The sequence below is a fragment of the Quercus suber genome, unplaced genomic scaffold (assembly GCF_002906115.3).
Source record: "Quercus suber isolate HL8 unplaced genomic scaffold, Cork oak 2.0 scaffold_806, whole genome shotgun sequence".
Classification (NCBI taxonomy): Eukaryota; Viridiplantae; Streptophyta; class Magnoliopsida; order Fagales; family Fagaceae; genus Quercus; species Quercus suber.
This window is the reverse complement of record NW_027070241.1, coordinates 153221-224207: the sequence shown is the minus strand read 5'-3', so window position 1 is coordinate 224207 and position 70987 is coordinate 153221. Positions and strand designations below refer to the sequence as shown.

Sequence of the window (70987 nt, the reverse complement as noted above, 5' to 3'; positions counted from 1 at the left end):
GTCAATAGAAGAAAATTGGTCTAGCATAGTTGGATAGGCCGCCTAATACATAAGTCTAGACTACTTTAATTCAATTTAAATCATAATAAAAGAGAAAGCAACCAAGTGGCCCATCTACATGCACAACATGCCAAGAACTTGGAGTTTCCAAACTATTGAATAGAAGAAGTCTCTAGTTTTAGAATTCCAATTAGCTGTGAGTATTCATCATCTCATAGTTCTTTTTTCTTTTTTTTTTTTTGGATTTTGTGAGCTTATGATTGAACGTAGAAGAAAATTCTAATTAGAAATATATTATTTTAGTTGGCTTTTCTTAATGCAAGAATGTAGTTGGCTTTCCTATATTGTAATTTTTTCTCTGCTCTGTTTTCCTTTTAGTTTCCTTTTGTAACCCTCAAAGTTTTAATTTGTCTAGTTCTTAGTTTTGAATAGAAAAATAATGATTAATCAAAAACCTCAGTTTTTCCAGGATGAAAACTCCTCAGTCCTCTCCCAATTAATTGATATGAACAAAAGAAAATCAAGAAGTGAGCAAGCTAAAATCTAGAGAGAGAAAGAGAGTATTTTCGAGACTTATCCCACTATAATATTGGGTTGAAGAATAAAAATTTAAAGAGAGATTATTTACGTATATAATATTGAAACAATGTCATTTGTGACACCTATAAGAAGTTTGAAGGTCGATAATTTAGGTAAATTGACCCAAGCATCCATGATTAAGGGTTATAAAAATCAGTAAATGGAAATCATTGGTAAAAAAATATTAGAGCAATTTAAGGGTCATTTTTGCATTTAATTGATATAAAGGCATGGTAAAGTTTAAGGGTCATTTTTGCATTTTTGCATTTAAGGGTATATTCTAACATAATCTAAATGGTATATGTAAAGTTTCCTTCTGGAGACTTAAACTCAAAAATAAAAAATTATGATACTAAACTCCAAAATTAAAAATTAAAAAAAGTTTCATCGCACGTGTGAGGCATGTGTGATAAGACTAGTTATAAGGGGCAAAAAGTCAAACCTGAGAATGGCCATAGTGAATTCTTTACAATTATTACTTTGTTGACCAACAATTTCCACTTAGCCTTGTCTTTCTATGTCTGTTACTGCACTAATGTTGGGAACGTGTGAATGAAGTCTCATATTGAATATAAGAATAATAAGAGAGAGTGGTAAATATAACATAGTTGGGGCCAAACTCAAAAGCTTAAAGTCTTTCCAATCAAGTGAAGTCCTTATATGCTATATTAACTACTCAACGAGTCTTCTAATGTCTTGAAATAAGAGCATAACAAAGTTTGATTTCAAACTTGGTTGTAGCGTAATATTACAACTCCACTCAATATTTTTTTATTTGGTGTAAATTTTAACAAATCAACTATTGGATTACATTTTCTTTTTATATTTTTATTTGATGTAAATCTTAACAAATCAAATATTTAAATTTGAAGTTTTTGTAATATAAAATTATGCTTAAAAAAATAAATTTATGAATTGAATAATAAATAACATTTAATTGACACAAAATTTGATATGTGTATTAAGAACATAAAAAACATAAAATCCAATTTTTAGATTTTCAAAATATTTAGTCATGTTAATTTTTTTTAGTGGGAAAAGCTAAAATCTAGAGAGAGAAAGAGAGTATTTTCGAGACTTATCCCACTATAATATTGGGTTGAAGAATAAAAATTTAAAGAGAGATTATTTACGTATATAATATTGAAACAATGTCATTTGTGACACCTTTAAGAAGCTTGAAGGTCGATAATTTAGGTAAATTGACCCAAGCATCCATGATTAAGGGTTATAAAAATCAGTAAACAGACAAATCAGTAAATGGAAATCATTGGTTAAAAAAAAATATTAGAGCAATTTAAGGGTCATTTTTGCATTTAATTGATATATAGGCATGGTAAAGTTTAAGGGTCATTTTTGTATTTTTGCATTTAAGGGTGTACTCTAATCTAATCTAAGTGGTATATGTAAAGTTTCCTTTGATCTGGAGACTTAAACTCAAAAATAAAAAATTATGATACTAAACCCCAAAATTAAAAATAAAAAACTAAAAAAAGTTTCATTGCACGTGTGAGGTGTGTGTGATAAGGATAGTTTAAAAATAAAAAAAAATTAAAAAAAAAATAAGGTCAAACCTGAGAATGGCCATAGTGAATTCTTTGCAATTATTACTTTGTTGACCAACAGTTTCCACTTAGCCTTATCTTTCTATGTTTGTTGCTGCACTAATGTTGAGAATGTGTGAATGAAGTCTCATATTGAATATAAAAATAATAAGAGAGAGTGGAAAATATAACATAGTTGAGCCCAAACTCAAAAGCTTAAAGTCTTTCCGATCAAGTGAAGTCCTTATATGTTATATTAACTACTCAATGAGTCTCCTAATGTCTTGAAATAAGAACATAACAAAGTTTGACTTCAAACTTGGTTGTAGCGTAATATTACAACTCCACTCAATATCTTTTTATTTGATGTAAATTTTAACAAATCAAATATTTAAATTTGAAGTTTTTGTAATATAAAATTATGCTTAAAAAATAAATTTATGAATTGAATAATAAATAATATTTAATTGACACAAAATTTGATATGTATATTAAGAACATAAAGAACATAAAATCCAATAGTTAGATTTTCAAAATATTTAGTCATGTTAATTTTTTTTAGTGGGAGTTGTAGCCTAAGGCTACAACTAAGTTAATAGCCAAACTTTATTCAAAAGAAAATCATTTTAACATAATCATCAAATTTATCATATATATGAGTGTCTTTCTCTTTATTATAAATATTATATATATATATGTGTGTGTGTGTGTGTGTGTATGAGTGTATGTCTTATACTAATTGTGTGCGTTTTTGTTTTTATTTTTATTTTTATTTTTATTATAATGTTATTTGTGTGAATTGTTGTGTGTGTGAATATGTGCATATATGGTATAAATATAATATTACTTTATATAAATTAATAATTAGGAAATACATAGGTTTGGTTACATCTCTGTTAGCTTTGTGTTCACAACGCATGTAATTTTTTAATGAATGTTAAGTTGTTTTATACAATGCCTCAAACTGATTTAGAGACTTGGAATGGAATGCTTTCTGGATGTGTATAAAATGATTTCTTGGGTGAGGCTTCACATTTGTTTGGTGAGATGTTGGTGTCAAAATAGGCTTGATCTCACTTTGCGTGTTTCTTTTCGTCAATTGCCTAATCAGCATGTGACAAACAAGGCAGGAAAATTCATGGTCAAATAGTAAGTGTAGGAGGCGGGAAAAATGGTGAAGTGCAAATGTAGCAAGACCCTCTATTACTATTATAGATTTTTAGTGTAGTCTGATAGTGGGACAACAGCTAAGATTCATGTGCAGAAGACCTGGGGTTGAGTCAATTACGCGTGTAGCATCTCAAAAGCAATGTGGCTCTTTTTTGTCATACTTATCCTCAATNACAAATTTTAGTTTTTAAACAACATTACACATATTTTCACACACTTTTTTACCACACGCGTATTTTCATAAATATTTTCAAATAATAATTTTCAGCTTTTAAATACATGTACCAAACGGATCTTTAGTATGATACTAGCCTAAGAAGAGCCTGCCTTCCTTACCTTTTTTTGATAACCTTCAATATAAATATCAAAAACAAGAAGAACAAGACAAAGAAAGGGCATCTTCCTTACAAGCAAAATAGACTGTTCATTGATATTCATGAACCAGGTTCAGTTTCAAGTTGGACGCTTGAAGAGCAGAGCTGAGCAGCAAAATGACCAAAATGAAACTCATCGAGCTAAAATATGCGTTGGTGGTTCACTTCAGACCATAATTAAAACGAGAAATGCTGCTCAAGTGTTAAAACTTAAAACTAAGTTGCATTATTCGTGGTTTAGGTGCATCAGTTATTGGTTGCCGACTTGCAGCGTTTGTTAAGGCCTTAAGGAGACAATGGTCCGAACTTCAAGTTGGCAAACCAAGGTCTCTTATATTGTCGGCAAGTAGACGTCTACGTGTTCAAATTCATGTTGTACTAGCAAGTACTTGTGTGGCAAGAAATATTGAAGAATCAGCCATGGTCTCTTATAGTGTCGGCAAGAAGTAGACGTCTACGTGTTCAAATTCATGTTGCACTAGCAAGTACTTGTGTAGCAAGAAATATTGAAGAATTAGTGGTACATATTTTTCTCCTGTTTTAATACTGCATGAGCGGCCTTATCTGAACATTATAGAGATAACGGTGAACACTGAACATCTGGTGGACTTAGTCCGAGTGAAGTGATTAGTTTTTCCCAGGTGAACATTAATGTATGGGAGGCATGAATATACTCCTGAGATATAGGTTGCTACTGGTTAATATTACTGAGATGGTGTCATGAAGATGCTCAGAAAAGATCTGGAATATGAGCTACATGATGCCTTCAAAATGTCCTCCTCATAACATATTTTGATGAGACAAAATGCTTGAGGAGAGAAACTATATTTAAGTGATAGATATGACTGTGTTTGAAAATGAAGAAGCCGGTGAATTGAAATTGTCGAGTGTGCTCTTGGGTATGAGCATTAACTATTTAGCAAATAGTTTTTACGGTATGGTTAGTTGTCAATAGATTTTGCTAGGTAGAGAAGAGTCCAAGGGCTCTTCTTAAAAAAGGTTCTCTACCTTATTAATATATATATATATATATAAAAAGTGGTTAAAAAACTCTACCTATATTTGGATTAAGAGAAAGGAGGAGAGAGAAGAGAGGAAGAAGGCCGGAAGTTCATGTCAAGCTTTTTTTTTTTTTTTTACAAGATAGAATTCTACTTTAGTCTAATCTAAATGTATATGTGTGTGAAGTTTCCTCCTAGAGACTTGAACTCCGACCTTTGCCCCCCCCCCCCCACACTCTACAAGCACTTATACTTGTGGAGTGACCATCGCACTAAGGGTGTGCGATGGTCATGTCAAGTTAATTGAATTCTATGTTGTAGAAATGAACTTGATTGAGGTAGCTCATTTAATATTAAAAACCCCATTAGTGAACAAGGATTAATTTTATTTCTCTACCTAGTCATTCTAGATTGAGGATTAGGTCTTGTTGGGGGAAGATATAGATAAAATTTTCCAAATATTGTGTCTGGATTCTCAATTTTGAAATATTTCACTTATTTTGCTCTGCAATATTAGGCTTTGATGGTGTTTATCATGCACTCATGGGACTCGAGAATTGATTTTTCCCCCTATTATTTCAATTCATTCTCAACGTCACTATTCATTCTATTAAGTGCAAACCCTGAATACATAGTTGTGTACTCTAACAACATCTATTGCTTTGGCTGACAATCTTTCGGACCATCTCCGATCAGTGCACTTGAAGTATATATCAATAAGAGCAATCTTCAAGAATGCATCTAAAGGCACATCCTATCTTACCATGGGGTTGGACCAAAATCCGTCATCACAAAAAAAAAAAAGAACCAAATCGAGACTATCCCTAGAGGGCATTGGTTAGAGATGAGACTTCATGCTTAAGAAAATCTACCGGACGCTAATGTCTTCATCTAAAAAGAAGCGTCAGCCGTTTAGAGATATGATCACTTTTACATTTATTGCGTCCCAACTACTTCACATCACATCAAATGTGATATGGTCTGTTTCTTATGGCTTTGGAAGCCCTTTTGTACTTACATGCTCTGGGAGCAATGCTCCCTCCTCTCACATGAGGGGTGGGCCCCATTGTGGGACCCACACGTGGGGCCCACCCCTCATGTGAGAGGAGGGAGCATTGCTCCCGAAGCACCTAAGTTTTTTCCATAGACCCATATGTTGGAATGACATGCATTATATCAACTCAAAACCTTGAATCTAGGAAAGACTTTTGGGCGGAAAAGAGGATGACTAGCAAGTATAAATAGGAGTTGAACCTTAGAAATAAGGTATGAAATATGATCTAAAACATACTATATACAAGAACTAAGGACTTAGAACTCCAATTCACTGAATTTACCATCAGGGTATCATTGGTAAACCCCTTAGAGGAGAGCCAATCTCGCCCGTATATTTCTTAGTGTTTGTGCAGGAGACATTAATGCAAAGATCATCCTTGATTCGACGGTCTTCCCTTGTTTAAGAAAATAGCAACAATGATTGTTTTAAGTCTTTTCAAAAAAAAAAAAAATGAATGTTTTAAGTCTAGCATGAAGCAGGACATATGGCACATTTAGGAGCTACAAATATCTGACTTAAATTTATGATCGATTATATAACTGTACGGATAAGTAAGACAAAAGGAGACATGGCATTTGGGATGCTAATCATGCTTTTGACTTAAGTTTACACACATGTATTGGAGAAGAACTTTTAGTTTCATATTATTCCATTCTGTCTAAAGTGACATATATGGCATTTGTCAATTATACATATGTATAAAGGTAAAAATAATAAAGTTTATTACTTATCTAATTTATCATTGGTGGTCGGGAAAAGTCAATAAAAAAATTATATTGTTATTGTATACAGAAAAATAATAAATGTGAAATATAGCATTAGAATTATTTGAAAGCTTAAATATGCTATCTTAAGTGGGAGAAGGTATCTCAAATATTAAATATATACATCATTACTCTCACACTTGCACGGTTGTGAGATCCACCGAGTTATAGAAGGAGGATGCCTGTATCAAATGAATTAGATAATTGTTGCTTAAGTGAGTAAGCAAACAAAGTATTGCTCTAAAAAGAACTAATTAGCATTCTTGTTACTAGGCCAAGCACAAATGTAAGTTTGCATAAACCAAAGATGTGCCTTTTGCATCTAAAACCCTGCAGAAATTGAGTGTGCAAAGCTGAAACTTGTAGCTTTCTCCCTAGCCTCCCTCCAGACAATCCTTAAAGCTCAGAGTCAGATCCTACCCGTCCTTTTCAGAATATTGATAACAAAATGCATTTTAAAAGTCTAGAATCAGTAGTGATTATCTTTACAGAACAGGATGCTGCTCACTCTGTGGCCCTCTTGTTATTAAATGACTATGTAAATACAATACGTGTTGACTGATTCAACATGACATCCAGAGTCTTGGAAAGAACATAGACCTTACTGCTTGAAGATAGGAGGTAGCCCACTTCTCCTCCAAGAGCACCAATTTCCTTCCCTACATCAGCCGCCCTCTGCTGGAACTGAACACTTACCCACAAGCTTGGAATAAGTCCAATTTGGGTTAGGTGCCCATGGTGCAGTGCAAAGTACACAGTTTAGCTGTAAGCATACCTTACTTCCCATCTCTTTTGCAGGTGATATGAGTGATTCACTTTGATAATTTGATAATTGAATACCTTCAGAGGTTTCTAAGTGCAGGTAAGCATGAAGCCTGCTAGCACCTAGCAAATTGGCAAAAGATGCAGTGACAGCCAACCAAGGAAACTAGCAATGATGGAAGTCTGAACATGTACATGAATTCAAATTTCTTTATCACCTTTTACATAATATACCCCACTAGATGTACAAATCATAAAAGCTTTACATCGTGTGTTGCAAATTTTTTGCAGAATACAGCTGAGAGAACATTGTTACTGTAGCCATTGTTGTACTATTTTACCTCTGAGCAATTATTTGGGCCTACAGGTTCTCTCAAGCAATTAGATATTGCCATTACAGCTGCTTCAATTGATGCATCTTCCCCCTATATTAGCCAAAAGAAAATACAACATTCATTTTCAACAAAACCTTGCATAACCCATACAAAATCAAGCTCAACCACAGGAAAATATAATCAACCCAAAAGAATAGATTGATTCAGGCAACAACAAAAACTTTACCTTCTCTTTCCAATAAAAAATATTTCCATATTTCCCTGCCAATCGGCTCCAGAAACTTCGTGGAATGTCTAGATCAACAGAAGCCCCAACATTGAAGTTTAATATATTGCCTGGTCAAACGGACCCATAAACATAAATCACCTATGCCAGAGGTATTCAAAAGTAGATAATATGTTTGAAACCTTTACCAAAGGTAGGGTCAGCAACAAAGACAATAGTTCTATCATCCACTTGCCAAAAATCTTTAATCGCCAGCCCTACGAAAATGTTGGTTTTGATAATGATTAGTCATTTTTTGTTTGGCTAGCAAGGATGTCTTCAGATATAGATAAGGAAGCCATCAATTTAAAAGAAAAGAACATTAAGAGTCTACAAATGGATCAAAGAAGCAGACCGTCTAACTACCAAAAGATCAAGAAGATTAAGCATACCTGGTGTTTCAGGATAATTCTGCGCTAGAACTCTCAACTTGAACCCGGTATCATTTTCAATATCAGCAATTTCTTGTGCAAGTCTTTTCTCCTGCAAATTAACCTCATGACATTAGCAATTTATCATATATTTTCTTCCCCTGATCAAGTGGTTCAAAAGTGGCACCATTACTTGTATCTGAATTAAAAGAACACCATTTGCGTATCTATAAGGCTCATATAGATGTAGAAATTTTCATTTATCAATCTTAGAACTAAAAAGATGAATGTAAACACACACAAAAAAAAAAGGGTAGGGCAAAAAGAGTTTTAAAGCTATCAAGGTCCAACCCTAATCAAGGCCCAAGTCTATTATCCATGTTCATTCTCACTAATCTTACTTTGAGTGCAAGCAAAGCCATCCTAATCTTAGTTGGAGTGCAACAAGAAAAATTATAATACTACTGGTTTTTCAAGTATTGTAATCCTTGATTAATGTATGGTTAGTCTAGGATTTAATCTACTATAAATATCATTCACTTAGTTCATTGTAATAAACAGAGACTAATAAGAAAGATATAGCCATCAAAAGCTTTCTGCTATAGATGTAGGCCTCTAAGGTCAAACTACATTAATTCTCTACTCTCTCTCTCTCTCTCTCTCTCTCTCTCAAATGCATCAATTTAGTTTTACTCTCTTTCTACATGGTATCAAAGTTATGTTCAATCTTTTCCAATATGGCATTCATAGTCATGTCTCATCTTTTCTAATATAGAGATTGAATGAACTGAGTTACCATTAACTAACAAAAGGCTACAGTAAATGTTCGTGTGGGTGTGTATTCTAAACACTATTATTATTAATTATTTTCTAGTCGTTGGGAATTTATAAGTAAAATAATGGTTGACAATTATGAGAAAAATAGCCGTTGGGGAATAATGGATAATATAGTCATTGGCCTTTTATGGATTATTAGTTACCAATAAATATAAGTTATTATTGTCATGAATAGCATATAATACCCATCATCACACCCTTCCCTATAAGTTTTTTTACTACTCTATATTTAGATATACACAATCCTATTATATGTCTCTCCCACTTTTTTTTACAATTTATATTTATTCTAAAGAAAGACAATAAAGGGTCGCTTTTGAACCTTCGTAAGTGGAATTGCATCCATCACGAACGTTGACACTATAGTCTAATCATGGGAGTTGTTTGGTCAAAAAAACCAGTCGCACCGAGTTTTACTCCGGATGGCACAAATCAGCATTTTAAGACAACGCTTTCGCAGTGTGATTCTATAGCATTATAAATATGATCTAAACTATCTTTATTTTATATTCTTACTAATTATTTAGGATATTATTTGTTGTATAAGTTTTATTCACTAAAATATTTCCAACAGTAAATGTTAAATCAAAGACAAGAAGAAAGGAAACCACACCTGGCCATCAGAGAGGAACCCCCCTACATCAATGACAGGACTAAACTCTTTGGGAAGCAATTCTGGCTTGTTGACTCCAACTTTTGCCACAGCAACTCCAACTCCTACAAAGTTAAAGTTTTGTCTTTTTCTCTGTTATAAGTCTGCCCTCTTATGATATCATATCCCATAACAAAATAATGTCTAGCATCACATTTCGGAATATTGGAATGACATTTTGCAATTTTGGTAATTAACACTGCCTAACATTTACAAGCTAGAATTTGAAGAGGAAAACAAAATCACATACAATGAAGGCCAGCAAAAGATTACATTTTGCTGATTACTTTTACTTAAAAGAGGAAAAAGAAAGAAACTTGCCAGAGAGAGAGAGTCCGAGCGTGAGAGCCCCAGAAAGCACGAAATTGAAAGACTTTGATCGAACCCAGTTGGTGAATTTGGTTGAGTTTTGAATTGGAGTCGCAAAGGATGGCAGAGACACTGGAGACGATGGTGGTGCTGTGATGGGACGACGAAGAAATGCCATCACTTCCTCTGGTCTTGTCGAACACTGTTACCCACCCAGCAATCTTCCAAACGGTATTTTCCTTTCTTTGGATAAGACTAATAGACTAAAGTTTGAAAATGTTACTGTATTTTATTTTATTTTCTATGGCAGTGTTTTTCAGAGTACTTTTGTCTAATTTCATTCCAATTCTTGAAATATATTGCGAGTATTCAATTTATTTTTAATGAAATTAAAATTTTCCACAACAATTTTTTGTTTACAACTTTGAGGATTTATTAATACATAATAAAAATAATATCAGAAACAAGTCTACATATATAAAAGTGATATCCATCAATCTTAATTTATCACCATAAAAAAAAATGATAAAATCTTTTTGGGTTTATAGCAATAATATTGTTGGCATTTTCCTATTTTGTTTTTATCCCCGGTAATAATTTTTGTAATGAATTTTCTAAGTGTTATATGATTTGGTGATTTGTTAAAGACCAGTACCATTCCAAACTTCTCTCTATTTTTTTTTTTTTTCAAGGTTTGAGAGAAGGAGGAGCTAAATGGCTGATAATGTTCCACCGCATCTGAATTCTAAAGTCTATCCCCGTGTCCATAAACAACCCACGTTAGCAAGTATGACTGTTGTCTGTTGATCTTATTGCTTGCTTTACCTTGTTTAGCTGGCTGCTTCAGGTTCAGAGGCTCAGAGCTTTTTTTCCTTTTTACTTTTCTCCCTCTACTTGCTGAACTACTGAACTGCATCCAACACATTGCTCTTTGGCAATTTTAAGAACCCTTTCATGAACATTGCCACATTAATGCATTATTACCAGTCAAACATTGGGTAACCTGCCATATTTGGCTGCGTTGAAAAATCTACAAGTGATAGTTATATTTTAGAGCTGCTCTTAAAATGTTCAGTCTTTTTTGGGTCTTAAGACCCAATTTCGACCGAAGTGAATTCAAACTCTACGCTGATGTGATGTGGCTTAACATTGATTCAAGGACTCCGCCGTTTATCCTCAAAAAATAAAAAGATTCCAGGACCATGTAAGTGAGGAAGCTAGAGTCCTTTTCAGCTTTGAAGCCTTTGATTGCTCAACAAATGTAGGCAGAGTTCAGGGAAGCCCCAAATATTCTAAATCCAAACGCAAATGACAATACTATCAAGAAAACACCTCAACAACAAACATAATTCTTTAAAAGCCCATGATTGAATAAAAAAGCCTAAAGGACAGCAATTAAGCCATGTTTTGACTTTTTTTTTTTTTTGTTTCTCAATAATTCGTAGAATGCTGCAAAATTTTATCCATTCACTGGTGAAGCAGAATAAAAAAATGGAGATTAAACTGACTTGCAACAAGGGGTCTGTTGGTCCCTAAAACAAATTTGCATTTGCTTAAGAAATACTCCATGATTGACTTAAAAAGGCTTCTAAAAATAAGATCAAGCTGATTTTGATTGCCAAAATTAGTCCTTCAAAATAGCCTTCTGGCTAAGCCCGTTCACACCCCTTAATGTAAATATGTTATATATGCAATTTTTATAAAATAGGCACATGAGCCATAGAAAGAATATTATTGAACGTCTAAGCTGGAATTGCTTGCTCAAGCTTCTCAACCTGGAAAGGAACTGCTCACTACTACTATGATGCACTATTGAAAGGCAAAGGCTTGACCCAGCCTGGAAGAGTGATCCAGGCATTTTGAAATCATGATCCAATGAGCAACCAAATTAGAAATATCTGGTATAGATGCATGTCTTCAACTCAGACATTCAATTTAACTATATTATAGGGATCATGTAATAGAAGTATAGAGCTGCTCTTAAAATGTTCAGCCACCATCTGACCTCTAAAAGAAGTGCTATTGGAGCTAGAACTCATACACACCCAGTAGCTTTTAAGCTCACAATCTCACACTTTACCCATTCGTGCAGGAGGATGAAGTGCTATTTGAGCTAAAACTCATTACCAAGTTCCAAATCATCCTTCAAACAATATAAAAACAACCAAAACTAACACATAATAATGGCTGCAAAGGTCAATAGAATCAAATGAAGCAATAAAATTAAAAACCAGAAATACTGCTATTAGTTTGAGTCTTTGAATCCATGGGAAGAAAAGGGTGGGGCAATCCAGGCTACATGAGTCTCGTTCTCAACATTTATTACAAAAGAGCACAAGTATCCTTATGTAGAAGAAGAGCCTAAGGGAAGTAAACAGGCCAATTAAAATAATATGAATCACGGTGGTCCTTGTCCATGCGCTTATTCCACTGCAGCAACGTAAAGTTTCAAGAAAACATTTTTCAAATGGTCACAGCATAACAAGCACAAGAATAAAATTTATCATCAGTAGTTAGCCTAAAAAATTTGTAAAATCCCAGATATCAAAAAGTTAAACAATATACCAAGAATTCATAAGGCTGCTTCTTCTCCATTGCCTTTTTCCAGTGGTACTGCTCAAATAACACAGCTCTGTCATGCCAACTGCATATCCAAGTATTTCAAAATGTGAGGAGAACATGGGATAAATAAAGGACCAAAAAATTTGCAAGAACACAGAAAGTGATAGGTCTAATCATCAAAGCAGCCGATCAGAGATCACAAGAGGGAGTACTACCTTTATGACTGAGGAATGGGACAACCAAGAAAAAAAATTTCAACTATTTGCCATTGAAATTGTATCATGCATATTGCATCCTTAGCAATGAATTCACCCCCCCCCCCATTTTTGATTTTGATTATAGGGATATTCTAGATTTCACGCACAATATCATGAAAGTCAAAAGCAATAACTCTGTAAAAGTGCACCGTCAAAGCAATTGGTTATGACATGCTTGCTGCATTAAAACTTGTGCTTTAACGATGTGTCATACAGAAATGAAACTTAGATTATTAAGAATGTCAGCACTTAACCCGTAAAACATTTTCCCCCTGATAAGTAACTACACATTCAGAGCCAAGTAGGAACATCAGTAGCTCACAGGCACATGTGTATAAGAATAGCATGCGTTGAAACAACAAAATTCCTCTTATTTTGAGATACTTTAAAATAAAGTAGTATAGAGAAAAAGGAACAAGGACATCAAAAAAATCAGACCAATATTTTCATCTCAAAACTAAAGATCTTTCACGGCTTAAAATAGCTGATAGGATATATGTAAACTTTCAATTTCACAAATACTCAACAAATGTATGCAGAAGCTAACTGTACATGCAGAAAGGCATGGCTTATTGGACAGTTTATCAAAAAAATGACAGAAGCAAAGAGACCCCACCGTGTGGGGAGGCAGGGTGTGACAGCAATTTTCTGGTTTGAACACACGCGCACACAGAGAGTCAATAAGTTCTATACTCGAATGGCCCTCACGCAACATAAAAAGAAAAAATAAGGAACAAGCAATCACATGACTGCACACCACAAAACCAAGTTATTTGGGGTTCTGAGTTCGAATAAGTACACAAATCATAGTATCACAATACACATTTCAGCTGCAACATCGCATCTTGGCCTAAGTAGAAGCATGTTAGCTCAGTCAACACTTGCAGAAACACAAGATAATGAACATATGATATCAGAATCACAAGGTACAAAGGGGCCACAGGTACACACATGTTTCTTAATACTTGCCCAATAGCACACAAAAAACCCACAAAGAACTGGCCTTTAAACTTCATCTGGTTAGCAAAAGCATTTTTACCTGTAACATCCATCCAATGTTGTACTTAAAACAAAGGGATAATAGGCAATTTTTACTCCAATTCTAAGCACCCAATTCACCCACTACTTCCTTTTTCAACCCAACAAGCCCAATGGATAGTAACCCAACAACAACAACAACAACAAAACCCATATTGAAGAAAGCAGCAAAATTATTTCTTGTTACAGCAGAAAGATAAACCCCAAAATTTAGAGAGAGAGAGAGAGAGAGAGTACTTGAACTGATTGGTGAGGTGCCACATGTAAGGGTTGAACCAGGTGAGAGCAGAGAAGGCAGCAGAGCCGATCCAGATGTTGACGAATCGGTCCGGGTCGGCGTGTGGAACTCCTGGGTCTCCTCTGTACGCGTTTCCGAAATACTTCTCCATTTTCCTCTCTTTCTCTCTAGCTCCGAGCTTTTCCTAAGTCTGTCTTTGTTGTTGTGAGAGTGAACTTATCCACAGCTGAACTACTGGGTTATCCGCCGCTATAACAAAGCGCTGTAATTTGTAAGTGTGCCAATCGGGTCGGTTTTTGTACCCAAAAAAAAAAAAAAAAAAACCCAATTTTATTTGGATTAGCATATTTTGTTAGAAAACTTTTTCCTTATCAATAAAATTACAAGTTAGCTGAAATAGTATAGTATGACTCATAAATAATATCAAAAAATATAATGAAGTTTACGAATAGTAATAAAAATAAACTAAATAGTAAAATAAGTATGATTTTTAATTTGGAGCCACATTTGGTTTTTTTTTTTTTTTTTGCAAAGAGGAATTTTATTTTTATTTTTTAAAAACAGTTTACTGGATCACATGTCAAGGCACTTCTCAATGAACGCCTATTTGAAAACTATTTCTAATATATACTACTCATATATAAAAATAGGGCAGGTTTCATAAATTAAAATTGTCTTTTTTGTGAACTTTCTTTCTTTGTTAGTTCGTCTGCTGCAGGGACGGACCCAAGATTTCAAGCTGAGGGGCCAGAGATAAGCGAAAAAAATAAAATTTCAAATACGTATCCATATAGTATTAATAAACTATCAACTAAGACAAATACCCAAAAATTATTGTTTCTTAATATATTACGCTACAATCATTTACCAACAAAAGCAAAAGACACAATAGCTCTTATTAGAAACAGAAACAAAATCCGCTATGTGGAAACTACAAAATTTTCAATTTACTTAAAACCCATCACAGTTCAAATGAAAATTAGCAGTAAATATTGTTGGAATGATTAAAAAAAACCATTGTTGGAATTTCATTAGTGCACACGAACAAGTGAAAAACCACTGCTAGACACAGGTGCATCTCAATTGTTTCAAAACCTTTTTCTTTTTTTTTTGGCTAACCAATTGTTTCAAAACTTGTTTAACTATACTAATTGCAACTTTATCTCACGTCCTTTTTTTTTCTCAAAAAAATAAATACATACATACATACATACATACATACATATATATATATATATATATCCTACCAATTTACCATACATTATTAAATAAAAAAATAAATTGAAAAAGAAAAACATGACTAATAGAAGGTGGCAAGTGCTAGCACAAACCTATTTGGTTTAAAAGCACAACCAACCAAACTTTTGTGCTTTGATTGGCAACAAACACAACAGACAGGCATCTGTGGCAAGTAGCCCAAAGGCCTAAGCAACTTACAGCAAACTTATAACTGCCAACACAGAGTCACCAAACAAAGATAAAGAAGGTTCAAACAGAGACTATCACTGAGAATTAAGAACTTGTTATCCAAAATGGGCTCTTGAGTCTTGACTGGGCTGGCTGGCTGGGATAGGGGGGCCCAAGTCATTTTGATAAGGGGGCTCAAGTCTCTTTTTTTTTTCTTTTTTCTTTTTTTTTGAAAATTTTAGCTGCTAAAATTTTTTTTATTGGGCCCGGGCCCCTTAGGTCCCCACCTAGGTCTGTCCCTGGTCTACTGCCATGTTGGCCTCACGCTTAAAGTTCCTACAATCATCAATTAAAGGAATGAAATGTGGTGCATATTAACCGACTTTTGTTAGCCATTGTATATCCAAAGTACAATCAAACTTCAAAATAAAAATAATTTTAAGCCCAAATTCCAAGCTAACATTAAACTATATTTATTTAACTGCTTCCAACTTGGCTACATTATTTATTTAACTGCTTCCAACTTGGCTACATTATTTGTTGTGATGTCCAGATTCGAAGAGAAACCTTTAACCCATTGGCTACATTATTTGGTAATTGTTTTATTGAGCAAATGAATCAAAATAAAGACTGGGTTTCTATTGGAGACAACCAATGAAAAAATAACCCTCCCTTATTGCAACAATTGGATTATCTACGGGTTTAGATAATTCAAGAATGGGATTCAAAATTATGCATATATTATATGCTTTTAGGTAATAAAATATATTTATATAGACTTAAAATGATTTTTTAAACTTGTAAATAAGTTTATTAGATATTAAACTTAAAAATATAATCTAGATTGGTGATGTGGTCGCTCATTTTTTTTTTAAATAAAATTAGGCCTAAATGCAAAACCACCCCTTGGGTTTAGGTCAATTGCAAAAACACTCCCTTGAGGTTTCAATTCTTTTTTATAATTCCATGAAGTTTCCATATTTGGCAAGTTGACTCTTGCAAATAACTTTGTTAGATTTTTTTGGGAAAAAAAAAATTCACATTGCTATCACATGGGCAATGACACATACCAGTAGTGAGTCTTTTTAATGTGGTCACGTGATATTTTCATCTAATAAAAGTTAACAGAAGTTAGTCCCATGGACCCATAGAATAATTTGGTGGATATGGAAACTCATGGAGCCAAGGATGGAACAAAAACTGAAAAACTTGAAGTGGGGGGGGGGGGGGGCGATTTTGCTGCTGGTTGCGTGCAGCAGTTCCAGTCTCTAGTTTTGATGCTTAACTGTTAAGAGTTTTATTTATTTATTATTATTTAGTTGTGTTGTTCACGTGTGCCTCTGTTGCTGGGTAAGGACAATTTTTTTTTTTTAATTAAAGGGTCGTGTTGTTTGTTTTGAGTAAAATTGATTAACTGAGTTTAATTATTTTTAGTTTTACTATTGATAATTTTTTTGGTGGGATAATTTTTTTTTTTTTTTTTTTTGCTTGTATATTTTGTTTTAAATTTTAGATTTATAAATCTTTTATAGGGAAAATGCTAGAGTTACAAAGTTGTTTACAATTTGCTAATGTGGTGAGTGGTTATTAGTAAGTAAGAAATTGATATAAGTGGTGAGCTCATACGCAAACTAATATGAATTTACTATTTCAGTAGTTTGTAAAAAATTTGTAGAAAATTTTGTGATTATTAATAAGTAAAAAAGTGATGTAAGTGATGAGATTGGATGCAAACTAATAAGAATTTACCTTGACAGTTTGTAAAATATTGTAGAAAAGTTTGTGGTTATAACATTACTTTTAAAATAATCAATGATATTTTCAAATTGAGCATAGTGTAATTTTACAGTACAAAATTGTTAAAATTGGTACCTATGTATATACTAATATATATATATATATATTTTAAAAATTTTGAGGCCAAAGTCTCCCTCCGCCTCTTCTTAGAGTTATAGGAAAGAATTGAAACCTCATGAGGTGTTTTTACATTTTGGCCATAAAACTATATAAACTCATCGTGAACTTAAAACACTCGACTCAACTATTGGACCTAGTAGGAAAACTCACAATTAACCACCTAAAAAAGGATTATATATATGTACAGGAAACCAGCTCCTAGTGTGAACCTTGAACATGTTGCCATACTCCCATGGGTTGTCTTGACGAAACCCCATCAATTTTCACTTTGGTAAATATGGGAAGATTATTGAGGCGATAATGAAGCAAGCATTTGAATACAGCTAGCTCCATCATGGTAAGGAACCCCACGTTCCAAACCCTGAAGAAAACTCAATGGCACTCCCGCAAGTCAAATTTAGATGGAGCAAAGTTCGCTTAAGACAAATGAGGTAGGAATAGGAATATTCCTTAAAGATGCAAAGGGAAACCTCCATGCAAGAACATGAAAACCTCATTAGATTGGCTTGAAGTTGAACCAATGACAACGGAGCATGCAACAAAATTTGTTGGAGTAATTTGCTTATCTATAGACTTGTGTATAGAAAGTTAAAAACAACTCTATTTTAACCGAGTTTCAACAAATAAACAATCATAATTGAGGTACAATTCAAAGTAGTAATATTATTATGTTTTCTACTTAAATTTAGGAGTAATGTTAGGGACACTAACTTTGGCACAACTTTGTATCACAACTTACTACATTACAAGTTATAATTGGTAAATGTGTGTTAGTGGGCCAATTACAGCTCAACTCACAATGTCGTGAGTTGTGACACAAAATTGTGTCAAAATTGGTGTCCCCAATGTTACTCTCTACACACACAATTACACAATCATTCATTTTAATCTACTTTTATCCACTTTGAACTGTTTGTAAAGAATATCAAAAGCAAATTCCAACAACACATTATATTATATACAAAATATTTCGCCTTAACGTCTGAATGTAAAATGCTAGAATGCATTATGTTTCATTCCAAAAAAAAAAAACACGCACACTTACCAAAATTAAAACACTTTTGGACTCAGCAGGTCACCATCAGTATTTATAGTTGTCAAAAAAAATGAGAGAAAAAGGCCTAAAGGCAATGAAGAGGCCCACCAACCAAATGCCTGGCTCCCAAGCCCAACACAAGTTCCACAACCACACCACACCACACCAAACCGAGACAGACACATACCATAGGACCTAGAGCGAGTACAATCTCACAACACACACGTGCGAGTGGGCGTAGTAGTCACACTTCACGCTCTCAGTCTCAGGTCTCATCCTCTTTCTTATTGGCCAAAACAAAATAAAAAGGGTCTATAAATATAGACACAAATCTCACCCATTTTCGCTCACACACAATCGATCTCTACCTCAATTCAAAAATACACGCTTATCTCCTTCCTTTAGATCCCATCTCCTAGGGTCTTACCAGGGTTTATCTTAAAAATCCCAACTTTTTTTTTTTTTTTCCATTTTTCTTTTTTTGAATTCCTATAATTCCCTCTTTGTCCCTAACGTTCTTCACTTTCCCCCCCAAAACCCTAATTTCCTCAATTTTCTACTCTCTCTTAATTCCTAGATCCGAATCTCTGGTCGATTGAGCCTGCGATTCGTTTCTGAAAGTCTCTGATTTACTTGCAAGACTCCGAAAGATCCTTCCTTTCTCACCAATTCTTGCTGTTTTCGTCATTTCCTGATTTTTAGGGTTTCTGGGTCTTGTTTGTTTCCCGAGAAACTTCAAGAAAAATAAAAAAGAAAGGAAATTTGGGTTCTTAAATTTTGGAATTTTCCCACCCAATTTTGAAGGGTGGTTAGTCAGAGTTGAATTTTCGATTTTTCCTCTGTTTTCTTGGGAAACGAGCGGGGGAATAAGAGGTTTGGTTTTGGGGGATGGGTGTTACTGAATGTCTGGGGGAATAATTGTAGGTGGTGGAGATTTATGGGGTGAATAATGCGGGGTTGGTGAAAACCCTAAATTGATTATGAGGGTTTGAATATGAGCCATGGAGGTGTAAGAGATACGAGAGGGAATGAACCACCACCACCACCACAAGACGAAGAAGAGCGTGATGCGCCGAGAGGAGCTGGAGCTGGAGCCAATGGATATGGGCGAGCGGTTTCGAAGGTTGCGGTGGCGCAGATATGTGAGAGTGTGGGGTTTCAGGGCGTCAAAGACTCTGCTTTGGAAGCTCTCACCGACGTTGCCATTCGATACCTCTGTGACTTAGGAAAGACTGGGAGTTACTATGCTAACTTAGCTGGTAGGACAGAATGTAATGTGTTTGATATTGTTAGAGGGTTGGAGGATTTGGAAGCTTCACAAGGTTTTTCGGGTGCTGCTGAGGTTAAGAATTGTCTTGCTGGTTCGGGTACGGTGAGAGGGATTGTTGAGTATGTGGATTCTGTAGAGGAGATTCAGTTTGCTCAGCCATTGCCGCGGTTTCCTGTGATTAAGAACCGGAAATTGATTCCGAGCTTTGTACAAATGGGTGAAACCCCGCCTGGCAAGCATATACCGGATTGGTTGCCAGCTTTTCCTGATCCACATACGTATATCCATACACCTGTCTGGAATGAGAGGGTGTCGGATCCTCGTGCCGATAAGATTGAGCAAGCACGGCAACGGAGAAAGGCAGAGAGGTCTTTGTTAAGTTTGCAGCAACGGTTGTTGGTCAATGGTTCGGTGGGAACTTCAGCCTCTTGTAGTGATGTAAAGGAAACGGACGGGTTTGAAACAAACTCATTTCTTCAGCCTCCGTTGAAACCAGGGGAGAAAGATGTTTCCCCAGTTGTCGTACCGCGGATGCCTTCAGATGAAACTGGGGGAAGGAACCATATGTCTGTGCTAGAGGCATTTGCTCCTGCCATTGAAGCAGTGAAAGATAGGTTTTCTGATGATGGTGAAGATGGGAACAGGGTTCTTCCTAATGTGAGGCCTGCTGTTCAATTAAAGTTCAGAAGTGGCAAGAAATTTCTAGGTGAATCATTAGATTTGAGCATTCAGAAGAAGGGTATTGAGAGGGCAGCATCTTGGGTTGCACGGGATGATGAGAGGGATGACAAGAAGAGGAGAGCTGAGTTTATTCTTAGACAATCTACAGAATACCCACAGGAACTCAATCAGTTGTAAACTAGTTAGTTTAGAAGTCGGCATTAGCAGTGGGCTATGGGTGCTCAAAAATTGAGGGCATGCTCTTGTACCGGTATGGATATTGTTAGAATCTAGTTGTGAGTTTCTTATGGTCCACTTGACATTTTTTTTAGAGGCATGTCAATGTATGTTTCTTTGTCACTCTGACATCTGCTTATGATTCTTTGAAAATGATGTTCTTTCTTCTTCTTGCACCAGCTCATATTTGTATTGATACACTGAGTTCTAATGTTTGAATTGATATACTGAATTCTCTTCTCCTGGGGTCATGAACTTCCTTCGCTTTCTGATGCAATAATGTGGAACTATATAATAGATTTCACAGATCAATGTATGTAGCATCACTAGTTATGTTATTGTCATAAGGTCTCCCCCCCTTCCCCCACCCACCCACCCACCCACCCCCCCCCCCCCCCCCCCCCCCCCAAAAAAAAAAAAAAAAAGAATTAAGGTGTAGTGCCCCTTTTATAAGGAAACTTTCTTTGGATAAATAATTGATTTGCAGCAAACTTATTCTTTTCTTTACTTTAACAAAGGTTTTAGCTTTAGCCTTTTTCAACTATTAATCACACAAATAGACCTTTGAGCTGAGCCTCAATGCTGCTGCTTGAGTGGCACTAGTTAGCATATAAGACAAGGATGGAAGTACAGTGAAGAGCTAATTGAGTAAGATGGTTTCTCATGTGCACTTTAGGACCTATAGATACTAATTAGCATTATTCTGCTCCTTGTTTATTTGTAACTATGTGTTTTCTACTTCAAATGTCAAATTGATTGAATTATAAAAAATTTGGAGCATGAAATGCAATTAAATTTTTTTTTTTTTTTTTTGGAGGGATATCCAGAATAAGAACCCAAAGGCAGAATCCCATTTATTTTATCTCCACTCTAAAGCAAGTAGGGGTCAAAAAAAAAAAAAAAAAAAAAAAAAACAGATATTTTAAGATCCAACTGATCACCGGATATATGTAGTTACAAATAATCCAGTTATAGGAATTTTTTTCCCATAATTTAGTAGTGACAATGGGGGAGGGGAGATTTGAATCCTGGACGTCTCCATTGGAATTTGGAAACACCAGGAGATGCCAATTGAGCTACAAGGCTCATTGCTCCAATAATAGGAATTAGACCCAAGACAATTGCAAATAAAAAAACTTCATTCATTTCAATTTGTTTGAGAGAGGAAAAGGAGAGGTAATATTTAAGAGTGGGCAATGTAGTGGTAATGCTACTACATTGCCCCATTGCTTATGATTTTTGATCTATGGTGTTTGGTTGATTTGGTATAGCATGGGTTATGCCTTAGAATGTTTTGGCTTTATTGGAGTATTGAACAGGGGGGATTTGGTTGGCAGAGTATGGTGGATGTTTGGGGTGCTATTCCAATATGCCTTGTGTAATTTATTTGGAAAGAGTGTAATAATCGCATATTTGAAGGGAGAGAAGGCTCGCCCCCAAATATGAAGATGTTCTTTCTCCACTCTGTATGATTGGATGCTGTCTTAAGTCGTTATTCTTTCTCTAATATGCTAGAATTTTTGGATTTATGTACTTTCATTTAGTTTTTTAACAGCCTCCATACAATTCCCATGTAATGTGGTTGTGCTGTACTTTTTCTTTTTTTTCCACTGAATAAAATTTGCCATTTACTCTTTTTTTTTTTATAATATTTTTAAGGGTGGGCAAGTGGTCACTCTAAGGGCCATATGAGTTGGCAACAACTAATGTGTCTTTTATCAGTAAAGCTATTTTAATTTTCTGAACACAATTATTTCTAGTTTGTAGTGTTATACTTAAAATTATATGTTACCTTGTGGGCTTGCTTGCTGATGTTGCATGCCATTTGGTCCTTGTGAGATCATCCTAGGCAAAGAAGCACGTGTCGAAGGTATGTCCTGCTTCTTGCTATCTTCATATTTCTTTGAAGTGAAATTGCTTATTTGTCTAGGCTAGAGTTTTTTCCCCCTATTGCATTTTATTATTATATTTATCCTCTTGCCATCATTCTGGCTAAATGATCTCCTTGCTTTAGGAATTTGTGATGCAATGTGAAAATTTTGGAAATTTATTTAGTAGTATTTGAGAAGTTTTCTTGCAACTTCAGTCTTATAAACTTCATTGGAAAAATGACATTAATCGCATTCTAAAAGAAAATCATATTGGTAAATACAGGTTATGACTGGCATTATGTATATGTATCTAGTAACATTATGTGTGGCAGTGTAGTCAAAGGTGAGCCAGGCGCTCGCCTGGGCATCCAGGCGATACAAGGCCTTGGCGCCTTATGGTCGCCTTTCGCCTTTGACTACCTTGATGTGTGGTGTAAATGCAAGAAATTTTAAAGCAACCACGGCACTCCCTTGCTGAGTGCAAGACTGGAAACTGCCCTCTCTTCATATATATTATGTTATCGGCTATATTGACTGGATTGCAGTCTCTAGTTTCTGAGCTGAGAAGGGAGTTGTTTTTCCTCAAGTTGATTTTAGACAAGATCTAAGTACTTTAGGCTTCTCAATTGCATGGTTGTTCTTTCACCAAAGCTAAATGCTTGGTTCCCTTTTGTCTGTAATGGGAAATCCCCTTTGGAATTTTTTATTTTTTAGAAATAGAGAATCAGGGAGATTTTAATTTTAACACTTCTCAATGAATGCTGCACGTGGATTTCACCAAAACTAAACAAAAATAGTGCTGCAGAAAAAGAAAAAAAGGAAAATAAAAAGAGAGAGAGAGGGATGGAAATGGCTTTTTGGTGATAATTCAGTACGTCTTTGAATTCCCTTTTCTTCCTCCTATTTGGTTTCTATTGGTAGTGTTAGAAGAAACGTGGCCTCCTCTTGTCTTTACCATTAGTAGTTGACTGTTTTGCTATTTAGCTATCTGCCTGTCCAAAGCCAAATATAGAAAGTTGGCTGCCATATGAAGAGGAAAAGGACTCATGATTAGTTTTGTTGGATATTGGCTAGTACTAAAAGCCTAATAGACAGGATATGTGTCTACATGAAGGAAAAAGCCATGTGCAACAGTGAATGCCTCCAATTGTCAATACATTGTTGTTTTCATAAAACTAACTCGGATTGTAGATTGGCCAGTCTCACACTAGTGATTCTCTTATCAACTCTTTTCCTCATTGGAAATTACCAATGGCAAAAAAATTTTAAGGTACAAAATTTAATTAGCTAGGGTACTCCACCTAAGTTTTGCCTTCATTTATTTGGCATTTAATTGCCCCCCAAAACAGAGCCACAATGCCCAATCTGCAATTTCAACGCCATCCCCTGCTTCTTTACAATTACAGCTCTCTGCCAGACCCCAGGAAAATATAGCAACAGAACGTGAAACGTGACATCCACTGAGTTTGGCTTTGCAAAGCAGCAATTTTAAGAGACCTTTAAATAAGTAATTACTTGATTACCAAACAGGGCCTGGCTAAGAGCCTAAGACCATTGATGGTAACACGAGGAAACAGGAGTGATTTAAATTTCAGTGCAGCACCAATAAGATAACTCTTTGGGAAAGGATCCCCTCTAATTCAATCATCAAATTCCCTCCCATTTTTGGTTGAACGACGAACATGTGGCTCTTATTTGATCTTTAAAGATCAATGTCATATACTCGTGTCTTATGTCTAAATAAAAATTGGAGGATTGAACTAACTCGTCTAAATAAAAATTGGAGGATTGAACTAACTCTTTCACCATTCCTTGATGTTTTCTCGGTACAACGGTACAACCAAAAGCAGCTTTACAAGATTGTTGTGCTTGTTACCAAGTCTTAGTTGGATGTGCAAACGAGTATATTGGTATCTTTTCAGGAAAATATGGATGTCTCGACCTCAACCAAATGCTATGTTTTTTTTTGCTGAAATCAACCAAATGTATGACCGAATGGAAAACTAATATTGATCATTTTTGTCCATTCATGTTAACTAAGATGGACATAAAATCATAAACCTAGAAAATCCAGTAAACGCCAGCATTTTTCATTTCAGAGTGCATCTCAAAAACTTCCCATGAAAAAGTGGAAAAAGTAAGATTTGAGTTGTGTCTATTTGCCAACGTTCATTCATTGCCCACAAGCCGGCCTAGCTGTCATGGGTAATGCTAACAAACCTCGTTTAGATTATCAATAAATACATTAAAAATTTCGAAGTTTAAATTGCTAGACCAAGGTAGCCAATGGAGACAAGAAATTCTTGTAATAAGTTTAAAAATGATGATACACTAACATCATCTAAACAGCAAAAACACAGGGAACAGCATAGTGATAGGCCACATGCCACCATTTTTCTTTTTCCAAGTTCTAAAGAGACTGGTAAATGATTCTCATGAAGGGAGTCCTTTTACTTCATAGAAACTCAATGTTTCAGCTTCACATCCATTTCCAAAGGAAAGACTTTGCCCCGATGGTTGAAAATCATGAAGTCTGAATTGGCTGGTAAAGAAACTATCCTGCATCCAAAATACACAAATTTTGATGTCAATTATCCAGATAATAATCCTAAAGTCAATATTACAAGGTCAAGCACATTAGCCATCATTCGACACTTCTAAAAATAATAATAATTCGGTAGTTGGGAAAAGGGAGATTTGAACCCTAGATATCTCTTAGAAAGTGCCTATTGAGCTACAAAGCTATATGCATCATCAAAACTTCTGACTCAAAAGTATATCCACAGTGACAGGGGAAAGCAACTGAGCAGTTCTCTACTGAAACAACTTTCTTTAGAATGATGTATTAATAGATTCGGTAAAAAAAGGGTAGCCAGAATTTGCTGGTGTATCTTAGCCCCCTCATGCACATGCAAGCTCTCATTTTCTAGAACAATTAATATCTGACTTTGGAGGAAATTAAATAAAAAGGACGTACAGCGGAGCTAAATTCAGAAGTGATAGAGAAAACAGTGAAGTTAATCTGGAGTCAGATAAACCTTCTAGGGTCTATCTGTCCAAGAACACCCAGTGATATGTTTCCAATTTAGCATTTATAATTTAAAATCAAATGATACAAGGTCAATGGGCCCATGTTGTTTTGTTACTACTTACTATTGTATGTTAACCATGCATCATGTGTGAAGGCTAAGATGTGCATTTACTACACTATTAGATCAGTGGGTAGAGGAGCTACTATGGTCATGCCTAGGTAGTATAGTCACACTGATCGGCCCCCTCACCCTTTTTTAGCGCGCACACAAAAAAAAGAAAAAAAAAAAAAATTTTAGCGCACACACAAAAAAAAGAAAAAAAAAAAACCATTGAACAGCATGGAAATAACTAACTAACCTGTTTCATCCTCACAATGCAAAAAACTTCATGGTTTAGTTTTTCAACTTTATGAAGTATGAATTGGAAACAGTGTCATGGAACCCAAAAAAATCCATGGGAAATTACTCTTTTTTCAATCGCTAGGGACCTTTATTTGAAAATCTCCAATAGTGGCTATGTGGACAATAAATTGAATCATGAACCCCACCTCAAGAATCTACACATTCAATCTTCACAAGTCGCAACCAACATATTTTATTAAAAGAAAGGAGAGCTCGAAACAGCGGGCTTCCTTAGAGCGTTACAAAACAAAACATACAAAGTAACTCTTTAACCATGCAAGAAATAGCATGAGTGTTTACATCAGTCTCGTTGCTGAAAAGAGCTAAAAAAATTCATAGAAATAGGTACTTCAACTGGGAAATTTAATGTGTAAAATGAACAAGATTTACTGTGAACTAACTCAATTAATGCAAGGATCTTGATTACTTACTATACTTGTTATGCAGAATGAGTTTGGGGAGAAAGTGATCTTGGATTTGGACATGTATAAGCACAATGCATTTCTCAGTATTGGTCAATGGTACTCCATCAGGTTTCTTTAGTAGTTCCAGAGATTTGAGGCAAGGCGTTCCCTTTTTACCTTTGCTTTTCATTCATGTAATGGAAATTCTAAGTAGAATGCTAGTGAGAACTGTGGAGGGTGGTTACCCATCAAGATTTATAATGAGAAATGATTTTGCTCCTGGCTTGTTTTCATATGGATTTTGCAGATGACACCATACTGTTTTGTAAAGCAAACATGGAACATCGTTATCTCATACGTATGTGCTTTCACATGATTTTTGGTTTGAAACTGAAATTGGGTAAGAGTGAGATACTTCAAATTGGGGAAGTTGAAATATTAGAAGACATGGCAGAAGTTATGTGCTGTAAAAGCTAGGAAGCACAAACACTTCATTTAGGGTTCCATACCCATTTCATACCGGTCTCATACCGGACATGTCATGTTATAATTTTTTCAGAAATTGCTCATGCACCCATACCCGTACCTGTACCAATACCGTGTCATTGCTTCTTAGTGTAAAAGTGATAGTCTTCCAATAAATTATCTAGGTATTTCTCTAGGATCATCCTTTTAAGGCAAGATCTGTTTAGAATCCTATTATTTTTAATTATTTTTTTGATTGGTAAGTTACACATACACACAATGGGTCTTGAACCCACAACCTCACCCTCCACCTAGAACTTAGGGGAGGAGGTGCCAGTTGAGCTATGGCTCATTGGCAGTATAGCTCAACTGGTAGTATAGAATCCTATTATTGAGAAGATGAGAAAAGGCTAACAGGATGGAGGGAGTTTTATCTATGGTGTTGATGAAAAATCCATCTTGTAGAATGGAATACAATTTATTCACCAATAAAAAAATAGTGGGTTGGGGCTGAGGAAATTGGACACTTTCAATCAAGTATTATTGGGGAAATAGCTTTGGTGATTTGGGCAAGAAGTCGTGTATTTGTGGAGACAGCTTACTGCTTTGAAATATGGATAGGAGTGGGGAGAATGGTCCACGAAGGGGGTCTGGAGTACCCATGGCTGTGGCTTATGGAGAAGTAGACAGGGTGGGAGAGATTCATGGATCATCTGCACTTTAAGGCAGGGAAGGGCAACTGTGATGTTTTGGCATGATAAATGGTATGGAAATCAATCTTTGAAGGAGATGTACATGTACCCAAAATTGAGATGCCTCAATTAACTCTAATCTTCAGCATCAAAGTGAAGGAACTATGTGTAGATGGAACGTTCAGTTCGTTAGAGATTTCAACGATTAGGAATTAGAGTAAGTTGATTTGTCTTGGATACGTTTTAATCTAATATCCCTAGGAGAGACATCCTTAATTGTTTGATGTGGAAAATGAATGCTGGACTACAGCATGCACCTCATTGGATCAATTTGCAAGAGGCATGGGGCTGATACTTTGCCTCTCAGAAGACAATTCAACATAGCTATTATTTTTTTTGGCAGTTACCAGCGGGTCTAGAACCCAAGACTTCACTCTCCAGCCTCCACCCTATCTCAGAGGGGGACGAGGTGCAATTTGATGTACAGCTGATCAGCCTCAGAAAACTATTGAATGCTGATTGCTGATGCATCCAGTTCTGAGCTTATATAAAAGTGTCAATATCACAAAATAATCATGCAAGTAGCTTCTTATATGGCAACATTAGACCCCCATATCACTAGATAAAATGAAGCTTGGTCCTTTTCAATTCTAACATTTACCACAGCTTTTGTAAGGCATAAGATTAATGCTATAGACATTGCCTAATTCTTAACTACTCTAATGTCAGTGGTCTCAGGATTCAATCTAACTATGAATAATAAAACCTTAATGAAGAACACACAGAGAGAAACCATACCTATTCTCTTCAGAATAGGGTTGAATCGAAAGAAACTTCCCCGGAACGGTCAGCGCTGCCCAGATACAGAACACTAGCCCTAAAAGCAACTCAGCCACAACCTGCACTCCCAATAAACCCCCCCAGATTCATATCAAAACACCACAAACACGCCAAAATAAATCAAACCCAGAATTCAATATTGAAAGAAAAAAGCACAATTGTAATTATTATTTTACTCACATTCATTGGAGGTCTTGAAAACTCTTCCTCCATAATCTTCAACAAACCCCTATCTGCAACCAAAAATCAAATCTTTCAGCAAAGCAAAGCAAATTATTCAATACCCAGAAAACTAAACCTCGAATTCATGAATTTCAGATGCATAAAACAACTATATATGTATGTATGTATGAGTGTGTGTTGGGGGCTAACACTGAATGGTTGAATAGGCGGCATGGAAGAGAATTAGGACCCCAAACACGCCAACCGCGAAGCCTAAAGCCATTTCAACTGAGACCCTTTTCCGATCTCCGGAAGGAGATAGCTCCGGGATCGGTTCCGACGAAGGTTGCACGGATCGCTTACCGTAGACCTTCGGAGAAAGCAAAGCACACAAAGCCAAAGTTCGTCTGTGCAAAACACTCTTCTCTCTTCCTCCGTCTCACTGTGGAGCTTCTTTGTTTTTGTCCTAGTACACCACGAAATCTAACCCAACGATGTCGTTTGGTTTCACTTTTAGACTTCAGTACCTGGCCAATGGGCAATGGGTCAGTCTTTGGTGGGTCAAATCAACTTGAAAAAATTGAAATCACCTGTAATTTTTTTTTTTACATAAATAAATATATAACCTAAGCATTTTTTTTAATCTTCCTTGCATTACAAATAAGAGAAATATAAAAGTTCAATAATATGTAAGTCTCCTCCTCCACTTACAATGTATATATAAAAAAAAAATTAAAAAAATAAAACTAACAAAAAAATTGCAAAATGAAATATTAACATTCCTTGTTGGCATTTGGAATTGAAAGTTTGAATTTTTTTAAGAAAAAAAAAGTTGATACATATTAAATACAATTCTAAGAAATTCAAAATATTTCAATGATTGAAATTTCGAACATTTCAAAATTTACCCCTAAAAATATATCATTGTAGGATTAAGTAAGAGTTGTGCAGGATATCAAATAATTTTAAAAAATTTTAGAAGTGTTTCAAGAAAGAAGGTAATATCTCGTATTTATAAAATATTTATCATAAATAATATATATTTTATAAATAGTAATTTCACAAAAAATATATATATATATATATATATATTAAAAAAAATTGAGTGCTATGGTCCTTAAGAAAGTGAGAATGAGAAAAAGAAAGGTTCAAGAGCGTAGTGAATAAACTTAGAGAGAGAGTGACTACGTTCATTGGAGTGTAGCCACCAACATAATGAAGAGAGTGGGTTAGTGGCACCAAGATCACTGGGTTCTACCTCCCATACTTGGTGGGTACAAAATTGTAGGAGGACCTTCTTGTGTGATGTGTATCAGTTTTCACACGTGTATAGATGTAGAGTAAAATGTTTGTTCAAGGAGCTATGTTCTCACTTGTTCGTCCATGTAGGTGACAGATGAGCAACCTAAGACAGGCAACTCATATGGCAAGGTGATGATTCAATCATTCAACTGGTGCACATGTCGAACGAGGAAGCCATGTCAGACGAGTACCAAGTTGGATGAGTGCCACGTCTAACGAGCGAAGGGTGTCAAACGAAACATGTTGAAAAGCTCCCTATCAAGTAGGTGACGAATGAGCATGTAGGATAGATACTTGTAAACATATTCCTTATCATTAAGAATGTTTTGCATTCGCAATAGCATAATAGTCTCCTCTCTCTCTCTCTCTCTCTCTCTCTCACTCTCTCTCTCAAATTATTCATTATGATTTTTTAGAGAGTTTTAATTTATAATATTCACCATTAGTAATAGCTTTTTATCATTAGACCAAAATACCAATTGGTTTTTTTTGTATATATGAAGATTAAACTTTAGATCTTTTATTTAATCATCAAAAACTTTATCAATTATACAAATCATTAAAAAATAAAGGCATTATTTATGATTTCTCATCCTTTTGTTGTCTAGCATTTTTGGTTTTTCAACGAGTATTACAAATTTTGAGCTTAACTATACTTATTCCCTAACATTTATTGAACCCGAGAGATAGTCGGGCCAATTTCTCTTTTATTTAATATTTCCACAGATCCGCGATAAGAAAAGTCCTTACAAAAGTCAAACATACTGCAAGAGGAAAAATATATATTTTTCATTAAAAAACATGTTTGATCCATGGCCTATACTAATCCACTAACACAATTTCTCAAATTTGTGTTAGCCAATTTTTCACAACTCCATCCCCCTATTCATACAGGATGATTCCTACATATCATCATATTTCAGGTATATGTGGCGAGACACTGAAGTCACTCGGTGAATAAATCACATCGGTCTATGAGATGCTTGTTGCATACATAGAAAACACAAGATACTTTTTAATACTTTTTTTTTGGGGTTCAGGTGGGATAAACTGAAACAATAAAAAACTGAAACAATAAAAGAAAAAGGCACACGTTGTTTCGTCAATTTACAAACCGCTTTATTTAGCAAAACGCAACGTTTCGACAAATTTTTTTTTTGATAAAGTTTCGACATCTTTCGGTGAAACCCAAACGCTACGTCACCCCCTGCGCTTAAGAACAAGAAATAAGAAGATAAAAATGAAAGTTTTGGATGCCCAGTTGCATTCTTTGAGATTCTTGCTATTCTTCTGTGGTATTTCTCATTTTATTTAATCAATGCCACTTACAGTTACAGTTTCAGTTTAATGGGTCAGCTTCTTAATCTAGTACAACCAACTTTCTTCTTAAACAAATTCAATTTCTACAAAGATAGACCCACAACGTTGTTTCAGCAAAAACCGTGTTCATATGTGGGAAACTGTGCTCTTCAGAAACACCATTACCATGGTCTTCAATTGTCTTTCCCAGGTTATACAACTTAAAAACAACTTCAACATTTTTTTTCCCTCATGTTAATTTGCTGAGACTGTGGAGCTTAATTTTGACAGGTGAGGTAGTTGGTCGTGTTGAAAGCCTTTTCAAATGTAAGGTACTATAATAATGTTCCACTTCGTTTTTGTGCTTATTCAAAGTTAGTCCTATGTGTGGTAACAGTTGTAAAATGTTTAATTCTTATTCTCACTATATATAGTTAGTTGCCTAGCGCCTATTTGTGAGAATAATTACTTCCATGCTATGTAACATTGTAATGGAAAAGAAGCTTATCTCTTATTTTCTGGGCAGTTTGTTCATCTGATTTTTGTTTGGCGATTTATCCTATTTTTCTTTTGTAAAATAATGACCTTTCTTGAAACTAGAGTACAACAGAAGCATGCAAAAAGAACCCCTCCTAAGAGATTTCTGTTCACTAATTGATAGTGTGTCTTATACTTAAATATACAAAATTTCATATTGGTCATTTTTAGTGGAAGAAGATTAGGAAATGTGTCCTCCAGTTATTGTAGTTGTATTGGCTTCCACTACATCATTTGAGGTCTCTGAAAATTATTGTTGTAGGTCAGCAGTGGCATTACTGTGAAAACAGGGTTTTTTCCTTTGGCTTATCTTTCTAATGGAGGAGAATTGGATGCTATTCCACCCATACAAACTCTTAGAAAGTTTCCCAAGGAGAGGCTTGCTTCAAAAGTCGTCATGGTCAGATTTGATTCTACCATACTGCTTCGGGAAGAACTGGACCAGCAGACCCGACCAGTCTCCAATGCGCTTTTCACCATTAAGTATTTACATGAAGCTGGGGCCAAAGTAATTCTAGCGAGTGACTGGAGTGTAACAAGTAACCCAAAACTTGTTCTTGCAGAGTCTGTTGCAGGTAATATCTAAATCAGATCCTGCCTCTGATTTAGTTTTACATTTAGGACCCTTCAATTCTGGTTCATTAATAATAGATGTTTACTGCCTTAACTCAAAATTGAAATTTCTACATCCTTCATTAATTTAAGGAAGATTCAGTTCGTTAGAGATTTCAACGATTAGGAATTAGAGTAAGTTGATTTGTCTTGGATACGTTTTAATCTAATATCCCTAGGAGAGACATCCTTAATTGTTTGATGTGGAAAATGAATGCTGGACTACAGCATGCACCTCATTGGATCAATTTGCAAGAGGCATGGGGCTGATACTTTGCCTCTCAGAAGACAATTCAACATAGCTATTATTTTTTTTGGCAGTTACCAGCGGGTCTAGAACCCAAGACTTCACTCTCCAGCCTCCACCCTATCTCAGAGGGGGACGAAGTGCAATTTGATGTACAGCTGATCAGCCTCAGAAAACTATTGAATGCTGATTGCTGATGCATCCAGTTCTGAGCTTATATAAAAGTGTCAATATCACAAAATAATCATGCAAGTAGCTTCTTATATGGCAACATTAGACCCCCATATCACTAGATAAAATGAAGCTTGGTCCTTTTCAATTCTAACATTTACCACAGCTTTTGTAAGGCATAAGATTAATGCTATAGACATTGCCTAATTCTCAACTACTCTAATGTCAGTGGTCTCAGGATTCAATCTAACTATGAATAATAAAACCTTCCATCAAAATTAAACAAAATCTCTTAAATTTTAATGAAGAACGCACAGAGAGAAACCATACCTATTCTCTTCAGAATAGGGTTGAATCGAAAGAAACTTCCCCGGCACGGTCAGCGCTGCCCAGATACAGAACACTAGCCCTAAAAGCAACTCAGCCACAACCTGCACTCCCAATAAACCCCCCCAGATTCATATCAAAACACCACAAACACGCCAAAATAAATCAAACCCAGAATTCAATATTGAAAGAAAAAAGCACAATTGTAATTATTATTTTACTCACATTCATTGGAGGTCCTGAAAACTCTTCCTCCATAATCTTCAACAAACCCCTATCTGCAACCAAAAATCAAATCTGTCAGCAAAGCAAAGCAAAATATTCAATACCCAGAAAACTAAACCTCAAATTCATGAATTTCAGATACATAAAATAACTATATATGTATTTATGACTGTGTGTTAGGGGCTAACACTGAATAGTTGAATAGGCGGCATGGAAGAGAATTAGGACCCCAAACACGCCAACCGCGAAGCCTAAAGCCATTTCAACTGAGACCCTTTTCCGATCTCCGGCAGGAGATAGCTCCGGGATCGGTTCCGACGAAGGTTGCACGGATCGCTTAGCGTAGACCTTCGGAGAAAGCAAAGCACACAAAGCCAAAGTTCGTCTGTGCAAAACACTCTCTCTTCCACCGTCTCACCTGGAGCTTCTTTGTTTTTGTCCTAGTACACCACGAAATCTAACCCAACGATGTCGTTTGGTTTCACTTTTAGTACCTGGCCAATGGGCAATGGGTTAGGCTTTGGTGGGTCAAATCAACTTGAAAATTTTGAAATCACCTGTAATTTTTTTACATAAATAAATATATAACCTAAGCATATTTTTTAAAAATCTTCCTTGCATTACAAATAAGAGAAAAAAAAAGTTCAATAATATATAAATCTTTGAATTTATTATTTGATAAAAAAAAATAGAGATATTATTATCCGTAACAACAATATTTTTATTAATTTCTAATATTTTCAAATTTATAGATGCAATTGTTGTCACTGTGATTTACCTAACAAAATAGAAAAATCTGTTAATGATCTTTAAGTTAAATGGCATATCCCCTCCTCCACTTATAATGTATATAAAAAAAATTTCAAAATGAAATATTAACATGCCTTGTTGGCATTTGGAATTGAAAGTTTTAATTTTTTTAATGAAAAAAAAAAAAGTTTATAAAACTTAAGTACAATTCTAAGAAATTCAAAACATTTCAATGATTGAAATTTTCAACATTTCAAAATTTACCACTAAAAATATATTTGTAGGGGTAAAAGGCCCAAAAATACATGCCCGCATATATGGTGGGCCTGAGGCCCAGGTCAAGGATAAGAAATTATCCGAGAATGAAAGTACTGTAAAGAGGGGCCCATAATAATAGATGAAGACAAAATGTTGGTCATTATAGCCCAGGAGGCTTTGTCGAGGACGCAATCCTTCTCGGCCACCCAACGCCGAGGTCTGAAGATGTGATTTATTGACAAGAGCAGCCTTCTAGACCATTTCATGGATGAAGACAAGTACTAGAAATAAACAGAAAGGAGGATGGCCATGAAATATCTCCAGAAAAAGCTGCTACCTCCGCATTAAATGTCTGACAACCAACACTCTGGCCGCATTAATGAGGAAATGATGCCTAAACAATATTTTTTAATCTTACAGTTGTTACCTAAGAGCTTTAGGGAGTGGTTGATGGGATAAAGATCGACACCAGTAAATCTGACCTACACGTGGATGGTAAAGATGAAAATGTAAGGTAGTATATAAATTAGAAAGAAGGAAGAAAGAGAGGGGAGAGAAAAAATAAGTAAAAAGAACAAAAAACTACTTTTGTAACCATTATCATCCAATATATATAAGAACAGAGCTCCTTGGACTTTGCTGAGGACCAATTTTCTTACTCAAACATACTTTTTGTTTTATTTGATTAATTGATAAACCAAGCCTAGCTGTTGTTTCATTTATTAGAGTATAGTTCTTCGACCCACTTTCTACAAATTTATTGTCTTGGGCTTGTTGGGCTTAAATCCAATTACTTCTTAAGCGGGAGATCCAAATCTAGTCCTTACAATATCATTGTAGGATTAAGTAAGAGTTGCATAGAATATCAAATAATTTTAAATTTTTTTAGAAGTGTTTCAAGAAAGAAGGTAATATTTTGTATTTATAAAATATTTTATCATAATTAATATATGATATTCTTACAGAAATCAGTGAGCTGAAGATTCCCGGGTCTTGATCTTGAAGAGAATCCTGTAAAACAAAATTAGATCAGAGGAGACCGGTGGGTGCCGGCCCAGGGTCCTCCGATGGCAAAGTTAATATTGTCACTAGTCGTCTAAAGAAAGAAAGCGTTATCCAGAAAATGTTTTTTTTTAGAAGAATTTTTCATACCTCGCTTCTCTGCCAACGTGCCCTTTATATAGTGTTCGGCAAAAACGGTTACCTTGTAACTTCTCTAGTTGTTGCGGGTTTCGAGAGTAACCGCTTGCAACCGCTATGGCAGTTATAATACTCGAATTTCATAACTGATCATTTACTGCGGAACGGTTGCTGGAATATTGCACTCATTGAGAGCAGACGCAACCCTTCATCTCGTCCGTTCTACCTCTGCCAAAGACGAGATGCTATCATAACGCTGGCTCGTCCATCCTTAAGGACGGACGAGCCATTTTCACAATGCCTCGTCTTTGTTCCTCAGGATGAAGGAGGCAAGGACGAGTATTGACTCCATTGGTGAAGCTCCTTTTTCCTGTGATGAGGTTTCATAGACGACCTGAGCTATCTTTTTCCCTTCCCTTGTCTGATGAGATTCTCAATCTGCTGCTTCAGGTCGAAACACTCGTCCGTGTCATGACCATGGTCTCTATGGAAGCGACAATACTTGTTTCTATTGCGCTTGTTGGGATCTCTCTTCATCTTTTCTGGCCACTTTAAAGAAGGCTCATCTTTGATTTGCATAAGGACTTGTTAGGGTTTGTGCCCTAAAATCCAATTTATTGGCATGTCATGAATAATTAAGTTGTTTAATTGCATGAGACCATTTATGAACTAATGGGACATTATCTTAGTCCATGAGATGCATAGTATGTGATTTATGTGAAAAGTCACAGAAAGATATAAATCACAAGTTCTTTGTAAACTCAGAATTTTAGTTCGTAGTCGGTGATGAAATTGGGCATTTCATCTGCGAAGACTATAACATATCAACTAAGATGATTTGTCTTGATCATGGAAGTGGAGACTTCTAGTTGGTATGTTGATATGTTTTAAGAGTTAAGACATATTGAACTGGACCGCTGTGAGATTTATTATTCTCCTAATGACTGTCAAATGAATAATAAAGCTCACGACTTCTATTTACATCAACTCTAAATCCTGAGAGAATAATGGACCTGATCATAAGATGTAGGTTGCTTTGATATATCAGGAGTGAGATCTATAAGTTATGGTCAAAACCTCAGTATGTTGGGCAGCCGCATTTAGTGTTGATGGGACATGTATTCTCAAGATGGAATTCATAATCTCTTAACGGAGATATAAAATATTCTCTTGAGATAAGTTTAATGGGTTTGGTTATTCAGAGTGTTGGGCCCAACCACTTTAGTAAAGAGTTACTAAAGTATATATTTATGGAATTGGATTTCATAAATATATGATGAATAACATAAAGGATTAAACCGGGTACTCAAGGATTAAGATGTAGTAACCTTCAAAGTGGCAGTCAATATTAATGACTTTGTATTACTACGAATATTTTAATGAAGGGGTTGAATGTATAATAAAGTCTTGGGAAATAATTTATAGATAAGGCCTAGAGTGCAATTATATTCTTATAGTGGTATTGAATATAATTAATGGTAACTTTGGACTTGTCAAGAGTTGACGGAAAAGCCCAAGGCCCATTGGAGCTAGTGTCTTATTGGTCCCTTTGGTCCCATCTCAAGCCACAAACTAAAGCCCAATTGGGTAGGCCCAAAAGGCTAACCCAATTAGAAATCAGTCATTATTTAGTAAGTGGTATTAAATAAAGAAACTATGAGAATAGTTTAACGTACGTAAGATACAAAGAAAAAGAAATCAGTTTTTCTCCACAAGGAGAAGAAGAATTTTTTTTCTTTGAGAGTTTATGTACAAAAAGACTGATTGAGAGACCACACATCTTGGGCACCACGTGGAATTGAGATGAAGATTGAAGGTATTCTCAAGTTTGGTTTTGAAATCCACTGCATCAAGGTACACTTTCTATTCTTTGATTCTAGAATTCATGGTTACATGTTTATCTTTCATGATTGAAGTAGATCCGTGTTTTTGTTGCTTCCGCTGCGTGTGTTTTTGTATGAGATACAAAAACCCAACAATGGTATCAGAGCGGTCTTCAATATCATGTTTGAATAACATGTGATTGAGTTTTAGAATTAAAGAAAAATCGTTTTCTTGATGTTCTAGTTTTCTGCAGTAAAAATTTTCTGCATAATGTTTTGTTCTATAAACTTTAAACCCTTGATTTTGTGATTAATATATGAGATATGTTTGCTGCCACGGCTGTAACTTCTGTTTTCTGCCGTGTGTTTTTAGTGATTGAAGATAAGTTTATAAACATGATCGGAGGAATGGTGTATGTTGATGTACATGTAACCGTTTAATACTCCTCTTTGGCATCAGTTGTTAAAGTTTTTTAATTAAAACTGGAATATAAGTCAATATTGTGAGCAGACGGTAATGTATAGTGTTGTTAAGTTTCAAAGAGAAGAACTTAACAAGTTGGCGCTGGAATCGAAATAGTGCCAATTAAATGCATTAGTTTGACTTCAGTGTTGGCGTTAGAATTCATATGCCATGGTTTGCTTATTATTTTTGGGAAACATGATGAATATATATATATATATATTTGTTTGAATATGTTTTTCTGAAACGTCATTTATAATCTATTGATTATGTTAATGATAGAATTAACATATTATGTTTCCCAATTGAAATCCTTTAAGAAATTTATTCCTAATGAGATTAGGATAGTGTTTTCAAGGTTTCTAATATTATTAGGGTTCTTGATTTTGATATTGAAAACCCTAATGTTTGATCTGAAAATCTTCCTTGATAAAATCAAAAAGGTGTTTTTGGAAGAGAACTCAAAAAGGGTTAGTTGTTTGTTCAAGAAAAACCCTAGAAAACTGCCTTAGAAAATTTCTGGAAATTCAAGTTTCACGAGTTTCGATCGATCGAAAATCACTTTCGATCGATCGAGTGAAACAGTGATCAGACCTTTTAATTAGATTGATTTTCGATTGATAGTCGATCGATCGAATTTGGTTTTTGATCGATCGAGAGGCAATCGAGTATCGATCGAACAAGTCAGAAGGTCAAGTTCAAATATTTTAATTTTTTCGATCAATCGAGGGGCACATTCGATCGATCGAAAGAAATAAAATTAGGAATTTTTTCTAAGTGTTTTCAAGTTTTTTAAGAGCAAGGTTATGTGTGATTAGATTACACATAGTTCTAACTAAAAGACCTAATGAGATCAAAGATGTTAGTTTAATAGAACTCTTGGTACTAAATCATTTTATGATTAATAGTCCTTAATTTATTTTAATTAGAGGTTTTTAATGAGATTAAAATTCTAATTAAAGTTATATAGTTTCTAATGAGATTAGAATACTTTATCTAGTAAATTAAGTAAATTAAGGATAGAGTTCTATATAACTAATTTTTGATTCGTTAGTGTTTAAGGAATCCTAAATAGTTTAGGACTTCCATTTTAGTTAGTGATTCTAATAAGATTAGAGTCTTTAATTAAGTTCAAGGTTATTAGTTGTGATGGGATCACAATTATTTGAAGAAAAACCCAAATAACGAGTGGGAGTGATGAAATAACCCTTTTGTTAAGTTTATTGTAATGTGAATAAATACCTTGTCTTGACTTCGAGTCTTGCATTCCATGCGGAGGGTATTTACTTCACGGATTACAAGGTTAAATTTTTTTGTGATAGCGCGAATGTTCGTTACACTATTGTGACGTGACATAGTTACATCACATTGAATTTAAACAATTAAACACATTTGATGTGTAGGGTTAAAATTGTGATTAGATCACAGTGATTTCAAGACACTTCACTTGTTTAAAATTTCTAGTGGGAGAGAGATACAAGGGTTGGATCTCACGGCCTCCATTGTTGGTTCATAGTGGTGTGGGGTAAACATCTCGTCTTGGCCTCGAGCCTTGCGTTCCATGCGGAGGATGTTTATTTCATGGTACTACAAGATTGAATTTCCTGGTTTATAGTGGTTTGATCAAACACCTTGTCTTAGCCTCGAGCTTTGCATTCCATGCGGAGGGTGTTTTTATCATGGTACTACAAAATAAGCCTGTTAAAGGGATGAAATGTGGCTACACATGATTCTAGACAATGGTGTACACTAGACTAAGTTTGATAGCATCCTCTATGCTGAGTTCTTGCTATTATTACTTAGAGGCCAAAGGAAAAGCGGCAAATTATTTTTGTTTGGTAAGAGTTACCATGATAGCATTAATAAAGAGAATAATTCTCGCCTGATCATAGTGATTGATATTCACTCTATGCTGAGGAATATTAATTGCGGGATTAGGTTGTCGTTGCACCTAGTATAGTATGTTTTCGGGTTCCATATTATATGGTTATGGTGCAAAATGATAATGTCCTGGTATTTAAGTTCAAGGTCTCAAAATAAAGTTGTCATAAATTTTGTCCTCTAGCTACTATTTTAGTTGAATCACATTAACTAAGAAATAATTTTGGACATGGTGCTTAAAGGAGCTGAAGTAAATATTCATGTTTTGATTCAGCATTGTCATAATTTCCTATACATGATGCATTTATGGAAGATAGCTTATGATATGATCATAGTCTCCATTGAAATGCTAATATGTTATATTGGCTTCTATCTCAATTGTGCTACTGCATGAGATGCAAGAGTTAGTACTAAACTTAGACTTTATATCAAGTCTAAATGAGATGTTTGGTATGAATCATATTGAGTGCTAAGAAAGGCTTAAGGAGTTCCAATTCTATATCATTTTATGAAAATGTTTTAATCTTAAAATGAATTGGAATTCTTGGATGTAGAGATTAAATGTTAATCTCATATGGATATGATCCATAAGTCCTTGTTAGAATCATTTGATCAATTCAGATTGTTTTGAAAATAAATTCTTTTTATATTATCTGAATTGATTAATGAATTCTATGTAACAGAAGACATCCTAAAAGCTAAGGCTAGGATCAATATGATTTAATTCAAATTCTTAGCCTAAACCGAAAGGTAAGGGTGATAAGAAGAGGAATTATAATACCAAACAGATGGACAAGTTAGTTGCCCTAGTAATTGCCAAAAGGAAATTAGTCTCAAAAGCATGACCAAAAGGAAATTTTTTCTGTTTTGGTAAAGCTAAGCATTGTCCATGATTGTTTTCTAGATGGAAATTTATATGTTTTACTTTTTAAAGAGAAAGTTTCCATCCTTTGGTTTTGTATATTTTGGCACTTATATCTAGATCTTATTAATCTAAATGGTATTCAAGATTGGTGAAAGATGGGCTTTTAGAACCATTATTTTGTTATATTCACAATCTATGAATTCTATTTAGAGGATAATATGATCTAGGGTTCCTTTTTGTAAAGGAATAAAGTTTCAATGACATCTTTAAGTTAGTGCATACATAAAGGAGGAATAGGGCTCTTTCAAAGTAAAGGTAGATTTTGTTCTAGAAGAAAAATGTCAAAATTTGTTATAGGACAACTATAAAGTATATTTGGAAATGAGATGGTTGTATTAGATACACCACAATACATTATTCTAGATATATAGCTAATACACGGGTACAATATCGTAGTGGGAGGATTACCAAATAAATTCATACTTTTGGGATAAACTTTTGAAGTCATTCCACAAGGATATGAATTTGATCCTCGGTCCTACGTAAAGGCAATAGATGATATGAATGTGGATTACTGATTCAAGGTTATGAGAATAGAATTAGATTCTACTTAAAGTCTAGAACTTGTAGAGGTGCTTAATTGCATTAAGCCTATTGTTTTCAAATAGGTCTACAAGTAAATGAGATTGATAGATTTGAAGGTGCAAACCTTCAAAGTCAAGACTAGTAGCGAAAAGATTTATTCAAAAAGAAATGTTTCGACTATGAAAAGATTTTTTCACCAATAGTCTAGTTTGACTCTATCTAGATTCTCTTATCCATTATATTTCATTAGGATGAAATATGGTAATGGATATCAAGAAAGCTTCTTTTAGTAGCAATCTTGAGGAAGACATCTATATGATGTAACTAGACTTGTTCATAACAAAGAACCAGTAGTGTTTAGTATGCTAGTTGCTTAAAATCCATTTATGGACTAAAGCAAGCATCTAAATCATAAAATATCATCTTTGATCAAGAAATCAAATTGTTTGATTTTGATCAAGTATTTAAAATGCCTTATGTGTGTAAAGGCTATATAGAATAATAAATTTCTTAATGTATGTTGACGACATTCTAATCATTTAGAATGATATAGAGTTATTGTCATCAAAGGAGTGTTTGGTTGTCTAGTCCAGTTGGATATAAAGTACTTGGGAAAGACTAGTCACATCCTAAGAATTATAACTTTGTTAAAATTCAGAAATTAGGATGTTGGGTCTATCTTAAATTGCTTAAATAGATTAGTGTCTAGCCAAGTATAGCATGAAATACTTTAAGAAAGGATTCTTTCCTTTTAAAGTTTGAAGTTCCTTTATATAGGACTATAGTCCTAAGACATATAAAAAGGAAGAGCATATAAGACGGTTCCTTATATCAAATCGATAGGAAGTCTTTATGCTATGCTAAATACTAGGCTAAATGTCTATTTTGCGGTGGGCATAGTAAGCAAATATCAAGTGAATCAAAGATCACTTATTTTAGTGGGAGTAAAGCATATACTCAAATATCTTAGGAGAATGAGGGATTATATACTTTTCCACAAAAGTAAGGTTTTGATAGTAACTGGACATACGAATACTGACTCTTAGTTTGATTGTGATTCATGAAGTTGGACTTCAAGATATGTGTTCATCCTAGGTGGTGAAGATACACATCAAGCGTAAGTATCATCTCATTTGAGAAGATATGAATACGTGAGTAGTAGTAGTAGAAAAGATGATTTATGCATTAAATCTGGCTGAAACTTGTTTCCAAGCCTTGCCTTAGAGTGACTATGAATTACTCTATAGGGAGATAAGTGTCGGATAAGTGGTAAATTGTCTTTGAGGGCAAGTGGGATATTGTTAGGGTTTGTGCCCTAAAATCCAATTTATTGGCATGTCATGAATAATTAAGTTGTTTAATTGCATGAGACCATTTATGAACTAATGGGACATTATCTTAGTCCATGAGATGCATAGTATGTGATTTATGTGAAAAGTCACAGAAAGATATAAATCACAAGTTCTTTGTAAACTCAGAATTTTAGTTCGTAGTCGGTGATGAAATTGGGCATTTCATCTGCGAAGACTATAACATATCAACTAAGATGATTTGTCTTGATCATGGAAGTGGAGACTTCTAGTTGGTATGTTGATATGTTTTAAGAGTTAAGACATATTGAACTGGACCGCTGTGAGATTTATTATTCTCCTAATGACTGTCAAATGAATAATAAAGCTCACGACTTCTATTTACATCAACTCTAAATCCTGAGAGAATAATGGACCTGATCATGAGATGTAGGTTGCTTTGATATATCAGGAGTGAGATCTATAAGTTATGGTCAAAACCTCAGTATGTTGGGCAGCCGCATTTAGTGTTGATGGGACATGTATTCTCAAGATGGAATTCATAATCTCTTAACGGAGATATAAAATATTCTCTTGAGATAAGTTTAATGGGTTTGGTTATTCAGAGTGTTGGGCCCAACCACTTTAGTAAAGAGTTACTAAAGTATATATTTATGGAATTGGATTTCATAAATATATGATGAATAACATAAAGGATTAAACCGGGTACTCAAGGATTAAGATGTAGTAACCTTCAAAGTGGCAGTCAATATTAATGACTTTGTATTACTACGAATATTTTAATGAAGGGGTTGAATATATAATAAAGTCTTGGGAAATAATTTATAGATAAGGCCTAGAGTGCAATTATATTCTTATAGTGGTATTGAATATAATTAATGGTAACTTTAGACTTGTCAAGAGTTGACGGAAAAGCCCAAGGCCCATTGGAGCTAGTGTCTTATTGGTCCCTTTGGTCCCATCTCAAGCCACAAACTAAAGCCCAATTGGGTAGGCCCAAAAGGCTAACCCAATTAGAAATCAGTCATTATTTAATAAGTGTTATTAAATAAAGAAACTTTGAGAATCAACGTACGTAAGATACAAAGAAAAAGAAATCAGTTTTTCTCCACAAGGAGAAGAAGAAGGTTTTTTTTTTCTTTGAGAGTTTATGTACAAAAAGACTGATTGAGAGACCACACATCTTGGGCACCACGTGGAATTGAGATGAAGATTGAAGGTATTCTCAAGTTTGGTTTTGAAATCCACTGCATCAAGGTACACTTTCTATTCTTTGATTCTAGAATTCATGGTTACATGTTTATCTTTCATGATTGAAGTAGATCTGTGTTTTTGTTGCTTCCGCTACGTGTGTTTTTGAATGAGATACAAAAACCCAACAGGACTTGCTCGAGTGGCACGCTCAAAGGAGTGTACTGTTGGTTCCTTGCTGACGGACCTACCCTCTTCTCTCGGTCTCTCTTATCCTCCGTCCGTCCCTTCTTTGAATGAGGACCCTGTTCGGAATGACGAATAGGATTTGTTTCCATTCTCTCCGCCCTCTTCCTCTTCTTAGCTATAACCGCGTCTTCTGCATTCATGAAGTTTTGGGCTGAATGGACGAGTTCAGCCATGGACTGAGGTTCTTTCTCATAAAGTTTATGTATAAACAAGTTGGAATTGACCCCATTATGAAAAGCTGCCAACAATAGCTTGTCATCTACCTCGTCCACGCTCAGGGCTTCCCTATTGAAGCGTGTGATGAAGGAGCGCAAGCTTTCATTCTCTCCTTGCTCTATGGTCAATAAACTGGACGAGGAACGCTTATGTCTCTGTCCTCCAATGAAGTTATTAACGAATAATTTGCTCAACTCCTCAAAAGAACTTACTGAATTCGGAAGTATTTTACTAAACCAGACTCGCGCAGGCCCTTTAAGGGTAGTTGGAAAGGCTCTACACATTATTTCATCCGGAACCCCTTGAAGATGCATAGTAGTCTTGAAGGTAGCAATATGGTCAAAAGGGTCACGTGTGCCATCATACGAGTCTAAAGAGGGCATCTTGAACTTTGGTGGCAAGGGGTGGCTATTGATGGATGAGACAAAAGGTGAGTCAGTTCTGTGAACCAAATCTTCTACAGGATTGGTCCTTCTCATGCTCTCTCTCATTTCGTCCATGACCTTCCTCATTTGGTCCACCTCTTTCTCCAAATGTGGTACCCTCTGTGAAGCTGCACCCCTTGATTGATTTTCAGATTCAAGGTTTCTTTCACCTTCCCGACTTTGTTCACGTTCGTCCCCACGAGCTTCATGCCTTTGCCTTCTAAAATTAATCTCCCTTTGCAAGTCTTGATTCTGGCGAGTTAATTCTGCCATGGCAGCGGCCATGGATTGCATTTGTTGGGCAGAAGGGGGCTGCATGGCAGGCGCTGATTGCTGACCGCGATGGGGATTACTAGAAGCGTCTCTACTCTCCTGGGGGCCTGGACTGGTAGCCCCTGATCTTGTCCGGACCATCTCAGCCCTTTTTCAGAGAAAGAAGTAGTAAAACTGGCAAATAGAATTCAAGTGCGATGAATACAATCTGATTTCTTTCCCACAGACGGCGCCAACTGATATTCTTACAGAAATCAGTGGGCTGAAGATTCTCGGGTCTTGATCTTGAAGAGAATCCTGTAAAACAAAATTAGATCAGAGGAGACCGGTGGGTGCCGGCCCAGGGTCCTCCGATGGCAAAGTTAATATTGTCACTAGTCGTCTAAAGAAAGAAAGCGCTATCCAGAAAATGTTTTTTTTTAGAAGAATTTTTCATACCTCGCTTCTCTGCCAACGTGCCCTTTATATAGTGTTCGGCAAAAACGGTTACCTTGTAACTTCTCAAGTTGTTGTGGGTTTCGAGAGTAACCGCTTGCAACCGCTATGGCAGTTATAATACTCGGATTTCATAACTGATCATTTACTGCGGAACGGTTGCTGGAATATTGCACTCATTGAGAGCAGAAGCAACCCTTCATCTCGTCCGTTCTACCTCTGCCAAAGACGAGATGCTATCATAACGCTGGCTCGTCCATCCTTAAGGACGGACGAGCCATTTTCACAATGCCTCGTCTTTGTTCCTCAGGATGAAGGAGGTAAGGACGAGTATTGACTCCATTGGTGAAGCTCCTTTTTCCTGTGATGAGGTTTCATAGACGACCTGAGCTATCTTTTTCCTTCCCCATTGTTTGGACGAGTCGTGTGGACGACTTAGGAGTTAGACATTTTTGCCTCTTCATCAATATATATTTGTGAATGAACGAATCTCTCCCTTATAAGGTATTGTCCGCTTTGGGAATGGGCCGAGGTGGCCAATGCCACCCGCACGGATTTGCTCAATCCCACATCAGGGAGAGACGCCTCCCACCCGTAGCTTAAAAGCATAAGCTCACAAGTGGGGTGTACCCATCAAGTAGTCGTTCCTCCACAATATTTTTTATAAATAGTAATTTCACAAAATATTTTTAATATATATTAAATAAAAATATTTGAGTGCTAGGGTCCTTAAGAAAGTGAGAATGAGAGAAAGAAAGATTTAAGAGTGGAATGAAGAAACTTATGATCTGTTTGGACTAAGGGGGAGGAAATGGAAGTAGAGTAGAAATGGCCCAAAATTAGCCTATTTTTAGCCAATTTTATTCTGCTTCCCTTCACTCTCTCTCCTTTCTCTCTTAATCCAAACAGGCCTTTAGAGAGAGAGTGACTACATTCATTGGAATGTAGGCACCAACATAATGAAGAGAGTCGGTTAGTGGCACCAAGATCATCGAGTTCAATGTCCCATACTTGATGGGTACGGAATTGTAGGAGGATCTTCTAGTGCGATGTGTAGTAGTTTTCACATGTGTATAGATGTAGAGTAAAATGTTTGTTCAAGGAGCTATGTCCTTACTTGTCCGTCCCTGTAGGTGACAGACGAGCAACTTAAGACAGACAACTCATATGGTAAGGTGATGATTCAATCATTCAACTGGTGCACATGTTGGATGATGAAGCCATGTCGAACGAGTACCAAGTTAGACGAGTGCCATGTCTAACAAGCAAAGGATGGCGTCAAACAAGACATGCTGATAAGCTCCCTACCAATTAGGCGATGAATGAGCATGTAGGATAGATACTTGTATTCCTTATTACCAAAAATGTTTTGCTTTCATGATAGCATAATAGTGTCCTCTCTCTCTCTCTCTCTCTCTCTCTCTCTCTCTCTCTTAAATTCTTCATTATGTTTTTTTTAGAGAGCTTTAACTCATGGTGTTCGTTTTTTATGATAATTCTTTATTATCAGACTAAGACACTGATCGGTTTTTGGTGCAGGCAGAAATTGAATCACAGATCTTTTATTCAACCACAAAAAAAACTTTACTAGTTATACAAATCATTAAAAACACAAAGGCATTATTTTTGCTTTCTCATCCTTTTGTTGTCTAGCATTTTTGGGGTTTCAATGAGTATTACAAATTTTGAGAATTAAGATTGACTATTCTTATTCCTTACCGAGAGATGGTCGAGCTAATTTCATTTTTATTTAACATTTCCACAAATCTGCCATAAGAGAAGTCCTTACAAAAGTCAAACATACTGCAAGAGAAAAAATATTTTTTTTCATTAAAAAAAAGAAAAAACAAAAATGTTTGATTCATGGCCTATACTAATCCATTAAAACAATTTCTCAAATTTGTGTTAGCCAAATTTTCACAAGTCTATCCCCCTATTCATAGAGTATAATTCCTACGTACCATATTTCAGGTATATGTAGAGAGACACTTAAGTCACCCAGCGAACAAATCACATCAGTCTATGAGACATACAAATGAAACGCAAATACTTTTTAATACTTTTTTTCGGGTTCAGGTGGGATAAACTGAAACAATAAAAGAAAAAGGCACACATTTCATTTGTTTCGTCAATTTACAAACCGGTTCTTATTTAGCAAAAACGCAACGTTTCGACATCTTTCGGTGAAACCCAAACGCTACGTCATCCCCTGCGCTTAAGAACAAGAAATAAGAAGATAAAAATGAAAGTTTTGGATACCCAGTTGTATTCTTTGAGATTCTTACTATTCTTCTGTGGTATTTCTTATTTTGTTTAATCAATGCCACTTACAGTTACAGTTTCAGTTTAATGGGTCAGCTTCTTAATCTAGTACAACCAACTTTCTTCTTAAACAAATTCAGTTTCTACAAAGATAGACCCACAACGTTGTTTCAGCAAAAACCGTGGTCATATGTAGGAAACTGTGCTCTTCAGAAACACCATCACCATGGTCTTCAATTGTATTTCCCAGGTTATACAACTTAAAAACAACTCAACATTTATGTTTTTGTCATCTTCTTTTTTTTCATGTTAATTTGCTGAGACTGTGGAGCTTAATTTTGACAGGTGAGGTAGTTGGTCGTGTTGAAAGCTTTTTCAAATGTAAGGTACTATAATAATGTCCCACTTCGTTTTTGTGCTTATTCAAAGTTAGTCCCATGTGTGGTAGCAATTGTAAACTGTTTAATTCTTATTCTCACTATATATAGTTAGTTGCCTAGTGCCTATTTGTGAGAATAATTACTTCCATGCTATGTAACATTGGAATGGAAAAGAAGCTTATCTATTATTTTCTGGGCAGTTTGTCCATCTGATTTTTGTTTGTTTATCCCATTTTTCTTTTGTAAAATAATGACCTTTTTGAAACTAGAGTACAACAGAAGCATACAAAAAGAACACCCCCCCCCCCCCNCCAAGAGATTGCTGTTCACTAATTGATAGTGTGTGTTATTCTCAAATATACAAAATTTCATATTGGGAATTTTTAGTGGAAGAAGATTAAGAAATGTGTCCTCCACTTATTGTAGTTGTATTGGCTTCCACTACATCATTTGAGGTCTCTGGAAATTATTGTTGTAGGTTAGCTGTGGCATTACTGTGAAAACCGGGTTTTTTCCTTCGGCTTATCTTTGTAATGGAGGAGAATTGGATGCTATCCCGCACATACAAACTCTTAGAAACTTGCCCAAGGAGAGGCTTGCTTCAAAAGTCGTCATGGTCAGATTTGATTCTACCATTTTGCTTCGGGAAGAAATGGACCAGCAGACCCGACCAGTCTCCAATGCGCTTTTCACCATTAAGTATTTATATGAAGCTGGGGCCAAAGTAATTCTAGCGAGTGACTGGAGCGTAACAAGTAACCCAAAACTTGTTCTTGCAGAGTCTGTTGCAGGTAATATCTAAATCAGATCCTGCCTCTGATTTAGTTTTACATTTAGGACCCTTCAATTCTGGTTCATTAATAATAGATGTTTACTGCCTTAACTCAAAATTGAAATTTCTACATCCTTCATTAATTTAAGGAAGCTGCTTTGGAATTAATGCTTGAAGGTCTATATTTCAGATTTCTTGTCATCAATCCTTCAATGCAAAGTTGTTCCAGTAAGCTGCATTTCTTGTAACATACCACCAAAGATGGAAGGCCTTGAGAAAGCAGATATCTTTCTTCTTGAGAATCTTTCTGAATTTAAAGAGGAAGTTGCCAATTGTTCAAAGTTTGCTCAAATGTTATCATCAGGAGTTGATATTTTTGTTAATGACTCTTTTTCCCAGTCTCATAAAATCCTTGCATCAACCATTGGTGTTACTCGCTTTTGTCATTCCTGTGTAGCTGGTTTTTACTTTGAGGAGAGCTTATGTCAACTAAAGAAGGTTGCAGAAACCAGCAGAAATCCTTATGTTGCTGTTGTATGTCTCTACTGCTGCTGCTTACAAGTTTTTTTTTTTTTTTGCTTAATAGCTAAAATTTTCTGTGTAATTCTAGAAGCCTTAGATGTTTTCTGTATTAATTTCTGTATTAGACTTGGTATGTATGCAATGCAGATTGGAGGGGGTAATTTCTTTGACAAAGCAGCTGCCTTGCATTTTTTGGCTTCTAGATGTGATGGGTTGGTCTTTGTTGGACGGATGTCATTTCAAATAATGCATGCATTGGGAGTATCCGTTCCTTTAAATTTTGTGGAAAACGGGGCACTCAGAGAAGCTTTAGATATAGTCCGGTTTGCACAGAATAGAGATATTCAAATCCTCTATCCAAAAGATTTTTGGTGCAAGAATGATTGTCTTCCAGGGAAATTGGAGTTGTTTCCTGCTCATAGCATTTTGGATGGTGAGATTGCTTTTAATTCACCCTGGAACATTAAACTTTGCATTTACTTTTTAATGATTGGACTTTTTATGAATTAGTAACCCTCATCACAAGTCAATTTGATCAAGCACTTTTGCATAAAAGTGCTGTAAAAGAATGTGATGGTTAGGAAACAACCCCCCCCCCCCACCTGCACACACACACGTGCGCGCACGCTCTTTCAATTATTAAAAGGCTATCTATTTCAAAAAGATAGTCTTTTTAATAATAGAAAGGTTCCAGGGGGTGGGGATTGTCTAAGACCAGAACTTATCTATTTGGTTTAGAAGGTAGGAGTTGATTGACATACCTGAACTATCTAGTTTCTTTATTGTCTTAACTCCCATTATTTTTCACTGCTTTTTAGGATTTTGGCTGTGAGGACATAGTACATGAGAAGAATTTTGTTGTTCACTATTTTTTGCTGATGGGCTATGTGGGTGTGTAGGGCTTTTAGAGAGCATTTCTAGTAGCACTTGGGTGATTACCGGGAAGAATCCTTGGGTTGGCCTAAGGTGTTGGTTAGGAAATTGAACCAGGACCTCATGGATCACATGAGGCCAAAGAACCACTAGACCAGCCCTTTGGGGTTTCATTGTACACTTGCAAGTTCCTTGTGGTATTCTCCACAAAATCAACATATAGGAAAGATATATCATTTAATGTTGATTTTTCTTGGTTTTCTATATATTTATATAATCATAGTTGTAACAATTAGGAAAATTGTAGTTTAGATGTCCCTGTCTACTTCGTCTATTTGACTAGATTATGCAGATTTTCAATCTTCTTATCTATTAACCCAATGAGTATTAGAGGCAGTTTAATATAAGCCCTTGATTATTGATAACAATCCATTTGCAGCTATATTTTTCCCAATAAACTCTAGCTCAAATGGCCCTTCTCCCCTTATAAGAGCAAGGTGAAGGGTGATGTTGTGTGTTCAAACCCCATTTTGTTCATGTGTACCTTACCAATCAAAATAAAAACGGCTTCTATATTGGTATTGCTATTTGATAGTTTTTTTTAAATGCAAAGGGTGGTTGATTTGAAGTTAGGGTGTGGGTTAAACAACAGTTTATATGTATATCTCTCACTTAATAAACATTTGGTGTGTTGGGTCATGTAATTCTCATGAATGCTGACTAATTAATTAGTGGATTCCTCTTGCAATGTAGTCACTGAAGAAGTTAAAATTGGTTGTATAACCTGAAACCTGTTAACAATACATAGTTCTCCTTCCCAGTTCCCCTCTCTTCTTTTTAGAGATTCATTTCATTATCCATACCTTTCTCATTGGTGCAATCATTCAAGTTTCATGGTGTCATAACCTATCAGGGCTATCTTAAGTATTACCAAAAATGTGCTGATCTATTTCTTGACTAGTTTCTACCTGGTTTTGGTCAAAATACTTGTGGTCCCATAACCCTTCAAAAGGATAACTCTCTCTCCTGTTAATAATAAATGAGTTAATTTCAAGTTGTGCACCACCCATCATATAAGAAGTGATCTGAAGATGCAAGTGAGGATCTAGAATTCATTATATGCCAGCTAAAAGTCCAATATTTTGTTACCACAGCCTGTGTGGCACTTGGTGCTATTTTGTATCAATGACTAAAGAATGCTAGATAACTACCATCTTTATTTTCCTAGGTTCACCAAGTACCATGTTTTTTCAATGTGTGAAATTGCAAACTGGCAAAGAATGAAAGAATATCAATTGGTAGATCGGGTGGGTTTTAACATCATAGTTTTTTGGTGGTTCCAATTTTGTAATTAACATTCCACAAAATGATAATAATTTTTTACTTTTTAATTATTTATCCAAAATTCCTTTTGTTTTAGGTTGGGTACCTGTGGATCTTGGGCCTATGTCATTGGGCGAGATAAACTCCTTGCTTACAGAATGCAAGGTAAAATAGAATAGAACCAAATGAGTCCAAATTTTCATTTGTGAGAATTACATCCATTGTCACCGCAAATGGCTATTATGAATTTTTAAAACACATGGTTATACTTTAATCTCTTTCTATATATAGCATGCTGAACTTAGTCCTCGAGAGAGATATCAAAATTTCACAAGCTTGATATGATTTAAAAGGGTAAGGTCTTGGGTTCATCTGTGGTAGGGAAGGTTTTGGGAAGGAGAAGGCTACCTTCCATTGTGTAGCCTATTATTGCTGTTTGTTTTTTTTTTTTTTTTTTAAAGAACTCATAAATATTTAATCTTTTTTTTAATGGATAATATGCAGCAAAGTGCATTCTTAAGTAAATTCTTATTTTATTTGATGATGAATTTATGTTCTTGGGAATAATTTGCTGTTTTTGCTGCTTTCATTATGTTCAGACCTACCTGACATCTTTACTCTTTATTGTGTTACAGAAAGTTATATGGATTGGTCCAGTGAAATTCAGCAACTCAAATCAACATACAAATGGAGCATCAAATTGGCTCAAATGTTGATCTTCTAAGTCAAAGCAACTGTGATTTAACCGTTGTGGGAATATGGCATGCAAAGTGATAATGCAGGAATCAAGTTCCATTTCTGAATTTAATATGCTTGAGAATGCTCAGTTGTATGGGAATTTCTCAAAGGAAGAAAGCTTCCAGGGGTGACGGCCTTAGATAGGGTAGCTCCATTAATTTTTTTTTATCAGTTCTGCTGCTACAAAAAAAAAAAAAATAAAAAAAAATAAAATAAAGGGCTTTTTTTGAACCAGGATTATAGAATGGAAAAAAAAAAAAATCAATGATTGTCACTTCTGCATGTGTCATTTTACCCCTCATGGTTGGATTTACCATTTGATGGGACTTACCATCAAATTCTTAGAAAGGTCATATCCACTACACAAGGTTCTCACTTCTACAGGGTAGAAGAGGTGATTAGTAGGCAACCTTATCCTCAATTTTGGAGGTAATTGAATGATGTTTGCCATTTGATGCGTGAAAAAAAATTCATCAAACAACATTTATTGTTGGTTAATATTGTTAGGTCATGTCAATACTTGTATTGTAAAATCTGGAACGTTACTCCTTGCTGGTGGGAAGTTATTGAACGCATACCTAAGCTATGTAAAACAATGGATTGATTAAATCATATTACCTAGTATGTCTAAACAGTCCCAAAGGGATTTTACAACTCTTTATTGTTTTGTGCCAACAAAATTGACTTTAGCAGATAAAGATCATGTTAACATTAAGTTTTAATATGTCCATGCCTAAAGGTTCAATCTCTTTGACCTATTCCCATACTCCATGTGCCTTTCTGGAATCATATGAATCACAACTGCTGGGATTCTTGCTTCATTCTGAGGATAAAGGCATTACTTTTCATGTCAAGGGCCAAACATGATTATGAATATGCAATATCCAGTTGAAAACAAGATAGCTAAGAGATCTGACTCATCTATTCTCCTTAAGGGGAGTGCAAGTTTGGTAATGCACTTTTACAAAGCACAACTATTTAAACTTCACTTTTGCCTAGGTACACTTTTCCAAACAACCTCATTTTCAAAAACTGGAAAATAAGTTGTACTAAACGAGCAAAGGGCTACAAGTTCAGCACTCCATCATATAATAATAGATTACTGTTCAAATTTCTTAATGTAGTTGCTTTGTGCAGGCATACCCATTTGAGATCAATTGGAACGCTACTTATTGTGATCCAATGCAACCTTTGGTAGTTGATATTGGAAGTGGTACTTCTTCTGAAGCTCCTAAACTTTATTTTTTTATTTTTTTAAAAGCAACAGAGTCTGCAATTACTGGTTTTTCCTGACGTTTGGATTATGAATGACAGGTAATGGACTTTTTATTCTGGGGATGGCTAGAAAGAGGAAGGATTTGAATTTTCTTGGTTTAGAGATTAATGAAAAGGTTTTTGCTTTTTTTTTTTTTTTTTTTTTTTTTTTCCCTTGTTGCTTAAATCATAGACTCATCATGTTGATAATTATTTTTTACAATTTTTTTCAGCTGTAAGGCGTTGTCTAGATTCTGTTCAACAATCTACCATTAAGAATGGGTAAGGGTTGTTGACTTGTAGTGCTGCACTACATTTATGGCACCTGTGACAAAAATTAATTTTCAGTCTAACTGAACATTGGGTTAAGTTTTGCATATTGATTCTACCAGCATTTTTTGTGTTTTGTGCGAAACTTAGGCTTTCGTTATCTGTATCTTCCAAAGTTAAGTTTTGTTTCAAGTTTGATGGGATAATGACACCATTGGTGTCTTCTACATTTAGAAAAGTAGATTATGTAGTTGATTGATTATGAGTTGTTATAGGAAGAGTTTTTTTCATTGAAAACTGTTCTTGTCCCAAATATTATAGGTTGAAGATGAAAAATTTGGCAGCAAGCATATTTTGGGTTTTATTGATTTTAATTTTTCATATCTGGTTTAAAATATTTATGATTGTCTGTGTCAAATCTATGGACTACAAGTTTTTATTCATCATCTTAGCTGTCTTCTTGGTTTTTCTGTGTTAGGTACTTCATTGCGACAAATGCAACTCAACATTTCGTTCCATAGTGTCTAGTTACCCTGGAAAGTTGGTTCTTGTTTCAATACAGGTTAGAATTACAAACTAAAGTGTAGAGAATGATTTTATGCATAATGGATGTTTAGATTATGTCCTTTTACGCATAATGGATCTGATGTTGTTGACTATGATTTCTCAGAAAAATCAACCATCAGTTAGTCAAGCTGACTTCTTGAAGAATAATCTTTAACATTTTGTATTGGATTTGATATTACATGTTTTACATTATGACTTATGCAATTCATTAAAGTGAGAAATTTGGACCTAAAGAGTAGAGAATCCAATTCCACCTCCACTAATGCCCCTAACCTGCTCCCACAGATCCTGCCTAATGGCTGTTAGATGGCACCTCCCCCACTGGGTCACCACACCACCCTTGCCACTGAACACCACCCCCCCCCCCCCCCAAAAAAAAAAACCTAGAAAAAAACCTGCCGCTGTCAATGCTGCACCAATATTTATGTAGCCTGCTACCAGCACCATAGTTCCTCTCATTATCACTGCTACCTCCACTATAGTCACCTTGGCCCCTCCAAGGCATCATCAATCCACAACCAAACACCCTTTCCACCCAAATGCCATCTCACAACCACTGTTCTGGGAACTTTTTCCACCACCAGGACCATCAGGAGTATGCCACTGCTAACAGCATTGTTGCCTCTTCTAAACAACTACTTCTACGGCAAACACCACCAACACTGCCATCACCATCAAATTGTGAGCTATAATGCCACCATGCTAACAAAAACTACACTTCACTGCTATCCTGCCACAACTGCTGCCTCTAATGTAGTTGCTACTGCCCTTTGCCGTCTCCAGGTCTATAAAACGGTGTCCACTGCCTGTTTTGTCATTCCTCACCATGACCACCATTTATTAGGTGTGGTAGTAGTAGCTTATCATGGGTTTTCACTTATCTTGACCGGACATGTTGACTTCTTTCTCCCTAATGTTACTTTGAATTGTAATTGTCTGGGAGCTAATTATCTGGTGCATGTAGTTTTTGCTCTCTTCCTTAACTGTTTTGGCATCAGGATTTTAGAAGGGAAGGAAAGGACTCTTCCTTTTCCTTTCTGCAGTTTGTAGAAACATGGGGTTAGAATTGTTCAGATGCCATTTTCCTTATTGTCCAGTTCAGATCACAGTTGGGTGGGACTGAGAACTGCACCTTTGATATTCCGTCTCCCACTGAATCCTTCCCCCAATTACTCTGCCTATGCCAGAAATTGAGAAGAATTTTTTTAAACCAATTCTTATTTTTTCTTGTCAGAATGAGCCAATGAGGTATATATTCATTTTCAGATTTCTTATCATAAGCCAATTGGGTAGCTTCTCACTATTGGGAAAAAAATGTATACCATTTTTTTATATGACATGGAACCTCACCATGATATACCATTTTTTCTTATGAGAAAAGGTGCATGTGAGCTTTTTGCAAAGGAGAGGGGGTAGGGGAGGGTCTTTTATGAGATTTTCAATTCACTTTAATCTTTCTCCTTGAAAATGAAACTGAAAGTAGGCCAGTATTGTACAATTGAGTTGCAAATTTGATGACAGTGGCTTGTTTTTTCTTGTAATTTCATTCCTTCTTTAGCATCAACTGCTAAATTTAAATGCATTTGTAATTTAAGTAAGATTTTTTTTTTCTCCATGTAGTGTCCCAATCCTGATTTTAACAAACCAGAATATAGATGGAGAATGCTGCAAAGGGCATTAGTTGAAGCAGTAGCAGATCTTCTTACATCTGATGGAAAGGTACCAGTGCTTCCATGTAGCCTAATGCTGTAATTTTTTTTTTTTTTTCCTAAAGTTACACATTGTCATACTGTGCTGTGGTTTGCTTAAGATCAGACAATCAGTAAAGGCCGTGATCAGTTTGTAAGTCCAAAAGCTAGATAGATTATTTGACCATCTTTTTTCTTGTATTTATTAGGTCTTTCTGCAATCTGACATAGAAGCAGTAGCTGTGAGAATGAGAGAACAATTTTTAAAATATGGCAAGGGTAAACTTTCTGTTGCACAAGATCAAGATGCTGAAATTAATAGAGGGTGGCTTGAGGAGAACCCATTTGGAGTTAGGTCAGATTGGGAACAACATGTTATAGATCGTGGGGCCCCTATGTACAGATTAATGCTTTCTAAATCAACCAGTGTTGAATGAAGTTGCTGGAAAGATGGCTGTATTATATAACAGGAGAGCTAATTGGGATGTCTCATGCCTCTCAAAAGCATGCGAAAGTGAGCAAATGCCACTGCATAAAGGCTCTATCCTTTCCTAAAGGAAAATTTTCTCCAAACGACATCATTTTGAAACTGTTATCTAGTAGTAAGATGCTGCATCTGAGTACATTTATCAATTCATAATTGGGTAGAATTATGCCTGTTGTTCGACCAGCAACTTATTGCCATCCACCCAGAATTTCGATTATTTCAACAAAGGACTGGGGCAGTTGAGCTTCTAGTTGTGTGGGTTGCATTACACCGGGTGATTTACCATGGAATTTATTTATGGTGGATAGCCTGAAGTAAACTGGTGCAGGAAACAGTGACTCTTTTTCAGTATAATTGTTACTTCATAGATTGGAGCAACTTAGAAAATGAACTTTGGCGGAAGATGTTGGGTAACTGTCCATACTTGTAGGGATGAAAAAGGACAGGGGCAGTTACCAATGGTTGTCAGCAGTTGTCAATGATGTCTACATGTAAAAAGAAAGCAGTAGGGAAGGGCTTCATTCCTTCTACAAAAACTTGCTGTTTCCTTAAATTTATTTTTTCTTCTTTAAATTTTGATAATGTTTTCCAAATGTATGTTTGTTTCTACCTCCTGAGTTTGTTTGGAAGTTGTAGGATCAATTTTTCATTACGCCGGTGTTATATCTGAATTTGCAACTGCTTAGACTTTCTGGATACTGCTATACGTGCATCCATTTCTCCTTTGTCATCCAAATGAAAATTAAAGATTTCTTTTTTGCTTTGGTTTTTTATGTATGATCCTTTCAATCAAAAGGAAAAATGGATGGGTTCCTGTCCTATGCTAGTTTAGAGTATGATGGAGCACCCTTTGGTTCAACTCTCCTTTTGGGATCTATGCTATGAAGATCTCAAATAATAAGGTGTTTAATCTATTGAGATTATATGAACATTGATGGTAAAGAACTATTATCACGAGACGACAATGTCATAGAGTCAAATCTTATCATATTTATAAAATAATTTTTTTAAAAAATTATATTTTACTTTTAGCCTTCTATTTATATTCATCAAGGACTTGTTGAGATTAAACAACTGAAAATAAAATAATTGGTAGCACTATACCCTTCAAAGACACAGAGGTATGCTAAAATATTCGTATGCTATTTGCTCCATAACAATTGAAAAGGGCACTTCAACAGCTACATTTAAAATATTTATTAGATTTTTATTGTTGAAGCTTCTTGTGATGGCCACTATTTATTTCAATGCATTGATACTAAAATTTTTTTTTGTATTCTCGAATTAATTCCGTGTACTCTTCCACTTAACAAAAAGTATAGTTCCATAAAAAAAAACACAGTTTTATGTTTAAAAAAAAATAGCCATTAATGTTCTCAAAATTCAGGCTTCTCTTATTGAGGTTTTTCATTTTCAATTTTAATTTGTACATAGTTGAAATTGTTCTTCTGAGCTTGACTTTTCTGTAGTTGTAACTAGCATGTAGGGATTCCTTTGGTATTGCTTTATCCTTCTTTTTATTCTACTTTTCTTTTTTCTTTCTGTTTTTTTCTCTCTCTTTTTTGAAAGAATAATGCCTTTGGAGTTAAATTTCTAATATAAGAAGTGCTTTATCTTTATCCTTCTCTGGCTCATATATCTAATAAAAGAAGTGCTTAATTTCTACTAATATACTCCATATTGAAGTGCTTTGAAAAGGGAAAATGTCCAATATGAGCATTTTTGTTCTTTGTTTAATCTCTTTTTTTTTTTTTTTTTTAAGGTTAATTAATAGATTAATAGATGTACCTGACTAGAGCAACCTATGGGATTCGGCTCCCACTTCCACTTCAAAGTCCATACAAACCTAGATTAATAGGTTGCACAGGCTGTGCCCTCACAATGATTTGATAGTTCTTCATTTTAGCTTTTGCAAATTAGACAGAATTGTCAAAATTATTACATTGCCACCCCTAATGTACAAACAATAATTTCAATCTCATGTTTATATAATTATGTTATATGCATGTATATATATAAAAATATAATATTCTATATATTTAGTGTGTGTTTGACATCAGTTTTTTTGTTTAGTTTTTAGATTTTATATATAACTTTTTAAAACCTCACTTGTTCTCACTTTTTTTAAATACAATTGTACTTTTGAACACTTATAACAAAAAATAATTTAACAGAAAGCTAAATAAGTTATTATCAACCCCCACTTAATTTTTATTTTTTTAAGCATTTTTTATCTTCTGTTTCTTGAGCATTACACTCACACTTAAATTGAGTCTTATAAGCTTATTTCCCAATACATTATTACATTTAAGCTCGACTTGTTTAATAACCGAGCATAAACTTGGCCTTAAACTTGGCTCCTTTGCTAAATAAAGTAACATATAAACAAGTTGTTTTCAAGAGAGGATAATAATTTGGTTAATTTACGGTCATACAAATAATTAATTATACTTTAATCCCATGAAAAATTTGTCCCCTTAGACTCTGTGTAACTCTTCATTCCTAACTCCAAATTTTTATCTTAATACAAGTCATAAATTGCTTACCAATAGAGGATAAGAATTTGGTTAATTTACGGTCATACTAATAATTAATTATACTTTAATCCCAAGAAAAATTTGTCCCCTTGGACTCTGTGTCCCTCTTCATTCCTAACTCCAAATTTTTATCTTAATACAAGTCATAAATTGCTTACCAACAGAGGATAATAATTTGGTTAATTTACGGTCATACAAATAATTAATTATACTTTAATCCCATGAAAAATTTGTCCCCTTGGACTCTGTGTCCCTCTTCATTCCTAACTCCAATTTTTTATCTTAATACAAGTCATAAATTGCTTACCAATCAAATCAAAGTCTTGATTCCTCTCCTTCGCTTGACCAACTATTAAATTTAATATCAATGAACTTCGACATCAATTCACATAGGAGATGTGTGTTTATTAGTTTATTTGTAATTATCACGAACAATTTAGGAACAAATTTAATTTAGGTTAAATCATATGTGTTATTCTAAGGCTTGCAGAAGGGGGAAAAATACTTTTTTTCATCACAAAATATGGAAAAATTCTCATATAAATCTAAAATTCATACCACTCACAATAAGGAATAATATCTTAGAATAGCTTATCGATCCAATATAGTATGTTCTCATCTATAATTTTTTTTTTTTTTTTTACGAATAAAGTACATAATGCCTTTTTTTTTTTTTTTTTTTTAATGGGAGTACATAATGCCTTTTAGTTTTAAGTAAGGTTATAGTGGGTAATGTAAGGAGTAATATTTATTACTTCCATGTTATTTTATAATAAAATATTTAGCTTTCTTTCTTCTTTTCATGTGATCAAGATCATTGTTTGCAAATTTTATTTTATACTACTACAATCACAATTTCATTAACAATTAATGTCATCTTCCCAATCATGTGATCACGATCATTGTTTGCAATTTTTATTTTATATCGCCACAATCACGATTTCATTAACGATTATTGTTGTCTTTTCAATTATCACTTTTATCGTTAATTATCGTTATTTCTGCAATAAACTTCTAAGATACTTTATTTACAAGTAAACTGTGAATAATAAATGCACAAAAACCTTCAAAGATTACAAAATTTAATGCCTAGGATTCATATACCACTTACCACTTTTAAAGCAATTAGGCCACAATATAAAAAGGGCAAAAAAGAATAAGTCATTGTGTGTTAGTATTACCCTCTTTCCCTTTGCCCTTCATAGCCACCAAAAACAAAGTTTGAAAAATCAAAAACAAAAACCCTTTTGAAATATACTTTTTTCTTTTTTAATCCTTTGAAGAAAATTAACTAAAAAATAAAAACTCTAGCCCCTTTTTTTTAAAAAAGAAAAATAATTAATTGCATTTCTTTTTTTTTTCTTTTTCTTTTCTCCAAAGTAAAATTCGTTCTTTCTCTCTTTCCCTCTCTCTAACTGTAGAGGTTTGTCGGAAGATTCTCTCCGGTTTCCATTGCTTTTGTTCGATACTCAAAGCTTCAGCGTACGGTTCTAGGGTTTTCTGTATTCTTCGAAATTTTCTCTCAGGTATTTTTTTTCAATTCGATTTTTTTCTCAGATTCAAATTTTATTTTCACGTAATTTGGAAGCTTGTCTTTGAAGTCAAACTGTGTAATTTGAAACCCTAGCCTTTGTTTGGTTGCTGAGAAAATAGTGGTAGAAATAATGAAACTAGGTTGTTTTTTTTGAATTTTATTGTGTTGTGTTTGATTAAAACGATTAAACTCAACTAATCAAGTTGTTGTACAATGCACAGTTCGAGTTGAAAATTTTGTTGTTTGGATCGGGTATTTCGAATTGTTGAAGGTTCTGAATTCTAATGTGTTTTAAACTTCCTACATTTTCTCCGCTACCAAACGGAGTTTAATTCTAAGTTACTTGATTGAATTTCGTTTTTTTTTTTTTTTTTTAGGTTTTCTAGGCTGAAAGCAATGCTATTATGTTACGTTTTCTTGGCTTAAAATTTGGGTAGCTTAGCAATTAGGTTTCTTTTGAAAGAATAATTACAAAACCCGAAGTTGTTATTGTCGTGATTGTTTATGTGGTGAATTAAATTTATTATTTTTGGAGATTGAATCAATGTACTTATAGCTGATTCATCTGAATGCTTGTAATGGCTGTTTTAATCACATTGGACGATACCCTAGGAATGGAATATCTGCATTAGACTTGGTAGAATGAGTTAATTGTTTACGCTGGTTCTTAGGAACGGAAATTTAAGATTAGAAAGTTGGTCTATTACAATGCCTGCACCTTCCCGATGGCAATTTGGGGGCAATTTTCATTTACTATATTTATCTTGCTGAAAGTATTGTTACTCGCAGAGTGATTAATAGACGTTTTTAGTTGTTGTTGATTTATTATGCCATGGGTAATTGAGTTTTCGCTGTGCACTAGAGTTTTTCTTCAATTTCTGTGTACTAGGAATATGAATTTGATTACAGGTAGCTAACTGGTCAGATTACAATTTTTCTTTTTCTTTTTTTGGGTAAAAGTCAGATCACAAGCTTAATGGCTATAAGTTACATCTATGCATTTTAAAGGTTCATGAAATTTCTTGCACCCACTTAATAATGAGAGTGCTTATATTTCCCCCATCAATTTTATTGCGTGGGAGAGGAGGGGCACTTTTGAGTTTTTAGTACATGTCTTCCATTGTATGTGAACATTTTTATGTATGATTACAATGGATGCTCCTAATAATTCAAGATAGCTTGCTTTCTGCTTAAATTCAATATATTTTGGATGCTAAGCAATTGTTTTTTTGCTATTACTAGGTTGCTTCTTTTGGACTTTGGACCACGTTGGAGATCAAAACGGATCACTGCTTGGAGTTGCTTGAATCCAAAGAACATGAGTATATAGTTTCTTGTAATGTCTATAACATGCAGACAGAGTTACAGGTCTCTTTGCCCTCTGAGTCCCACCTTCATCCAGAGAATAGATCAGTTCAGAATGGGGATCTTGATGTAACCTCATCCACTGCAAATTATGTCCAGCCAAAGAAGCCTGGTATGTTATTATTTAAATACATTCTCTTACTTATTATAGGTGAATTAGAGAATGTGCTACCTTGGGATGTAGAAAGCCCCACATTTGATTGTTATATTACTGCTTAATGCAGCAAAAAGACCCACACGGCAATGGGCTGCTTGGACACGTCAAGAGGAGGAAAGTTTCTTCACTGCACTACGACAAGTCGGCAAGGCATGTTTTTGTCCATTTGTATTTTGGCATTTGAATTTTTCACTTTATGATATTCACTAAATACGATATGAATTCACTTCAGAATTTTGAGAAGATCACTCGCCGCGTCCAAAGTAAAAACAAAGATCAGGTATTTGCCCTTACAGTTTTCTTCCGATTATTCTCATGTGTTGCTCTGTAAGTCTTGAATGTGTTCCCTTGTTGACATAATACATATGTAACTTTCAGGTTAGACATTATTACTACCGACTTGTAAGACGTATGAACAAGCTGCTCGGTCCAGCATTGTGTCTGGATGCCAAGAACTCTAAAGATACTAATGCTGCAATGCTTCGATGGTAATGCTAAACCCTAAAGGGATTGTTTTTCTTTGGATACATCTATTATTTGCATTGGATAGCTTTTATTGCATTAAGTGAATGGGGTTTCCTTTTACTATTCGGGGTATCCAATATATATGTTAGGGACACAATTATGTTAGGTCCTACAAATTCAATTTGTTGTTGAATATATCTGCTCTCTCTCTCTCTCTCTCTCTCTCTTAGAGCTTGATTACTCTTCTTAATGTTTTGTTTCGTAAAAATGCTATTTATTCAGTATTCTATTTAATAAACATATTATTTTCTATTTTCCTTGAAAATTTTGTCTGAAACTGAGATTTGTGTAATAGGTGGTCCTTACTGGAGAAGTACAGCTGCAAAGCCTCAAAGCTTCACTTGAAGCCTCGAAGATTTAAGATATTTATAGAAGCCTTGGTTAGTCAAGACTGTCTATTTTCCATCCTGGATTGCTTTGCTATAAATAAAGTTTATAATTTCTGAATTGCCTGATTATCTTTCCCATGAAGGAGCATCAACTCTTGAAAGATAGGAGGAAGAATGTAAAGAAGAGACCTTCCCAGGGGGAAAACTCTCCTCCTGCTGCTTCAAGCACTGTATCAAACCAAAGTAGAGGATCAGGACAGGATGCTCGCACAATTAAACTGGTTCTTGTTGATAGTCAAAACATTCAAAAATTAGGATCTGGAAAAACTTCATTTAAGCGCAATGTTAATGTAGGTGTTAACCGTAGTAACAACAAAGGAGACTCTACTAACATGAAACCTGCAAGGCAACGACGGAAACCAGGTACTCTCCTCCCCCCCCGCGGGTGGGCACCAAATTTTTGAAATATAATTATTTGTTGCTATGTTTTCGTAGAAAAAAAAAATTAAAAGGTAGAATGCATAATCTCTTTATTTTACAATTTTGATAGTTATCTGCTTGATGATCTTTTCAATTAGAATATGACATCCTTCAGGCCATCTGATTGTATGCATTGGTACTTTGTTCAATGCAAGTTATTATCATGTTATTCTCTGATAATGGTACTGCGAAATTTCTGCCTAGAGGTGACAGCGTGTCATTGTTGTTACTGTCATGTAAATAAGATGTGGATGGGGTTTGGTTAAGGAGCTGTTGCACTGATAAATTGTAAATTCCTGTATTAGTACAGATGCTCCACCCCCATAGTAAAGCTTGCTTTGTAGTATTCTGACATATTCCAGTAAATAATAAAATGCAAATTCCCATATTTTGGCATTCAAAAAGTGCTATAACAATAAACTTTCTCTTCGTCTTGTCACTACTGGATGATTAGCAGGTGTTGCCTCATCAGCTGCATATAAGAAATGGGAAAAAGCCGCAATTGCTGGGGTTTCTTTGGTTGCAGATGCTGCTGAACATTTGGAGCGGGCAGCTACCGATAAAGAGGTTGAACATGACCCAGGTGCTCCAGGTGGGTGCCAAATTGTTCTTTCTTTATTCTAGAAAGGATTTAAATTCTAGGCATGTGAAGGTTTTGACAGCATAATTTGTTTCCAATCTAATTTTCAGGCCAAAAGGATTCTGATAATGTTGGCAATGTTCTGCCTCCTTTGCCTACCTTTTCGCAAAATTTTGTTGAGAACAATATACTTACTTCTATGAAGCTCAAGCTCCAATTGTTTCCAATTGATGACGGCACTCGGAGATCCTTGGAAATGGTGAGCATTCAAAAGAAAAAAAAAATCTTATGAGTGTAGTATGAGGTTTTAGCGGCAGATTATTTTCAATACATAAAAGTAAATTTATTGCTTTTCATTTGTTCATCTTTTAGGATAAGCATAATCCTCACCTGGAGCTCACTCTTAGTACCCGGAAGAAGATATCATCAGTATTGGAACATCTAAATCGCAAATGGGGAAATTCAAGTATTGCAGCTGGAGAGCTAATGCTTTTCCCTTATGGTGTTCAAAGGGAAAACCTGGTGGGTTATCAGAGGTGGACACAGGACTCAGTTGTTAGTGCTGCAGATGTATATGCAGTTCTAGGAAGGCCTCCTGTTTTCCGTTTAAGGTTCCTGCTTATTTCTTGTCCAATTAAATGCGTTTCTTTCAGATTACATCATTGAGCATTATAAATGACATAAATTCTCCTTGAAGGTATGGTTGGTTTTCCAATGCCGAGCTTGCATCAGCAGTGTTGCAATCACCTACAGCATCCTGCAGCTTTCTGGGTGAACAAAATGTGAATGAGGACAATATAAAGGGGAACAACATAGGTTCAGCACCCATCTCTGCACCATTAGCTAATGATCGGTCTGTGGATCTCTATGAGGATCAACTAACATCATTGAACGAGAAAAATGATCTTCCTCCCTCGATCGATGTGCCCAGTGAAATGAATAATTACAATTGCATGGGTCCAAACAGTAAACTTGCAGAATCTGCTGATCCTGCAGGAAATATATCATGGAACAGAAAGGAGGCTGGTGATGGGACTGTCACGAGACAATTAGAAGATTTGGTGATTTTCCTTCCCCTTTCCCATGCTTATATTTCTTCCATTAATCACTGTTGTTTCAGCTCACTGGTGTGATTGCAGTTTTCCAACCTGGGCACCCTGAGGGCCTTGCGACCCTATATAATATACTAAGTATTATATTCATGTAGCCTTATCTTAAAAGTTAGAAATATGGTCCACCTTTCTTGTGCGTGTTCATGATTTTAATCCTGCTTCACATTTTGAGAGTGTGAAAAACACTGGTTAGAAATTATCTTTTTATTTATTTATTTATTTATTTATAGGTTATAGAAGTTTTATTGAATAAAAAATATGTCGTGTTCACAATGATGAACGCACTATACTTGAAACAATTACAAACAAATCAATTAGAAATACTAACAAATTGTAGGAAAGTTGAAATGGAAATACATTGCATAAAACCCCAAATACTAGACCGCTCAAACAAAGTCCCAACTAGCAGAGACTTCAAAAGATCTAAAGGTCTCTCAATATCTTCAAAAGTATGGGTGATAATGATAAGCACAGAAATAAATCTTGTAGGGGCCACAATAACAGATTTTAAGAATTGGCCTCATGTGCATATACTAAAAAAGGACCAGTGATAGAAGATACTTCTTTTCTATATGTGATAATATATACTCACAAGTCTCAACAATCATTGTTATTGTTTTGCTACTGCTTTGTGGAATATAACCCCATGAAAGTGGCATTCTTGTTCAACATTCTAATCCCCCTCCCCTCCCATCCCCCAACACAAAATCCAAAGCCTAAGTCCCAATTTTTTTGGGGGTTAGCTATGGATCCTCAACAAATTAGTCAAGGTCAGCCACAAGTAATATTTTCTGTCATTCTATTCTATCCAAAGTCACACTCTCTGTTACTTCCTTAATTGACATGTTCTTTTTTACTACTATTAATGTTAATTTTTGTCTCCCTCTACCTTTTTTTCTTTCCCTCAACATGAATCAACTCACTCTTTCTCACTTGTGCATTAATTGTTCTCCTCTGAAAATGGTCAAACCATCTTAAGTGACTCTTCCTCTTCTATCTAGTTTACATAACATAGTGTTGCTATTAACTGGATTCAGACAGTAGTGTTTGAAATTTGACGTATTCAGACTTCAGAGAATGTTGACCACTGAAATGCTTATCCTCATGAGTATAAAAATTGCCATGGGTACCGGATGGTGCCTTACTTGTATAAAGATTTTCTACCGTCATTCTAATAGTGTCTTGTTGATAGTTGAATGGCAGCACCTATTTTTGAAGTCTAAAAGTGCTGTTATGACAAGTATCCATGTACATGGTGTCTTTTTTTTTAATCTTCTAATTTGGTCTGTATTACGTTTAGGATGACCCCAATATTTTGGGACTAAAATTTGATGGTTGTTTTACTATGTTTAGGATGACCTGAGATTAGGTGCTAGTACTGCAATATCAGCTGGGGAGTGGGCTGATAGCCTTACGAACATTAGCATTGGAGATCTACTTTCAGGAGTTTCTCATGATATTGATGCTAATTGCATTGACCAACCTGTTGCCGAAAGCTCTCAATGCCTTCAGCAGATTCCATTCAGTTGTGATTCATTTGATGCTGCCATTGCTGCTCACATATCTAAACATCAGGACAAGATGGGATATCAACCACCCATGCCATCCCATGCATCTTCCATCTGGGATGCTGAAGAAACTTGTGATGCCTTCTCATTTAAAAAGAACCTTGTTCTTCGGCAGGGCGATCCAACTTTGTCCAGTGTTGCTCCTCCAGGCTCCTGCAAACAAACTTCCCCAACAAGCTTGGAGGTTACTGGCTGTTTGGTTGAGGTATTGTTTACATGGTCCTCCTATCATCAAGCTAGCTTACTGCCTGGGAATAAGAAAATTCTCTTGTAGATTGAAACAGATGTAATATCTTTAGATTTTCCTGCAGGAATTACCTGAAGTTGAGAAGCCTGTTGAAAACCCTGTGCAAGGAGACCGTATGGATGAATCTCAGTGTGATCCACATATCCTGGACAATTCGGCAAAGGATTTCAACACACTAGCAGACATATATTGGGTATGTTTCCTTTAGAGCATTTTTTTTTCCTCTCTCCTGTTATTTTAAGCTGAAGAACCCCCTTAAAGTTTGCTGTTCATATTCTGAAAGCCACCGTAATTACACCTGAAAAGCAAGGCCATTTGGCCAAAACTAATGCATTTCTATGTACCCTGTTTCAAGATGATGTAATAAGAACTACTGACATAAATTTGTGTATCATAGAAATATGAACTGCTATTTACACATTCGGTAGGCTTTAATGGATTGTTGACTTGATTTCACGGTTTCCATATTGCAGCCAGAGTCTCTAGGACCGCTAGATTTGGATATACCATCTTCAAAATACCATAGTGAAGATTTGATTCTAAGTGATAGCCTTAGTGGTTTGAACCGTCTAATAGCCAGCAGTCTGGATGCATTTCAAAATTGCTCTTTTTTTGGGTTAGACAAGAAAGAATCAGCATCAGCAGTTGAAGCTCGAGAAGCAACCTCCTTTCCAAATTTTAAAATTGGCAGTGGGGTTTGAGAAGATTTCAGGTTGATATTCATACAAAGCATGAGCTTTGTTGTTGGCATTTAGCAAGGATGATCATGTCCCATTTGCCTGACTTTAGAGTTCACGTTAAAGGGTTTGTGCAGGCCAGTGCAGTTCTGGTTTTGTGCATGAAGTTTCTCAATCCAAAAGTCTCTCCCTGTTGTACACAAATAGATATGGAATAACTGCAAGCAGTCCTGTATTCCAACTTGTATCTTTTGTTATGTGGCTGTAAATTGTATTTCATGGATGATGTGAGAAACTGTACAATCCCAATAGACAAAAAGAACAAAATCATCTGATCTAACATCCTGATGTGCTTTCAAAGACTACTATACATGCTAATGATCTGTACGAATTTTCATAGAAAATGATGTGGCAGCACGCTCCCAAGAAATTTTTTTTTTTGTCTTGATAATTTAGCTTTCACATCATCTAGAATGAAAATTTGGTGAGGTTTGTTTTCACATGAACCTTGTGCAAAAATTCTTATATATTTTAGCATAAGAACCTACTTTTTTTTTTTTACATAATTACTTTTCAACACAATCACATTAGATTATCTATTATTATACTTCAATTTATTAAAATATCAATTTTTTTTTTTAATTCTCTTTAGTCACAACAGTCACAATTCATTTTTTTTCCTTCACCCTTGGGAAATGCAAAATAATAATAAAAAATTGTTTTGAATAAGTTATAGAGGCTTGTAAAAATGTGCATAATCAGTGTGGCTAAATCCTATTTTGCTTCATGGATACATAAGTTGGTGAAGGTATTTTTTGGGTTCACTGGGTAAATTTTGGACCTAGTCCTATTTTAGCACATCTGATATGAATGTTTATAGCATCCAGCGAGGTCAAAGACTCAAAGATAGCCAAAGTCATGCCTATGCCCACAATATTTGATGGGGAGAAATCCATAATAGCACTAATGGCAAATGAACTAATAAAATACATTATTGTTGTTATTGTAGATAAGAGTGGTATACGAACTTATAAAACACTTATTATTATTATTATTATTATTATTGTGGGGGCCAAAAACACCCAAAAAGAGAACAATGATGAATGTACTTGACCTACACATCTAATTTCTAAGAGACAAGAAAAAGATCCATGAGGGCAAGATCGGGCAGTAAATTAAAAGATAGAAATAGACCTAAACAATCTTTTATATATGGAGGAACAAGGTTCCCAAGGTATACAAGGAAGATTCAAAGAACAAAACTAGGAAGAAAAACTCTCTTAGCTCTCTCTAGTTCTATCTTTAACTTGCTCTCTCATTTTTTCTAAACACCCTCCCCTATTGCCCTCCTTCTCCTTTTATAGCCACTTTCTCTCATCCTCTAGTTGTCTGGCTCCCAGTTGGATTTTGGGATACTTGTCCCATCAAGATTCTGCTCTGCCATTTCTTGATCATGAAGGAAGACTTTTGGGGGGTATTCTCACTATTTAGGCCAGTCATTTAGCATTCAATGTGGCTAAAATTAGGTAAGGGGTCTCATTAATGCGGAGTTGACTATTTCATTGGGTTTGCATTTTCTTCGCCATGTCTTTTTAGGAAAAAGGTGGAAGGAGGATGTTCATATCTGAGGAAAAGAGTTGTTATCCGAGGTACCTCGGGAAGAAGGTTTAAGGGGGCTATCTCGATTACGATCCCCAGGAGGGTTACCATCCCTGATTTTTATGGTTGTGAATCTAATTGGTTCCTCTTAATTAGTCTGATGTTCCATCTGCAATCATACCTTGGGCCTAGCACGCTCCTCAGGTTTATCTCTTGGGCTTTGCCCCTAGAGTTAAGTCAGAGTTCACCCCCCACAATTATTATTATAGATAAGACCGGTTTTGCGACAATTTTTTTAAAAAAGTAGATGGGAATTTAATTTAAGGTGCTTACCATATGATGATTTTTTTTTTTTTTTTTTTATCATCAAACTATGACACCCATTTAATTATGTGCATGGTTTTAAAAACCGGTATGGTTAAAGAATCGATAAAAAGACTGGTTACTAGTTTTATGGTCCGACCAGAGTTGAATCAATGGTCGAACCGATGATGTCATAAATAATTTAATATAAATTTTTTTAAAATTTTTTTGTGAAATTTTATTTTTCATAAATTATATATATATATATATATATATATCTATATTTCTTTTTGTGGGGGGTGGAAGCCCAAACTTATGTATTGGGCCTCAGGCCCTATTTGAAGGTTACTGTGTGTCCGAAGAGGTGAAAGCTGTTGAGAAGGAGTCCGATGAAAGAAAGATATCTGGAAATGAAGGGGAACAGTCCGAAGAAAGCACCAGTGGTCCGAAGAGGTCGTTCTCCTCGGATGCAAAGATTCTTGGTCAAGCAAATATCTGAAGGGTTCGAGTGATCTTTCTAACGACTTCAGTGATAAGGATAAGTTTTGGGCATGCTTGGAGATGAGAAGAATGGAGAAATATCTAAAAGGAAAAGCTGCCACCACCACATTAAATGCACTGCATCTGCTTTTCTGGCCGTATTAATGTGGAGAAAACTTCTGAACAGTACCATCTCAGCTACTACCACTCACAGAGAGCTAAAGAGGAGACCTTACGTGACATATACTCAAATGGACACTTAGATGAAGAACAAGTGGATGATGAAGATGATGAGGAAGGATGCTATATAAAGGAAAAAAGCCTCTGATAAAAGAGGGAGAAAAAAGAAGAAAAAAGAAATTCAGGGTAGCTCTAAGAATTGTACTCATCTTTCATTCAATAATATACCTCCTCGGATATCAATTTGAAAAACTTTGAAGTGTGTTTTTATGTCAGCTCACTCTTTAACACCATAGTTAACTATTGTTTAGTTCACAATCAACATAACTCTTTCGCCCACTCTCTACAAATTTATTGTTCTAGGTTCATTGGGCTCATAATCCAAACTTTTTGGGCTAGGGCTACAAAAACAGACCCTACACTTTTTATACAAGATAGAAATTCTACTCTACTCTAATCTAAATGTATATATTTGTGAAACTCCTTCCTAGAGACTTAAATCCCACCCTTGCACCCACACTCTACAAGTACTTATACTTGTAGTCCTCTGAAGTGACTATCATGCTAAATTATATTAAGAACAATTTTTTTAAAAAAATATTGAAAGATTTTCTTTCTTCCTCTCTTTTTTTTTTTTTTTTCTTATTAATAATTGTTGACAATGTATAATTTGCTATTTAAGTTTTTATATATCTATATATATATATAATAGTTTAATATTTTAACTTCAACTTTTAATTATTTATAAAAAAAAAAAAACTAAAACCAAAGTCCTAAATGTCAAAAGGACTAGACAATTCATTCATTTTCATTCATATTTTCATAGTCTGTAGTCACACTCACACACGTTTACTCTTGTTTTCTTTTCTTATTTTTTTCTTGATCGTCTTCCTTAAAATTTCATTCTAGTCAAATCTCAAAGTACAGATATCTGATACCTATCATCCAATAGAAGTATCTCCTGTATTTAATTTCACCCACAAATCTAAGATTTTCTACAATCTCATTTCAGTGCAAATCTAAGAAGTTTGTACCATTTTATTCTAGTTTTTCTTCTTATTCTTCTTCAAATACAAGAACCATT

At 35.2% G+C, this 70987-nt stretch overlaps 7 protein-coding genes across 10 annotated transcripts; 3 read left to right on the top strand and 4 right to left on the bottom strand.

Annotated features, from left to right (window-relative positions):
• Window positions 1-7398: 7398 nt before the first annotated feature.
• Window positions 7399-10348, bottom strand: LOC136064954 (thylakoid lumenal 15.0 kDa protein 2, chloroplastic). 2 transcript variants are annotated; one of them, XM_065767467.1, is made up of 6 exons: window positions 10033-10348; window positions 9673-9776; window positions 8244-8334; window positions 8001-8069; window positions 7813-7880; window positions 7399-7676 (listed from the first exon to the last, which is right to left on the bottom strand). In XM_065767467.1, exons 1-6 carry the CDS (start codon window positions 10196-10198, stop codon window positions 7584-7586), a joined length of 591 nt encoding a protein of 196 aa, XP_065623539.1. In that variant the 5' UTR covers window positions 10199-10348; the 3' UTR covers window positions 7399-7583. The 2 variants fall into 2 exon arrangements, with proteins under 2 accessions (XP_065623539.1, XP_065623538.1); XM_065767466.1 differs by having other exon boundaries at window positions 7813-7922; window positions 10033-10341.
• A 1872-nt stretch (window positions 10349-12220) lies between these two features.
• On the bottom strand, window positions 12221-14365 carry LOC136064953 (uncharacterized). The gene is made up of 3 exons (XM_065767464.1): window positions 14115-14365; window positions 12586-12664; window positions 12221-12450 (listed from the first exon to the last, which is right to left on the bottom strand). Exons 1-3 carry the CDS (start codon window positions 14264-14266, stop codon window positions 12382-12384), a joined length of 300 nt encoding a protein of 99 aa, XP_065623536.1. The 5' UTR covers window positions 14267-14365; the 3' UTR covers window positions 12221-12381.
• Window positions 14366-18809: 4444 nt separating this feature from the next.
• LOC111990297 (transcription initiation factor TFIID subunit 8) lies at window positions 18810-20882 on the top strand. The gene has a single exon (XM_024022087.2). It carries the CDS (start codon window positions 19470-19472, stop codon window positions 20601-20603), a length of 1134 nt encoding a protein of 377 aa, XP_023877855.2. The 5' UTR covers window positions 18810-19469; the 3' UTR covers window positions 20604-20882.
• A 3760-nt stretch (window positions 20883-24642) lies between these two features.
• On the bottom strand, window positions 24643-33697 carry LOC111990303 (membrane magnesium transporter). 2 transcript variants are annotated; one of them, XM_065767436.1, is made up of 4 exons: window positions 33419-33697; window positions 33231-33283; window positions 33009-33109; window positions 24643-25072 (listed from the first exon to the last, which is right to left on the bottom strand). In XM_065767436.1, exons 1-4 carry the CDS (start codon window positions 33489-33491, stop codon window positions 24979-24981), a joined length of 321 nt encoding a protein of 106 aa, XP_065623508.1. In that variant the 5' UTR covers window positions 33492-33697; the 3' UTR covers window positions 24643-24978. The 2 variants fall into 2 exon arrangements, with proteins under 2 accessions (XP_065623508.1, XP_023877861.1); XM_024022093.2 differs by lacking the exons at window positions 33009-33109; window positions 33231-33283; window positions 33419-33697 and adding exons at window positions 28307-28407; window positions 28529-28581; window positions 28721-28997.
• Window positions 33698-43612: 9915 nt separating this feature from the next.
• On the bottom strand, window positions 43613-44800 carry LOC136064950 (uncharacterized). The gene has a single exon (XM_065767443.1). It carries the CDS (start codon window positions 44798-44800, stop codon window positions 43613-43615), a length of 1188 nt encoding a protein of 395 aa, XP_065623515.1.
• Window positions 44801-47245: 2445 nt separating this feature from the next.
• Window positions 47246-56989, top strand: LOC111990295 (uncharacterized). The gene is given in 17 exon segments (XM_065767437.1): window positions 47246-47606; window positions 47702-47742; window positions 48215-48527; window positions 48699-49042; window positions 49178-49463; window positions 51324-51391; window positions 51862-51923; window positions 51925-51974; window positions 51977-52045; window positions 52048-52109; window positions 53102-53177; window positions 53279-53357; window positions 53453-53500; window positions 53967-53989; window positions 53992-54050; window positions 55676-55774; window positions 55953-56989. Coding segments are annotated over 17 exon segments (2070 nt in total). The 5' UTR covers window positions 47246-47443; the 3' UTR covers window positions 56181-56989.
• A 2963-nt stretch (window positions 56990-59952) lies between these two features.
• Window positions 59953-67771, top strand: LOC111990298 (TSL-kinase interacting protein 1). 2 transcript variants are annotated; one of them, XM_024022089.2, is made up of 14 exons: window positions 59953-60293; window positions 61544-61778; window positions 61891-61973; window positions 62056-62103; window positions 62202-62311; window positions 62644-62728; window positions 62821-63100; window positions 63615-63749; window positions 63848-63996; window positions 64110-64348; window positions 64435-64798; window positions 66203-66622; window positions 66729-66857; window positions 67138-67771. In XM_024022089.2, the coding sequence occupies exons 2-14, from the start codon at window positions 61652-61654 to the stop codon at window positions 67363-67365; spliced, it is 2397 nt and encodes a 798-aa protein (XP_023877857.1). In that variant the 5' UTR covers window positions 59953-60293; window positions 61544-61651; the 3' UTR covers window positions 67366-67771. The 2 variants fall into 2 exon arrangements, with proteins under 2 accessions (XP_023877857.1, XP_023877856.1); XM_024022088.2 differs by having other exon boundaries at window positions 63612-63749.
• The last annotated feature ends 3216 nt before the right edge of the window (window positions 67772-70987 follow it).

Coding starts and splice junctions, on each gene's coding strand:
- LOC136064954 (XM_065767466.1), bottom strand. CDS start 10,198: ATGGCATTTCTTCGTCGTCCCATCACAGCACCACCATCGTCTCCAGTG. Junction 8,335..9,672: donor GGTTCCTCTCTGATGGCCAG/GTGTGGTTTCCT, acceptor GTTAATTTGCAG/GAGAAAAGACTTGCACAAGA. Junction 7,923..8,000: donor TGTTGCTGACCCTACCTTTG/GTAAAGGTTTCA, acceptor CCGTTTGACCAG/GCAATATATTAAACTTCAAT.
- LOC136064953 (XM_065767464.1), bottom strand. CDS start 14,266: ATGGAGAAGTATTTCGGAAACGCGTACAGAGGAGACCCAGGAGTTCCA. Junction 12,665..14,114: donor CACCTCACCAATCAGTTCAA/GTACTCTCTCTC, acceptor TTGGATATGCAG/TTGGCATGACAGAGCTGTGT. Junction 12,451..12,585: donor AGCAGCCTTATGAATTCTTG/GTATATTGTTTA, acceptor ACGTTGCTGCAG/TGGAATAAGCGCATGGACAA.
- LOC111990297 (XM_024022087.2), top strand. CDS start 19,470: ATGAGCCATGGAGGTGTAAGAGATACGAGAGGGAATGAACCACCACCA.
- LOC111990303 (XM_065767436.1), bottom strand. CDS start 33,491: ATGGCTTTAGGCTTCGCGGTTGGCGTGTTTGGGGTCCTAATTCTCTTC. Junction 33,284..33,418: donor CGCCTATTCAACTATTCAGT/GTTAGCCCCTAA, acceptor TTTTGGTTGCAG/ATAGGGGTTTGTTGAAGATT. Junction 25,073..33,008: donor CCCTATTCTGAAGAGAATAG/GTATGGTTTCTC, acceptor TTTTGGATGCAG/GATAGTTTCTTTACCAGCCA.
- LOC136064950 (XM_065767443.1), bottom strand. CDS start 44,800: ATGGTCCGGACAAGATCAGGGGCTACCAGTCCAGGCCCCCAGGAGAGT.
- LOC111990298 (XM_024022088.2), top strand. CDS start 61,652: ATGCAGACAGAGTTACAGGTCTCTTTGCCCTCTGAGTCCCACCTTCAT. Junction 63,101..63,611: donor AAGGCAACGACGGAAACCAG/GTACTCTCCTCC, acceptor CTGGATGATTAG/CAGGTGTTGCCTCATCAGCT. Junction 66,623..66,728: donor TTACTGGCTGTTTGGTTGAG/GTATTGTTTACA, acceptor ATTTTCCTGCAG/GAATTACCTGAAGTTGAGAA.